The sequence below is a fragment of the Cupressus sempervirens genome, chromosome 11, assembly GCF_028749045.1.
Source record: "Cupressus sempervirens isolate cs-2001-9-10 chromosome 11, ASM2874904v1, whole genome shotgun sequence".
NCBI classification, from domain to species: Eukaryota; Viridiplantae; Streptophyta; class Pinopsida; order Cupressales; family Cupressaceae; genus Cupressus; species Cupressus sempervirens.
The window spans coordinates 621553656-621625744 of NC_143128.1; positions in this window are offsets into that span (position 1 = coordinate 621553656).

Below are 72089 nucleotides of genomic sequence, written 5' to 3' on the forward strand. Positions count from 1 at the left end.
AGTGGGTGAAAGCTAAAGAAAGGACCTTGAATCTTCCCTAGGATAATGAGAGGTAAACTATGGTTGAAATTCTAGAAAAATCTAAACCATCCCTAATTTGGATGGAGTCCCTATATTGAAATTGTTACTTCTTATGGCTAACCTTCTTCTATACCTATATTAGCTAATTCATCTTCTATTTGATTGCCCTTCCATTATATATGATTATGATGTAAGACCCAACCTTGGTCTCCTACCCAAGTACTCTCAAGGTTTCCTTAGGCCCTTGACTAACCTATTAGGGCTCCTCCTCACCCTAAGCTTCTTAGCATCTTATTCAAGAGGTCTCAATCCTTCAGTGCGGTTGCATCAACAAATATCACCATCTTGCTTTCTAGCCTACTCCATTCCATACCTAGCCTTCAAGCCCATCTATGACCCCAAGGATGTTAACCAATCCTCGAAGGTCTCCTTAGGTCCCTTACAACATCTAAGTTCCAAAACAATACTGAGATCATGGGCGCTTTGGTTCCACAAGGGTTTTTAAGACAAAAATGTTGTACCAAGGGCTACTAGGATTAGCCCTCCAAATGCCTCAAAAATAAGCTATCTTGCAAAAATCCTTAGCAACCCCCAAAAAATTTGGCATTATGGATACCCTTTTTAGCCTACATAGAGATTTTGACTTTTCAAACCCCAACATGTTCGTACAGTCAAAACACTATTTTAGGCTTGAACTAAGGGTTTCAAGGGTTTGATGGTTGTTGGCTTCAAAAACCTCCTTATAAAACTTTTTAATACACCTCCCTTAGAGTGGAACTAGGTTAGACCTCCTCCCTACTTGTCACATGCCTAGATTGAGGTATCTACACTCTCAATCACCTCCACCGCTTGCTTTCTAATCTGTGATCCCTAGCCAAGTAGCATTCGCTCTCCTAGGGCATCACCTTATAGGAGCTTGCTGACATTCTCTAGATCCCTACTTCTTGGTACATATAATACATAGACCCTAGTTCTAAATCCAAAAAGACTAAAGGAAACCAATGGTGGGAAATGGCCCTAAGGTCCCATACTTGCAACACTACCCTGTTTAGACCAGTAGTTTGGAAAATCTAAAAGAATTTCCTAATCCACTAAAAAATAATTAAAATGAAAAAAAAAACCACACACATAGATGAAAAACAAAAATACAGAGCTTCTCCAACACACAAATCATACTCTTCAATCCATTCCTATTCAAATGCCTTCAAAAACTAATAACTAGCAATTCAAAATGTTGCATATAGTCTATACAACTCTTTTCCAACTTGACCAAACCATTAAAAAGATTTTCCACTTTATTTTAAAGTTTCCTCCATCAGTTCCATAACTACTCCAAATAGTTAGAACCTCCCACACTCGGTTTTCCAAAAAGTTGCTCTTGAGCAAGAAAATGTTGTCATGACAATATGACAACATTTTAGTAACTTTTGCCCAAATTGGAGTTAGACCTCCAAACTTGTTCCAACTACCAAGTGGACATGTAATAAGCATTAAATGACCTCAAATAAAAATTTTAATGCCACATGAACCTTATTTTAGCATTTTTCCCATTCTAGGACCTATGTTTCCTAATTGACAACATTTTCCAATTTCTAGCAATTTGGCCATGTTGGGTTTTTCCAACTCTCCTAAACACACCTAAGGACAAAATAGGACCTCTTATTAGACTAGTGATGTGGCTAGAATCACTACAAACCAAAACAAAAAGGAACCCTAGGTTACACACTAGCCTACCTAGGTACTCCTGCACCATACTTCCCCCCTCCAAAGGGCTAAGAGGAACTTGATGGTATCATGTCCAGGGGTATTGGTTGACACACTTGGGGTCATAGATGGGCTTGAAGGATAGATATAGAATGGAGAAAGTTATAAAGAAAGGTAGTGATATTTTGTTGATGCAACCCAATTGAAGGATTGGGAACTCTCGAATAAGGTCCTTGAAAGCTTAGAGTGAGGAGGAGCCTTAATAGGTTAGGCAAGGGCCTAAGGAAACACTAAGAGTACTTGGGGTATGAGAGCAAGGTTGGTTCTTACATCAGATTGATTTTGATCTTGTCAAAAAACTAACATAGTGAGAGGGCTCTAGATAAAATTTAGTTTAGTCACCGATTAATGAGGGATATTTTTCTTATGTAATCTATTATAATTGCATAATCTCCTTCAATATCTACATTATTGCAATCAAGAGTTTTTCACAATTCTAGTCCTTCAACTAAAGTCATTAATTTTGTCCTATTATTAGTGTATATTCCTATATATCTTTCTAGCTTTTCTATCTCCATGCCTTTTGAGTTGTGGATACTACAACCAATGCCTTATCTACCTAGATTTTGTCTAGAAGCTCCATCAAAATTGAGTTTAAACCATCCCTCCTTGGATGGTTTCCATTGGCACATCTCTCTTTTTTTTTTTGAAGTTTCTCACCTACTCCTATAAAGGGGGGTAACTTAAAACCTATCCACTTGCCACTCATTTTCTCATCCCAATGAGACATTATAGCCTCCTTTTTTTTATTCAAAACCCTCCTTGTAGTAATTTCAATGACATAAGTCTCAATTTTCATTAGAATTTATTCTACATTAGTTTTTATATCCCAAAAAAAATTTTGGTTACACTCCTTTCATAATTCAAATAAGATTATGGAAGGTGTAGATATCCATAGATTTATAAATACTATCCTTTCTAAGGAGGGTCTAAGCTTGTAGCATATATGTTATAGTTCTTTGAAATGTTGATACCCACACCAATTGTAAACATAACCATTTCCAACATTGTCTTCAATAAGGGAAATGCAAAAAATGGTGGTCAATGAAAAAAAATCTTCCTCATTTTTGCATAAATTACATCTACTTGGGCCTTGGTATTAAATTTTCTTAAATCTTCCTAAGGTAAGGACCTTCTTATTTAAAACTAACTAGGTTAAAAATCCTACCTTAGGTAAAGCTTTATTCCAATAAAATGTTGTTGGGAGGGAGTCCTTTTTGCTCATATAGAGAGACCTAAGCAATTTACACCCCTTCTTTGAGTTGCATTCCTTTCACTTGCTTCCATCTCATGTCAATTTTTCCTTTTCCAAAATTGAAAGTTACTTTCCTTATTTGATAAGTATCTTTTTATATCTTCTTCTTTCTTAGGTAGGAGATTCATGTCCTTAAAATCCTTCCATTTCCAACCTTTTCCTCCATCCTCATAAGGTCACATAATATAACTTTTTTTCCTCATCTAGCTTCAAGTGGCAACCTCAATTGGAATAGTTTATCATCCTTTTCCAAAGCTCTATATCCTCCCCAAGAGTCTCTCCAAAAGAGAGCTTCTTTCCCCATCCCCAAGTTCCATGTTAGTTTATCCTAGATGGAGAATCTACAATCCATCATGAAATTCCAAATTCTTGATCCTCTCCTTGAACATGTTGATCAGATAAGAATTTCTCAAATATTTATTTATTAGGGTATTTTCCCAATTGAGGTATGGATTCCTATACAATATACATACTAGCTTATCTACTAAATCTTTACCTTTGATTTTTATGTCATTGATCCCTATGCCTTGCTCGTCATTTGGTCTGCATACGTTATCCCAACCTAATAAAGAATTTTTTTCTTTTCCCCTTTTCCCTTCCAAAATAAATTCCTAAGGAGTCTATTAATTTCATCCCTATTTTTGGGGGGGAAGATAAATACAAGATAATTTATAAATGATAGGTTGTGTTGAAAGAGAAAATTGTATCATCATTGCTCTACCCACAAAAGAGATCTTCATTTTCCTTTTCAAGAATCCATTTTTCTTTTAATCTTTTATGTTATATGATCCCATAGTTTTTTCAAATTTTTCCTTTTTCTAAAGGGAGACCAAATTATTTACATGTTAAACTTCCTCTTTTGAGATTCAAAATTTGGCAAATTTGTTTCTCTAGATTAGGATGGATATTAAAGAAGAAAATTCTTTACTTCTCATGGTTAGTCTCTTATCCTAAAGCACTGGTGAATTGACTTAATATTTTTTTATATACTTTCCTCCTCTATAGTAGTTTCTCCATAAAGTATAGTTTTATCAACAAACTATTGGTGGGTTGTCGGATCCAGGTCACTAACGATCCTTATTCCTTTAATAGTCCTCTCATGCCAGGTATTGTTTATTCATATTCCTAATGCTTCTTCCATTAAGATGAAAATAAAATGGGATACCAAAACCCCCTATCTAAGTCCCCTGCTTATTCCAAAAAATCCTTTGGGTGATCCATTTAGTAGTATTGATAACTTAGGGGAGGATATGCTCTCAAAGATCAAATTCATGCATTGTTTTGTGAACCCAAAGACTTCGAAGCATTTCTTCAAAAAGCCCCAATCCTCTATATAATATGCCTTTTAGATATCTATATTAGTGAAGATAGTATGCTCTTTATTGTTTGTAATGGTAAGTGTGGACTCTTGGGTAATCATTACTCCATCAAAGATAGATCTTCCCTGTACAAACCCTATTTTTTCCTCATTAATCAAGTTTGGGAGAATTTTCTAGAATTACATTTCCATGGTCTTAGTAAATAATTTATAGAGGTATTAAAAAGATCTATGGGAAGATAATCATCAAAGGTTTTTTATTTCTCCCTTTTCGGATGAGGGTGGTAAAGGTAAAATTCACCTCCTTGAGGAGTTCTTTTGAATTTTGTGCTCCCTCTAAAGCCTTAGGTACCTCCATCCCTATGAAATCCCAATATTTTTGAAATAGGCATGCTAAAAATCCATCTAGTCTTAGAGATTTATCCGGATTCAGTTTCTTGAGGGCTATACTTACTTCCTCAAAGATAAAAAAATTCTACATTGTTTTATGTAGTTCTTTGGATATAAGATTTGGGATGTTCTTAATGATTTTTTCTTGTGCCTCTAGGTTCTGGTTATCACTATTATTGAATATTTTTTCAAAGTAATTTATTTTCTCTTTTGTAATACCCTTTGGGTCCTCCAATTTTTTCCCATCCTTATTTCAAATGGAAGTGATTCTATTAGTATTATATGTTGTTTTGTACTATTGTGAAAGAATTATGTGTGTATCTGCTATATATAGCCATGTTTTTCTTGATTTTTATCTCCAAAGTAGTTCTTCTTTGGTTAATATATCTTCATAATCCTTCATTAAGCACTTCTTTCTTTCTTATAAGGCTAAATTCATCTCTTTCTCTATAAAGTACTTGTTTAGAATCTCCAATTCTTCTTCCAATTCATCCTTATTTTACAATATATTCCCAAAGTTTTTATAATTCCATACCTTAAGCCTTTGCTTAATAATTTTTAGTTTGTTAACCACTTGGTAAAGTTTAGAACCAAATAACATAATTTTGTTCCACCATTTTTCTATCATCTTTATAAAGCCCTCATCCTTAAACCATATTTATTCAAATTTGAAAGGATAATTATCTAGCTTTTATCCTTTATGATGTGTGATACAATTGGGTAGTGATCTAAACCTAAGACAAGTGTTCACTTCTGATTCTATAATAAAGGATAGTTCTACCATATCCCCATTTAAAATTAATATGTCCAATTTCTCCATAATAAAGATAAATCCTTTTCTCCTATTATTCCAAGTGTAGCTATCTTGGAAGTGGCAATATCTATTAGTCCATTTATGTTAATTTATTCATTAAAATATTCTATTATTTTAAGGAGTTACTGAGTTCTAACCCATTTTTATGATGCCTTAGTTATAGTATTGAAATCCCCTCCTATGATTAAAATCTCTCCTTTATAAACAATTCATTATTCTTCAAGCTCTTTCTATGTTCTAATTTTTTTCCATATTTTGAATAGGGCCATATGCATTAAAATCCTAAAGATCAACTACATTGGGGAGCTTCTTACTAAGCCAAAAATCCAATTTCTATGATCTTCTAAAGATATTATAGTCAACAACCTCAAGTTCCATATGAAAGCTAAACTTCCTAAGGCTCGCCTAGCTGGAGATCCCCATATCTCCCTAAATCCTAGCTTATTTTTAAAACCCTCCAGATCACTCCTATCTAGCTTGATTTCTTGTAATAAAATAAGTTTTACTTTTATTTTTGATATGTAATGCTCTAATACTTGTTTCTTGTTAGGGGTGTTTAAAATAATAACATTCCAAATTAGGACATTCATGGAAACTTAGGAAGGGTCTTCCCCTTCCCTACATTAAAGATATTGGTTGATTTGGATTGGCCATGAGCATATCCATCCCTCATTCTTAGTTCTTGTATGGATTTTCTTCCCCTTTTTAATTTTTTTTTCATAATTAGGTTATTCTTAATTAGTTGAGTCATGGCTATCCCCATTTGTTCCTAGTCATTTAGTATCTTGGTCTTCTAGTTTTACTAACAATTATTCCACGTACACTTTCTCCATTGGATTATCATCTTCCATACTTTCCTTGGTCAATAATTCATTGTGTCTCATTACTTCTTCCAAATCAAAAATTCCATCCACAAATTCATTGATGAGTTCATTAACTACAAACTAACACAAATGCTTAGAAATGATCCTAACCTCTACCTTCATTCTAGATTGGCTATCAGGTTCCTCCTTTGAAGGGCTTGATTAACATAATGTTTCCTCTTGGATATCTATGTCATTATCGAGATGATCTCCTCCTCCATAATCCTTTTCCTCTCTCCTTTGACTTGTTTCATTTCTAAAGCCTATTTCTTCCTCATTAAGTATTAATGCTATGTCTTTTTAGGCTTATCTATATTAGAGTCCCTACCCCCTATCTCTATTTTTTCTAAGACATTTCTTGTAACTTTTCTCACTACTTGTTTTCTCTACATATATCTCTAACTACTATTGGGCTGAAAGGAGTGCATTCTTGATGAATCTTGAAGCCTCCCCTTACTAATTAGTAAGAATAAAAATTCCCACTATAACCAAGGGGAGTGAGGGTGCAACTTCTCTTATTTTCCCCTCTTCCAAATCACCCCCTGCAAGGGTTTCTATAATGTTAAATCCTCCCTTTTCCTTATTAATGATAATCTATATGTCTAAAGGAGGATAGGGAGAAGAAGGGCCCTAATTCAAAATCAAAGAAGTTGATGCAAGGTCCCTTATGGAAGATCCTTCTACAAATTTTAGTTCTATAATGAGTGACCCTCCCTTAATAAAAAATATTTAAAGGATCAAGTTGATAGATATTGGCATCCATACTGATTATGATAATTAGACTAGAGAATTTCAATTTTGTCTCTACGAAACCTACATATTTCCCTTGTTCAAAATTTGGATATGTTAGACCTTTTTATGTTTTCATTTGAGACAAAATATCAATCATATAAAGTGGTCAAATCATGAAGATGAAGTATTGGCATGTATACTTAGAGAATTGTCTAAGTATCATACAGTTTATCTGGCAAAACAAATAAAGTTTTGATTGGTGAGCTTCATAGGCTTATCATGGACATGTACTAAGTTAGATATGGATACTTGACACTATGATTATGATGTATCTAAGTGCACATGATAGAATAGGTAGTAGGACAAATTTATGGTTAGTTTACCAGTTACAACAGTATACCAGCAGAACAAAGTAAGCCAAAGAAATGGGTATTTTGGTTTAAGGAATTATTTTGTTTGCAAAATAATTACTTAAATAATTAAGGAAGAAATCCTAGATGTTAATAATAAGAGGGGAAAAAAATTGTATTTTATAAAGTGTATAAAGGCATGAAGGATGGCTAGGCAGTAATTTGTAGTTATCAAGGTATGAAGGAAAGATTGTGAATGTGAAGTTATGAGTAATGTAATAATGGAATATGAAATTTATATAATTACATGCGATGTGAATACTGATATATGATTAGAGGAATCAAAATTATGTGATGAGAAACAAAGGAAGTATCATATATTGAAGTTATGTGTAGCCGTGTAAAGAGGTTTTTGTATCTATCTCTTTTGTATTAAAGAACTACATCGTATATTGCATGTTTGGGAAGTGGGCTCATCTTGCATACATTTTTTATTTGTATATAACAACTTATAATAGGGTTGAGGCTTCTAGTGAGGTCTAAGTCCTCTAACAAGGACCGAGATACTATACATATGTAATAGACTCCTAACAAGGTCAATATCTTTCATAAGATACTTTTGATTAGTGGATCATTTTGTGGGTACCATCCCCACTAGGGTTTTCCTTGGCCAAGGTTTCCCTAGTTAACAAAATATGGTGTTATAAGTTCTCTTATTGCATGGTCATGTTTACTATTTAGCATAGTTAGTCTACTTTCATATGCAAGTTATAAGATTGTTAATAATATCTAGTTTTGGGCTAAATTTTGTAAAGTACTAGTTCACTCCCCCTCCCGCCTCCCCATCTACCTTATTATTTCCTATTTATAACAATTGGTATCAGAGCATAGTTAATCTTACCAAAGAAGGAGATGCTTTGAAAGAAAATATGAGGATGCAAAGGACTACATTGGAAAGCTAAAAGGTAAGATTGATTATCTCAAATCCAAGAAAGAGCCTAAAGACCAAATCAAGGAAAGTGGGGAAGTTTCTAGATTGAAGAAATAAAATGAGATCCTAAAGCATGAATTGAAGATTTCCAATCTAAAATTAAGCTTGAAGAAAGATTATAGAAAAGTTGAATCAGATCTTAGATCTGAAAATGAGAGTTTGAAATTTAACCTTACAAAAGTTACATCTAAACTTGAATCTACTAAGTTACAATATAAAGAAATGGAGAAGTACAACACTATTGAGAAAGTATAATCAAGCCAGTCTAAGAAAAAACTTGAGAAGCTATATTCTAGCAGTGAGAAGATTGATGAACAAATGTCTCTTTAGAGACCTTCTTATGATAAGATTGGTCTTGGATATTTCATTGGAGTAAAGTCAGCTAAGAAACATGAAGCTAGAAAGGAACCTAATCCTAAAATTCATCAACCTGTGCAAGAAAAAGAAGATCTAAATAAGATTGAGTCAAATCAATCTAATAATGTACCTAAAGAGGTAGATTAAGTCAAGCAACTTGAACAACTCAATAAGCCTAACAAATATGAGCAAGTTGAATCACCTAAATAAGTAATATATGAGTTCAAAGATAGATGTTATGCATGTAACAAAGTTGATCATATGAAAAGGGATTACAAAGGTAAGACATTTAAACTAGTCACTAATTTTTATTGTTATAATTGTCATGGTTTTGGTCATAGAGAAGTTAATTATAAGAAACTTAAATTTGATAAAAGTAATGGCAATAGTAGATTGTTTGGAGGAACTAACACTACAGGAAGAAGATCTAAAGAAGAAAATAATGGAATGAAAAGCAACATTGTATGTTACAAGTGCAACAACTTTGGACATGTTACTAGAAATTGTAGAGCACCTATAAACTAGGTTACACCAAGATTTGAAAAAAATCCACCAATATGCCAATTGTGTAACAACTTTGGTCATATAGAAAGATTTTTTAGAATGGATATGTGATGCAAAACAAGGAATCCAAATCAAAAGGACTTGTAGTAGTAGTGATAGTTAGAAAGACAACATAAAAGAAGGTGTAGAAGAATTCAAAGAGGTATTTGTTAAAGATAAAGATCCATCCAATTTAAATGTAGTGTTAGAGGTAGAGTCAAATGAAGCATCTAGAATATTGAAGTCAAAAATTATATTTGATTCATCTTATTTGAATTAAGTACTTTGTATAAGAGATCAAGCAAGGGAAAGGTAGAAGAGATGTTGGAGAAAGAGTTAATGTATGTGTAGTTAATATGAGGTAAAATGTGATATTTTGGAACTATGGTTAATAGTGCAAAGGTTTTGGAGTTTTTATATGGACACACAAAAGAAAACAAGTCTCCTAGTTATTAGAAACAACTTTTTGAAGATTGCATACTTGTGCAATTAATGGAGTAGGTAAAGGGAAAGGACTTAATGATCATAATCAAGATTTTGAGCATCATTTGAGTGTGTGAAGAGTTAAGGAGAAAATTGAGAGTGAATCCAAGGAAATAAAAACAAAATTAAAGAGAATTCTCTAGAAAACCTTACTTTTTGCAAATTTGAGGTATTTTACGATTTTCATAAGTTTAAGTTGAGAATTTGACTTCAAAATTAATAGTAGACATGGACAAAAGTTTGATTCACAATGTTGAGGTTGATAAAAAACCTAACATCAAGATAAACCCTATTTAACCCCTGGAAGAAGACCCTATAGCAGCATTTTCCATTATCCTAGATGGTGTTTTGTATTTAGAAAATAGTGGCAATTACCTCAAGAGTAAACTTGAGACACTAGGAGAAGGAAGTATATCTAAGGAGTTTGACCTAATTTACAACTATATGAGATTTAAGATTGAATATGGGAATTTGGAACAAAATAAGTTAGTTAAGTTCTTGTTTTCACATAATTTTGACAATGAGGATTGTCAAAGGTAATATTGAGCAGAATTCATGATGGAAAACTCTAGTTGGGAGACAATGTGGTAGACATATCAGCCAACCTTATTCATCAAGTAATTGGATTAAGTAATGAGGGATCAATACCAATAAATGAGAATAATGTAAAGAAACTTATGCTACAAAATACTAAGTCTAAGTACAATGCGAGAGGAATTATGATCAACAAGATTACACAACATGATGTGAGATTCAAATGCATAATCATAGCATCAAAGATTTTTTCCAGAACTAGAGAGGATGACATGGAAGAAGGATTTATCTATTTGATCTATAAGATTTGTATAGAGAGAGTAAATGTAAATATGTTTGTAATCTTGAGAGCGTAACTGATAGAGAACTTGGAAAGGATAAAGAAAGTTAAGAACAACCAATTTAGATTTAAATCATTGATTACTTACATGTTTTTCCACTTGATTAAGAGATTTTTTTTCTTATTTATGAGTAAATTGCTTAACAATGACAAGTGTATTATCTAGAAGATAACCAACTTATAGAGAAGGTATCCTATTGAAAATATTAAGAGTAGTGTGGACCTATTTGGGAAGACTTTTCAAGAAAAAATGAAGCAGAGGCACAAGATTCCACACTCAGTTGTATGGAAGTACAAGAATGATATATGTTTTATGATTGAAACTAACTTTACCTACATATTTAAATCACCCAAAAATGGTCATCTAGACTATTAGCCCCCTTCTCAGCATTTTTTCTAAATTGATTAAATCACTTATCTTGATCAAATCTCTGAAAAATTAATTTATTCGATTTTATCATATAGTTTGACCACTTTATTCTAAGTTCTTATGTAATTAAAAAGAACATGTCCCCATTTAATTAAATAAAAGGTCCCTTTCATCTCTTATCTTAAGTTTCACAGACAAGAGCATTTTCTCATTTCACAAATAAAATAAAAGTCTTTTGTCTCACATGGAGATACAAAAGTCAACTCTTTGTGATTGGTGGAAATGATTGTGCACATGGATCATGTAAATATAAACTCCACACCCTTGATTAGATCTTCTTTTCTCATGATCTCTATGGTCCATACTTCTTTAAAAGAGAGAGTTCTCTCCTCATCTAAGGATCCACTCTTTTGCACTATTGTTATGTTGTAAGTTTTTCTATAGGTGCTCTTACATCTTTGGAAGATCTTGTGGCCTCATTCTCACACTTGCATAGCATAGTAGCTTAGTGTCACATTGCATTAGTATAGCTTTTCTATGCAATAGAGTAACACATCTATTTTTATTAGAAGAGTTGTAACACTCCCATCTTGCTAGTTAACTTGTATTTCTTGTAGATTATTTTCATTTTTGCATAGTATCTCATAGTGGTTCTTGGACACTATCATCCTTACTCTTGTCTTAGAATCTCCCATTTCATGGTATACTTTCAAGGGGCTACATTTGTATGCTAAACTAAGAGCCATTTTACTTCCATTTGTATTCCTTTGTATGTCATGTCTAGGGAGCTCTAGGTCAGCATTTCAGGCTCTCAATCCATGAGATATCTTGAATAGAAGGACATAAAAAAGTACACTCTTTTGTCTATACTAATGAGAGCCATTTACAACCCATTCTATGCTATATTTTAATCCATTTTATTTAGTTTCATACTCACTTCCCAATTCCATTTCCATTCCATTTCTATATATATATATATATATATATATATATATATATAAGTACTATTTATTATAGTTTTGGAATTAAAATATAGAAAATTCTTTATTGATTACTTTTACTAATCTTTATTATTGTAGCATGTTGATTTGTGGAAAAAAAATTCCTTTCACCTATTCCATAAGCACTTCCTTTCGCATTTTGGACATGAACTATTATTCTTCCAGCTGAACATGGTCATTGCATTCTACCATCAATGAAATGTTTGCCACCACAATCTCTATCTAGAAGATATATTTGTTGAAAGGAAATTAGGCTTTGATTCCATCTGGGCTTATGGTATCATGTTTTTTATTACTCTTATGGCCTACCTTCCATTCCACATTACTAATCTGTTGCAATTTCCTATTAAATAAGATCAACTCCAATCAAATTTATACAAGAGGGTCGACCGTTTCACCTTCCATTTAAATGGGAAAACCTTTTACCACTATATTATGTGTACATTGGATAAATTGTAACAACCAAATATTCAAGCATAGAAATGGCCAAAAATAGGGTATTGAGCCATCTTATAAAATGTGGGGGTTGATTGCAAATTGCAATGACATACATCATAGTGTAGATATACACATTTTTATAGAGAAAACTATTGTACACAAGTCCAAATTGTGCTATTCTAAAATAAATAAAAACAACATTTTTACATGATTGAAATAACATAATCTTTGTATGTTCTTTATTCACCATGCAAGTCAAGGATTAATGGTCCGCTCTTTGCAAAGCACCATGATATTTTTATTTTGGTGTGTTTGTTTAAAGTATTATTTGATCATTTAATTTTGTTAATTTAGATGATCATACTTATATCCATTTTGTGATTTTCAGATTAGTTAATTTAGAGTTGAATTTAGTATTTTTATAAATATTTATGTTATTGTTATTTATTTCATAAAGTTTTGATTTTATTATTTTATGAATTGATGTTTATTTATGTTTCTGATGTTCTTGTCACTAAGAAGTGATAGTTCTTGTTGTTGGGATTTATTTGGTTTTCCATAGGTTCAATTTCACATGTCATAGCTGCATTCATAATCCCTCATCTCACAACCAGCATCCCTTAATGGCATATTGCTCGGACACCTTTCAAAAGCTTATGCCCTCGGATTGACATGAATAGACCAAGTTGAGAATCATTCTAATTTGTGTTAAATCTTTCTCATTATTTGCCCCAGTGTTGGCCTATCATGTACATTTTTGGCACCCACCATGGGATAGAACATCATTGCTTTTCCTTTTTTTCTGCATCTTTCTTCTTATTGTTCCATGTTTTTTTTAAGACAAAACTATCATACGATACTTTTTCAGTATCGTATGACATTTCCTAAAATTGATGTGTGATAATTTATCACTCAAAAGTATTGAATGTAAGTTTGTATTATGTCACATTTTAGTTCTACAATCTATTGTTTACCTTAACATATAGTATCATCTAGTTATATAGTTAAGTGGCATACGATACTTCTACAATAAAAAGTATCACCAAGTCCAGAATAGATTGTTGATGAGGTTTTTTGTGAAAATTTTGAATCCTTGAAGCATCCTATTTTCAACTTTCTAGATTTATTTTTTGTTTGACCAGTGAACTTTTGTAGGTTTATTACTTTTGGCTAACCTTTTTTTATGTACTAACATGTTTTTTTTGTAGGGTTTCCTAAAATTGCTTGCTAAATCATTCATTAAAAGAATGCATGGTAAAGACTTTATTTTCTAAAAAGGGATACTAATCTTTTTGCAAGGTTATCCAAGAAAAGTAAAAAAACAAACAAACAAAGTATGCTTGATGTTTTAGTTAATCTCTATGTACAAAATATACTAGTTTTTTTCTTTCTTACACACCTAAAACGTGTAAGTATCATTGTTGGTAGGATAGTATGCACTTGATTGTCATCTTGTTGATAGCTTGCAAATCTATGAACATCCTCCGTTCTACATTCTTCTTTTTTGTTAATATTGTTGGTGTAGCACATGGACTCGGGCTCTCCCAAATCAACCCCTTCTACAATAACTCATGCACTTGTTTTTTCAACTCCTCACTTTTTGTTGGTTTTATTATGTTCACTGCCTTGTTTGGAAAACTAGCTCCTGGGATCAAGTCAATCTTGTGATTGATCTTCCTCACTGGAGGTAACCTATCAAGTACATTATTCGACACAGTATCTAGAAACTCTCCCAACAAATTTGTAACTTCTACGTGTACCTCCTCTACCTCTTCTTTACCATCTTTTTGAATTATAGAAAAACACATATGTTCATGCTTTGTACCTTTGAGAAACTCCTTTCCATCAACAAAATATATCTTGACAACACTACATACATTTTCTTCTTTCTCCTTCAACGGCTTCAACTTATGTTTCACTCCATCCTTTGTTAGATTGTAGGTATTTTCTCACCTATCATGTACAACATGCCTATCAAACTACCATGGCCTACCCAACAACATTTGACATATTTCTATAGGTATGATATCACAAATTACCTCATCCTAGTAACTTCCAATCTTTAGCTTCACTAGGCACTGCTCATTGACCATTACCTTTTGGTCATCATAGACCTAGGAAATAAGGTATGGATGTAGGTGTTTTTGTCTCTTGAGATTTAACTTTATGACCATATTTTCTAACATTGGATTGCCAATACTTCCAACATCAATGATCACATCACATCACATAACTTCACATTTGTACCTAGTGTGAAACAAACTCCTCCTTTGATCAAGTTCATTCTCTCCACTTACCAAGACTCTCATATTAACTAAGATTTATCCTCTTTCAACATCTTCAGAATGGGATGATTTGGCATCTTCATCAACATGCACAACTTTGGCCCGGCCTTCTATTCTCTAATATGTCCTTCCTTGGCACTAGGAACATTCAAATGTTCTATGCCCTTATTCTCCATATTGAAAGTATTTTCCATGGAAACCTCCTCTTCTAGTTCCTTATCCTCTGCCTCATCCTCTTTGATCTCTATTATTTTGATAATGGAAATTATTGAAATTGTTTCCCCTTTGGTTTTGATTGCTACTTCTAGCCTCATCCTTGTTCTTCTAATCATCATTTTAGCCTCCATAAGACCGTCTACTAGATCTTCCACCACAATCTCTACCACTATTTTTGTTATCAAACTTTTTTCTTAACTTCTCCTCAACTCTTATGAAAAATTGGTACACCTACTTGATACTATTCATTCAAACTAGACTTGGCTCCTCTTAAAAGATTGGCCTTAACCAATTAAGATAACATGAAACTTTCTCCTTATTAACCTTTGCATGGCCACTTCTAATGAGAACTCGATAGAACTCTTCATTATAATCTTGAATATGTCTTCTTCCTTGCTTCAACCCTTGCATTTTCTTTAGCATATCAAGCTCACAATCCATGGGAATGAATTATCACTTCAATTTAGCTATCATCCAATCCTTGTTAGCCATTTTTTCTCACCCACCAAAATTTGAGTTTTGCCTGTTAAGCATGGCCAACAGTCATATCTTTTCAAATTTTCAAACATTCTAATGTTATAAGGATACATATAAAACCTTGGGTTATCTTTATATCCTAAGTCTTCAAGACATTTCACCTTATAAATACCTTGATGGGCCCACATCTTCTTGATCATTTGATTTAAAGAGATCAATGAATGTCGCTATTAAAAATTTATGGTGAATTTTCATAGCGACATAACAACAATGTGACACATGTCTGGGTGGGGCCTCTTGCTTCAAGTCATGTATGCTATTTAGTGAAACGTTGAGAACTGTAGTTTAAAGATAGATCTATGATTGTCACTATGGGAAGTTGTACAACAAATTTTTGTAGTGACATAATGATAGCATGCCACATATTCCAAGTGGGCCTTTCTTCTTTATAGTTGGTGGATTTTTCAGACAAGGTAATAGCTATCAAAACTTTATTCACTACCTTTTGAAGTGGGCCAATTTCCTAATGTACCTTCGTCCATCGTTAATATTAAAGTAAATCTATGGCTATTGCTTTGTCACTATGGAAAGTTATACAATGAATTTTCATAGCGACATAATGACAGCTTGCCATGTGGAGCTAGCAAGACTAGCTTGTGAAGGGAGTTGTTGAAGGTTTTCTACTATAAATGAAGCTCCACCTATCAGGTACCTATTTTCTACAAGTATAAACACAGAGAGATATTTTTATCATGGTCACCTGATCCTCCAAGATCAACTATTATTTCTTTGTCTCTATGGAAATTTGTATGATGAAAATGCATAGCAAGATAGCGACGATGCAACATATGTCCCAGTAGGCCCATCATAGTTCATAAAGTTTTGTTTTCTTTCTTCCACTATCAAATTGAAAATAGATTAAGAGATGTTGCTTTGTCTCTATGAAAAATGTATGATCAATATTCATAGTGACATAGCAACAGGTTGACATGTGTCCTCGTAGGCCTGGGTGACAAACCTGGAACAAAGGAAAGAAAATCAAATGTCACCATGTGGCATGCTCCAAGAAGGTTGAAAATTCAATAGGAAATGGTAGGTGAACTCAAATTTAAAAAGGTGGCAAAGTCATGCCAGAGGGAAGTTAGCAATCAAAATAAAGTTAGAACGTTTGATAGGGTGGAAAAATCTTTTTTAATGGTTGGACCATGTGGCAAAGCCTAAGGATTGACTCTAGTTGACTGATGACATGGCTAACTTAATGTGTTGAGAACAAATAAAGATTGCTCTTTAATGGAAATCTAATCTTCTTAATCATCTACAACCACTTAGGAATTTTTTCTATGCCTAATAAATGTAAGGGACACTCCATTGTTGCCCAGTTATCCATCTACTCAGTCAAAACATTAATGGCCATTTTTTTTCCTTCTCATGGATATTTTTGGTGAAAGATATTATTTTCCTACATCTGGATGTGTACCATGATCAGATCATTCCCATATTTGTAGTGATTTTTCTCTACAACCTTAGATGTAGTTGTTATGCTTGAACTATAAAAGCAAATTTTGTAACCCTTCTTAGGGTTAGCATTTTTCTGATTCATTAATATTGCATTTTATGCTCTACAACTATAATTTTCCTTTTTTCTATACATGAATGTTTTATGTCTTACCTCATTCTCCCACTAATATAAGTGAAAAACTTCCTAGCCTTTGTTGATGTTTTGTCTTCTATCCTTCAATTTGCATAACAGTATCTATTTTGCCTCAAATGTTATAGAGTAAATTTTATTCCTTGTATCATTTCATTTGGTTTCTGATCAGTTTTTGGTTGTTGGATTGAAAAAAAGGTTCAATCAGTGTATCTTGGGAATATGTTGATGAATAGTGCTTTATCAGGCATAAATAAGGTTGAACAAACTATTTTGGTGTATCACCCCCTTTAGATTAGATTAGGTAGTTTTCTTTCATGCATTCCTTCTCCCTTTTCCTCTCAAAGAGTAGTTAGATGCCCCCTGATAGTAAGGAAGTTGGCCTTTTCCAGAGACTTGATCTCACATTTCAAGTCCCACAGCTTAGAGATTATTTCCATGTTTCACAAGGTTGCCTTTAGGTAAAAGCTTAGGCAAGGGTGCAAGCTTTTGTGACAACAATTTTTGGCATGCTCTATGGGACTAACATTTGAAGCATTCTAATTTCATTGGTGTCAAGAAGAAAAGGTTCAAATACATGCTGAGAAGATAGTGCTACTCTCAGTATTCCAAGCTTTTAAGAGGTTCCTTTTTACCAAGTACTTGGCTACTCTATCCTACAATACATCTAGTTTCAGACCAATTTGTTGTGATTCATGCCTAAGGCTCATACAAGAGCATCTTCTAGAGGTAATTTTTAAATACATTGAGCTCTCATTTTCAAACCCTATAAGAAAGAGAAATAGATTATCTCTATCACCAGTTAGGAGTGCAGCAGTTCAAGATCCCTTTCCACTCCTCCTGTTGATAGGTCACAACCTAGGGTGCATTCTTCCCATATATATAGATCATTTTTCCATATGGAACAACCTAGAGTCCATGCATTTTCCACCTTTAATGGTGGGAGTCCTCTCCTTTTAGCTCAAATACATGATATCCCAATATCAGCTCTCAAAAGTATACCTGAGTTCACTGGTGAAACTTCAATTTCTCCCTTAGAACATATTCAAGAAATATAAAATGTCTATAATATACATGGTATTATAGAGGATGTTTTTGTTGTTAGGATTCTAGCTTCATCCTTAAAGGAAAAAGCATTACAATGGTATAGAGGTTTACCACATAATTCTATTACCAATTGGGATGGGTTAGGAGCAAGGCTTTGTAAGTATTTTGGGGATAAGAGTGATCACCTATCACTTTTAGAGTAGCTAACAACTATTAAAAGAGCCACCCATGAGTATATGACATATTTTAATTATAGATTTTAGAAGACATGGAATAGAATACCTGCTACAATAAAGCCTTCCCTTGGTAATGCTTTCTTGTATTACCTCAGAGCTTTTAATAGTGATATTGCTACTACTCTACAATCTATGGGGGGAGACACCTTACCTGATGCCTATGAAATTGATATAAGGGTAGAAAATATCTTGATTCAAGGAGAGAAGTTAGCTCCAAGGCCTCCAATGCCTTTCTTTCCTAACATGCCTAATCACCAACCTACTATAGCCCATATCCCTACCACACCTACAAGTTATCCCCTTGCTATTATCCCTTCAACCTCCACATCTTCAAATGGAATAGATGAAATTAAAGATATGATGCATTCTATGATGCAAAATATAGAAAAGAAGTTGTAAGGTTAGGAGAAGAAGCTAGAGGATAGTTTCTTAGTGATACAAAAGATGGGCAACAAGGTGGTTACCTTAGAAAGGCAACAAGCTCAAAGCAATAAGCCTCCACAACTTTAATATCAAGGTCCTATGCATAATAGGCCCGCAAATAAAAATCAAGGATATGCCCCATATAATCATAATAGACCTACTAGTAACATAGATGCTGCAAATGTAAATACAAACCCAAATAGGGCATTAGTCCCTCATAATAATCTTGCTCAAGATCAAGATTTATGCCCTTCTTGTAAATGTTCCAATGGATATTGTATGTGTTAGAAGGTAGAATCATTTTTAGCACTAACTACACAAGAGAAAGTAGTAGGGCAGCAATATAATACTAATCAGTCTACTGATGCTTCTCATTTACAATAGTAGGGTGATTGTTCTTTCATGAACCATAATCTAGAAGAGCATTGCCATGTTAATCATGATGCTATAGCTCATAATTCTAGAAGTAAGAGAAGAGTTTTTGGAGATGTTATCCCCCCACCAATTCAAGCTTTAACTCTAGATGATGCTCCTCATGTGCCAGTGATGAATGCACAATCCAATATTGCTCCTCAACAAAGACAAGATATGAGCAACAATTAGTCTACTGAACCCCATACTTCTCAAATTTAGCCACCTATCCATGTAGCTCCCAAGGCTTCAAACATAGAAACTAATACTCCTTTCAATGTGGTAGATCAAATGAAAAAGACTAATGGCAATATCTCTATATGGGATGTTGTTTCTACTATACCATTAGAGAAGAAGTTATTACAGCAAGAGTTAGAGAGTATAGAGGGTGAAAGATCAAACACCTAGAGAGGAAAATGCAACAAGCCTACTGCAACTAGTCAAAGAGGGAGAATCAAGTACAAAAAGCCAACCTCCTCCTTTCTATGTCTCTTTGATTATAAGAGATAAACTAGTCCATAATTGCATGATTGATTTAGGGGTGCATAGTTTTGTAATGCCCAGAAGTGTAGTTGATTTCCTTGGCATTAAGTATGAATCAATGGTGAGGGATGTTCTTTAGTTATATGGTAGCTCTATCAATACTATCTCTTTTATTATAGGAGATAAACTAGTCCATAATTGCATGATTGATTTAGGGGCTAGTAGTTATGTAATGCCTAGAATTGTAGTTGATCTCCTTGGCATTAAGTATGAATCAATGGTGAGGGATGTTCTTCATTTAGATGGTACCTCTATCAAGACTATAGGGATCCTTAAAAATGTGGAGATTGCCTTGCATGTATGCCCTAGTTGTATTGTAATTCAAGATATATCAATAGCTAAGGTTGAACCACATTTTTCCATATGTCTTTCTAGGGACTTTACTACACAAATAGGTGGCTATATTTCATTTGAGCAGTCATTTTTTTAGAAAAAGGTATGGGGGAAGAATTTCCTTAAGAGAAAAGCCTCTAGCCCTTAATCACATATACTCAAATCACTATAAACATGAATTGTACAATTAGGGAGGAGGATGAAGGATACACATCTCATGAGCCTACCACTTCTTTGGTAGAGATGCCTGACTATCTTTTGGATTAGTGGGTTTTTTCTTATCTATTTGATCCAAAACATGAGACCCTAGAGATAGGTCTTGGAACATATTGCATACTTGAGGAAGAGGCCCCTGTCCCCAATCTTATAAATATGAGAAAATTCAACTGGATTGTGGAGTGTGTTCTTTGATGGATCAAGGAATTAAAAGGCTCAACGTCTAGTGTCATGCTCATTTCCCCTGAATTGGAGAAGTACTATTTTTCTTATAGACTCCAATTCAGCTACACCAATAATGTAGCAAAGTATGAAGCTCTAATCCAAGGTCTCCAACTTGTACAAAAGAGAGGAATCAAGGTTCTAAGGATATTTGGGGATAGTGAGTTGGTTGTTAATCAAGTAAGAAGTCATAATATTATCAAGAAAAATCTTCTCAAAGCATATAAACACAGAGTTTGGGATTTTATTGAGGTTTTTCAAGCATTCAACATCTAGAGTGTTCCTAGGAGAGAAAATAAATATGTTGATAGACTTGTATCCATTGGTGCTCATCATAATGTATCAGAGCATGTTGAGGATGACAAAGAGTAGTAGATCAGATTGGTTGTAAGACCTGTTATTCTTGACAATTACATAAGTTGGCAAGTCTTTGATTCTGATGTACAAATTGTCAAATTTATGCAAAATGAAGTAGAATTCTCTGAGACGAATAGATCTAGGCTACAAGGCCAGTATGGTGATCAAATTATGAACCTTAATTTAAATAAGTTACCTAAAGGCCTAATTACTTTGGAGAGTATCTTCAACCCTAATGATCAAGCAAGGATTGGAGGATCAAACTTGGATGTAAATAAAGATGATCACACACTAGTTGTTGTTGTTGATGGGATAGCTCTCAATGTGGAAAAGGTATTTTCTAAAATTGAATAAGAAAATTTTGTTCATTTATGTCAAGAGTTTTATGATATATTTACTTGGACATGTGATGATTTAAAGGGTTTTCACCCAAATTTCTTTCAGCATACCATAGATTTGAGTGATAATACCAAACCTGTTAGACAAAAATAGAGGCCAGTTGATCCTAGAATTGAGCCATTAATGAAAAAGGAGTTCTCCAAGTTAATAGAAGCCAATATAATTTATCCTATTAAGAATTCCTCTTGGGTAGCTAACCTTGTTCATATTAGGAAGAAGAGTGGAGAGATTAGATTATTTATAGATTTTAGAGACTTTAACAAGGATTCTCTTAAAGATCACCATACCCTCCCTTCCATGGAACAAATTGTATCCAAGGTTAGTGGTTTAGAGAGATTTTATTTCTTAGATGGGTTTTCTGGTTATAAAAAAGTATTAATTCAAGATTCTAATAGATATAGGACTACTTTCCTTACTAAATGGGGCATCTATTCCTATTGTAAGATTCCTTTTGGACTAATCAATGTAGGTGCTACTTTTCAAAAGGCAATGGGAATGGATTTCAAGAATATGCTTGAAAGATTTGTGTTGGTCTACCTTGATGATATCACTATCTACTCCAAGAATGTGGCAAATCACTTTGGTCATCTGAGGCAAGTATTAATCAAATGCAAGGAATATGGTGTATCCTTGAATCTAAGTAAGCGTGTGTTTGACACCATTCAAGGGAAGTTACTTGGACATATTGTGTCTAAGGAGGGTTTGACTATTGATCCAGAGAAAAAAAAGGCAATTCTTGCTCTCCCACTTCCTACTCATAAGAAAGGGTTGCAAATCTTCCTTGGTAGAATCAAATTTATAGGAAGATTCATCCCTAATTTTTCTACCATGGTTAAGCCCCTTATAGATATGCTTAAAAATAATATGGTCTTAACCTAGACAAAGAAAGGAGAGCTAGTATTGAAGAGATTAAGGTGTTGGAAGATTTGGCAGATTGGTTGGAAGCATGAATGTTGATGATATTCCTATGGGAGAGTACCTGTATGATGATATGTTGCATTCATGACTGAGTTTGTCATTAATATAAATATAACAGTTTTCTATGGTATCTGATAGAAGAACAGGGAAAGATCAAGTTGGTACGGATGACTAGTTGAGCATTATAACCACTTGAGGTTATCAAAGATACTTATGAGTATCTAGTAAATACAGTCAACATCAAAAGAAGAAAGGATAAGTTTGGATAAGTTTTGGTGATGTCTATTATGAGATAGAGTTTACAAAGGTATGTTCTACTAAACTTGTTATATCTCTTAGCAGATTTGATATCTTAAGGATCGAGGTTGAAGATATGAAGTAGACATGTTGGAGATGACATGGCTAAGCTCACTTATCATAATATTGTGTGTATGGAAAGCTATTCAAGTTGCAAGGCAGAAGATTAATGTTATCGCTAAGTGTAACTTAGTCTTAATGTGGTCCTATAATAATTAATTGAGAAGGACTAACAACTGACTTAGAGAATTATTTTATGGATTAAGTATAAAGGAAGGACATTTTCCTTTATCATGATGAGATAATAAATGTAATATGAATTGATGATAAGCAGTAGAGAGTGTGAAATGTGAAGTTGAGTAGAGTAATGCAAAAGTGAAGGAAACTTCATTGACGAGGTTTTGCTAAGCGATCTAAGGTTTGGTATTTGGATATGAGGTTCATGACCTAGACTAAAAGGTCTAATAGTGATTGGTCCAATTGATAGGATAGAGGAAAGAGAAAAGGAAAGACGAAGATAACATTAAATTACTTGTTTGAGAAATGAGCTCTTCTTCTAGTTGAAATTACATGTTTGGGTAGTGTGCTCTTCTTGCATACATTATACCACAACTCCTATAAAGGTTGGCACAACTCCTAACAGGGTTGGAATCTCCTAACAAGGACTCAAAATCTCCTAATAGGGACTACTTATACTAAATGTTGTAATAGACTCCTATCAGGGTCCATCCTCTAACAAGTACATCATCTTGTGGGCATCATTCCCATTGGGTTTTTCCCTCTAATCATGGGTTTCCCTAGTCAACATATCTAGTGTAATTGTCTATGAGCATTTTACTATGGTTTTTGTTTACCTTGTTTGAATGGTTAAGTTTATTTAAAGAAGATAAATGTTTTAATTGTTGGATAACTGATTCACCCCTACCCGTCCTGCCCCCCCTCTATTATCTTGGTGAATTATTGTTTCTAACAATTAGTATTAGAGCATCAAGTCCTTGAAGATAAAGTTTAACAACTTTGGGAGATCCATGGAAAACATGTTCAGGAAAGATAGTCCTGCATCTGATAGAAGAAATTTTGACGCCCAAGTAATGGAAATTCTTGGTGAGTTATAAGATTTGAGTATTCAGTTTACAAATCCAAAATCCTTCTGTTGTATACAAAGGAACGGTAGCACAAGAGAAGATAGATCCAAAATAGAACAAGACATAAGGATAAAGGAAGGTAATGATCTTCTTACAATGATAGAACCAAAAAGTATGAAATTTTTTGTTTGTTGGACATGTAAAGAGTTTGGTCATGTTTTAAATGAATGTCCTAAGAGGTTGAAAAAGGCTAGAAAGAGTCTACTTTCTAATAAAGTTGAAGAATTTAGAGAAAATATGGAAAGATCCTTGAAAGACTATGTTAATGAGCCTAGATTGATTAATGAAGAACAAGTAAAAGAAGAAATAGATTTGGAGACTATTATGGAATATGAAAATGTGAGAATTGATGAGAAATTCAAACTACAAGAGAGAATAGTTGATTACAATTCAAATGATGATGTTGTTACTAAGCTAAGAAATGATGAAGTATTTCTTGAGACTAACAATGATTTGTAGAACGAAGGAAAGCCAATGTAGGAACAAAGCTCAGAACCTTCAGTAGAGCCAAGAGTTGAGATATCAACTCCTACTTTAGGAAAGAACATGATAAAGAATCACCCATCCAAAAAAATCATCAGAAGAAAAGACAAAGGTGTGATGACAAGAAGCAAAGTGAATGAATTGTGCTTGATATCTCTAGTTGAGCCTAAGAATGTAGATGAAGCATGTAAAGATGATTATTGGAAACAAGCTATGAAAGCAAAATTGGATCAAATAAAAAAGAATGAGACATGGGATTTGGTCCCCAAACCAGTAGACAAGAATGTGATAGGAATTAAATGGATATTCAAAAATAAAGTAAATGAACAAAGAGAAGTTGTAAGGAACAAAGAAAGATTGGTATGTAAAGGTTATTGATAGGAAGAAGGAATAGATTATGAGGAGAATTATGCTCCAGTGGCTAGAATAAAAGTAGTAAAATTATTCTTAGCCTATGTAGCACAAAAAAAACTCAAAGTATATCAAATGTATTTCAAGTCAGAATATCTGAATGGAGAACTTGGAGAAGAGGTATACATTGAGAAGCTTGAAGGATGTCCTTTGACAAATGATAAGGACATAGTATGCAGACCTAGGAAAGCATTGTATGGATTGAAGCAAGCACCCAAAACTTGGTATGCAAGGTTGGACAAGCATAAAATCTAGAGTTTGGGGTCACCGATGGGGATTTATCTTTGATCCCCACAATGGCTAGTTTATGGGCATAAGTTCTAGATTTTGGGCTCATCGATGGGGATTTTCCCATAGTTGGTTGGGTTCATGAATGTAGACCATAGATTTGACAATGGTAGATAGTAATCTATATTAGAAAGAAACTAATGATGGTTTGATGATATTGGTAATATTTGTTGATGACATTATATTTAGAGGAAATGATGAAGAAAGTGAGAAGTTTGCAAAAGAGATGAAGAAATAATTTGAAATGAGTATGATAGGAGAGATGAAATATTTCCCAAGATTGGAGATTGTATAGAATAAAGAAGGAATCTTTATTTCCTAGACTAAGTACTTGAAAGATTTATAGAAAAGGTTTTCTTTGGAAACATGCAAACCCATTGGAACACCTATGGTAACTAGAAAAAAGTTATCTATGAAGGGTGAGATACCTACTATTAAATAGAAGAAATATAGATCTATGATCAGAGGATTGCAATATCTGACTCACAAAAGGCCAGATATAGCTAGTGTAGTTGGAATTGTTGCAAGATTTGAGGTTGATACTAGAGAAACACATTATGTAGTAGTGAAAAGGATATTTAGATATCTGAAGGGAACATCTAATTTTTTATTATGGTATGACAAATCTAATGATTTTACTCTAAGTGCTTATATTGATGCAAATTGGGAAGACAATATGGATGACCGAAAGAGCACCAGCGAAGGAGCTTTCTTTCTTGGAAGAAGTTTAGTTTCTTGGTTAAGCAAGAAGTAAGACTATACATCTCAAAGTATAATAGAAGTAGAGTATGTTGCAATAGAAAATAATTACAATTGAGTCATTTGCATGAAGCATATGTTGAAGGATATAAGGATAGAAATTAGTGAACCTATTGTTATACATTGTGACAACACAAGCACAATAAATATGTCTAAGACTTTAGTATTACATTCGAGGACTAAGCATATTTATATTAAGTATCATATGTTGAGAGAAAAAGTTTTCGAAAAAGAAATCAGATTGGAGTATGTGAGCACTAAATAGAAAACTATAGATAGGCCTATTCCCAAAGAGACTTTTGAGTATTTGCAAGGTATGCTTGGGGTTATGCCCCTTCCTACATCAGAGTAAGGAGGTGCAAGAATGCATCAATCTAGGGTAACAAAGCACCATTATTTTTCTGAACTAAATGTTGATGCTTTCTATATGGGGGAGTATCTATGATGGACAAAATCATCTAGGACTCTTGTTGATGTTGTTTTGAATAGTGTCTTTTGACACTCGAGCTAGTATTAGGTGTTGTAGAGTTTGATGCAGTAGATTCGGTTACCTTTCACATTGATGTCAATGGGGGAGAAGTTTTGCATGAAAAACATTATGCTAAAGGGGAGATGTTTGGCATAAGCATAGTATGTAGAATAATAGTTTGGTATAAAGCACATTGAGGTATATCAATGAGGGAGTATGATTGATGAAGACGATTTGAAGATGGATAGCCTTTTGTTGGTATTCCTGGAACTAGATGTTTTCATCTATATTGCCATCAATGCAAGAGGGGGAGATTGTTAAAAGATTTGGAAGATTGGTTGGAATCATGAATGCTGATGATATTCCTATGGGGGAGTACCTTTATGATGATATGTTACATTCGCGACTAAATTTGTCATTGATGTCAACATAGCAATTTTTTGTGGTATCTAACAAAAGAATAGTGGAAAGATAAGTTGGTGTGGATGGCTAGTTGACCATTATAACCACCTAATTTTATGGGAGATAATTATGAGTATCTAGTATAAATAGTTAACATTGGAAGAAGAAATAATAAGTCTAGAACAAGTTATGTAAGTTTTGGTCATGTCTGTTCTGAGATAGAGTTTACAGAGGCATGTTCTGGTAAACTTGTTATATCTCTTAATAGAGTTTTTATCTTGAGGATCAAGGTTGAGGACATGAAGGAGACATGTTGTAGATGATGTGGCTAATCTAGCTCATCATAATATTTTATGTACGAAAAGTTATTCAAGTTGCAAGGTAGAAGATTAATGTTATCACTAAGTGTAATGTGTTCTTAATGTGGTCCTATAATAATTAATTGAGAAGGACTAATAGCCAACTTAGAGAATTATTTTATGGACTCAATATAAAGGAAGGACATTTTCACTTATCATGATTAGAGAATGATTGTAATATGAATTGATGATAAGCAACAGAGAGTGTGGAATGTGAAGTTGAGTAGAGCAGTGCAAAAGTGAAGGAAACTTTATTTCTAATTTTTTTCTCTGTGATCTGAGGTTTGGTATTTGGATCTAAGGTTTGTGATCTAGTCTAAAAGGTCTAATAGTGATTTTTCTACTTGATAGGATAGAGGAAAGAGAAAAGGAAAGAAGAAGTTAACAGTAAATTACTTGTTTAAGCAATGAGCTATTCATGTAGTTGAAGTTGCATGTTTGGGCAGTGTGCTTTTCTTGCATACATTATACCATAACTCCTAACAGGGTTGGCACAACTCCTAATAGGGATTCAAAGTCTCCTAACAGGGACTCATTGTACTAAATGTTGTAATAGACTCCTAACAAGGTCCATCCTCTAACAAGGAATATTTATATTAGTACATCATCTTGTGGGCATCATTCCCACTGGGGTTTTCCCTCGGATCAAGGGTTTCCCTAGTCAACATATCTAGTGTAATTGTCTATGAGCATTTTATTATGGTTGTTGTTTACTTTTGTTGAATGGTTAAGTTTTTTTTAAGAAGATAAATGTTTTAATTGCTAGATAACTGATTCACACCCCCCCCCCCCCCCCCCCCACAATTATCTCGGTGAACTATTGTTTCTAACAATTGGTATCAAAGCATCAAGCTATTGAAGATAAAGCTTAAAAACTTTGGGAGATCCATGGCAAACATGTTCAGGAAAGATAGTCCTACATTTAATAGAAGAAATTTTGACACTCGAGTAATGGAAATTCTTGGCGAGTTATCAAATCTAGAAACCTTTTGTTGTATACAAAGGAATAGTAGCACAAGATAAGATAGATCCATAATAGAAAAAGACATAAAGATAAAGGTAATGATCTTCTTACATGGAGAGAACCTAAAGGTATGAAAACTTTTGTTTGTTGGATATGTAAAGAGTTTGGTGATTTTTCAAGTGAATATTCTTAGAGGTTGAGAAAAGCTAGAAAGAGTCTATTATCTGATAAAGTTGAAGAATTTAGAGAAAATATGGAAGATCCTTGAAAGATTGTGTTAATGATCCTAGATTGATTAATGAAGAACAAGTAATAAAAGAAATAGCTTTGGAGACTATTATGGAAAGTAAAAATGTGAGAATTGATGAGAAATTTAGAAGACAAGAAAGAATAGTTGATTAAAATTCAAATGATGATTTTGTCACTAAGCTAAGGAATGATGAAGTATTTCTTGAGACTAAGAATGATTCATAAAATGAAGGAAATCCAAGGCAAGAACAAAGCTCAGAACCTTTAGTAGAACCAAGAGTTGAGATACCAACTCTTACTTTAGGAAAGAACATGATAAAGACTCATCCATCTAAATAGATCATCAAAAGAAAAAACAAAGGTGTGATGACAAGAAGACAAAATAAATGAAGAATTGTGCTTCATATATCAAGTTGAGCCTAGTCATGCAGATGAAGCATGTAAATATGATGATTGGAAACAAGTTATGAAAGTAAAATTGGATAAAATAGAAAAGAATGAGACATGGGAATTAGTCTCCAAACTAGCAGAAAAGAATGTGATAGGAACTAAATGGGTATTCACAAAAAAAATGAATGAACAATGAGAAGTTGTAACAAACAAAGAAAGATTGGTATGTAAAGGTTACTCACATCAAGAAGGAATAGACTATGAGGAGACATGTCCTCCAATGGATAGAATAGAAGCAGTAAGATTATTCTTAGAGTATGTAGTACAAAAAAAATTCAAAGTATATCAGATGGATTTCAAATTAGCATTTCTGAATGGAGAACTTGGAGAAGAGGTATACATTGAGTAGCTTGAAGGATGTCCTTTGATAGATAACAAGGACATAGTATGCAAACTTAGGAAAGCATTGTATGGATTAAAGAAAGCACCCAGAACCTGGTATGCAAGGTTGGACAAGCATAAAATCTAGAGTTTGGGGTCACTGATGGGGATTTATCTCTAATCACCACAATGGCTAGTTTATGCGCATAAAATCTTGAGTTTGGGGTCACCAATGGGGATTTTCCCATAGTTGGTTGGGTTCACAAATGCCAACCATAGTTTTTCCAATGGTAGATAGTAATCTATATTGGAAAGAAACTGATGATGGTTTGATGATTTTGGTAATATTTGTTTATGACATTATATTTAGAGGAAATGATGAAGAAAGTGAGAAGTTCGTAGAAGAGATGAAGAAAGAATTTGAAATGAGTGTGAAAGGAGAGATGAAATATTTCCTAGGATTGCATATTATACGAAATAAAGAAGGAATCTTTATTTCTCAAAGTAATTACTTGAAGGATTTATTGAAAAGGTTTGGTTTGGAAACATGCAAACCCATTGGAACACCTATGGTAACTAGAGAAAAGTTATCTACAAAGGATGAGACACCTACTATTGAATAGAAGAAATATAGATCTTTGATCAGAGGATTACAATATCTGACTCGCATTGCAAGATTTGAGGCTGATCCCAAAGAAGCACATTATGCAGTAGTCAAAAGGATATTTAGATATCTGAAGGGAACATCTAAGTTTGGATTATGGTATGATAGATATAATGACTTTAAACTAAGTGCTTATAATAATGTAGATTGGGCAGATAGTATGGATGATAGAAAGAGCACTAGTGGAGGAGCTTTCTTTCTTGGAGGGAGTTTGGTTTCTTGGTTAAGCAAGAAGTAGGATTCTACATCTCAAAGTACAGCAAAAGTATAGTATGTTGCAGTAGAAAATAATTGCAATCGAGTCATTTGGATGAAGAATATGCTGAAGGATATAAGGATAGAAATCAGAAAACCTATTTTTATACATTGTGACAACACAAGAACAGTAAATATATATAAGAATCTAGTGTTGCATTCGAGGACTAAGCACATTTCTATTAAGTATCATATGTTGAGAGAAAAATTTGCAAAAAATTAAATTAGATTGGAGTATGTGAACACTAAAGAGAAAATTGTAGATAAGCCTATTCCCAAAGATACTTTTGAGTATTTGCAAGGTATGCTTGGGGTTATGCCCCTTCCTATGTCAGAGTAAGAAGATGCAAGAATGCATCAATCTAGGGTAACAAAGCACCATAGTTTGTCTAGACTAAATGTTGATGTTTTCTATATGGGGGAGTATCTATGATGGACAGAGTCATCTAGGATGCTTGTTGATGTTGTTTTGAATAGTTTCTTTTGACACTCGAGCTAGTATTAGGTGTTGTAGAGTTTGATGCAATAAAGTTGATTACATTTGACATTGATGTCAATGGGGGAGAATTTTGGATGAAAAACATTATGCTCTAGGGGAGATGTTCAACATAAGCATAGTATGCAAAATAATAGTTTGGTCTAGAGCACAAGGAGGGAGTATGATTGATGAAGAGGATTTGAAGATGGACATGGAGTGTGATTAATGAAGAGGATTTGAAGATGGATAGCCTTTTATTGGTATTCGTGGAACTGGATGTTTTTTATCTATGTAGCCATCAATGCCTGAAGGGGAGATTGTTGGAAGATTTGGAAGATTAGTCAAAAGCATGAATGCTAATGATATTCCTATGGGGGAGTACTTCTATGATAATATGTTACATTCGTGACTGAGTTTGTCATTGATGTCAACATAGCAAATTTTTGTGGTATCTGATAGAAGAACAGCAGAAAGATCAAGTTGGTATAGATGGCTACTTGAGCATTATAATCACCTAAGGTTATGAGAGATACTTATGAGTATCTAGTATATACAGTTAATATTGGAAGAAGAAAAGATAAGTCTAGAAGAAGTTATGTAAGTTTTGGTGATGTCTATTTTGAGATAGAGTTTACAGAGGCATGTTTTGCTAACCTTGTTATATCTCTTAGTAGAGTTGATACCTTGAGAACCAAGGTTGAGGACAATAAGAAGACATGATGGGGATGATGTGGTTAAGCTCGCTCATCATAATATTGCATGTATGGAAAGTTATTCAAGTTGCAAGGTAGAAGATTAATGTCATTGCTAAGTGTAATTTGTTCTTAATGTGGTCCTATAACAATTAATTGAGACGGATTAATAGTCGACTTAGACAATTGTTTTATGGACTCAGTATAAAGGAAGGACATTTTTCTTTATCATGGTGAGAGAATGAATGTAATATGAAATGATGATAAGCAATAGAGAGTGTAGAATGCAAAGTTGAGAAAAGCAGTGTAGAAGTGAAGGAAACTTCAATGCCAAGGTTTTGTTGAGTGATCCGAGGTTTGGTATTTGGATCCAAGGTTTGTGACCTGGTCTATAAGGTTTGATAGTGATTGGTTTGAATTATAGGATAGAGGAAAGAGCAAAGGAATGAAGAAGATAACAATAAATTACTTGTTTGAGTAGTGAGCTCTTCTTGTAGTTAAAATTGTGCATTTGGGTAGTGTGCTCTTCTTGTGTACATTATACCAAAATTCCTAACAGGGTTAGCACAACTCCTAACAAGGTTGGAATCTCCTAACTGGGATTCAATGTCTCTTAATAGGGACTCATTATACTAAATGTTGTAATAGACTCCTAACAGGGTCCATCCTCTAACAAGGAATATTTATATTAGTACATCATCTTGTGAGCATCATTCCCAACAAGGTTTTCCCTCTAATCAAGGGTTTCCCTAGTCAACATATCTGGTGTAATTGTCTATAAGAATTTTATTATGGTTTTCATTTACTTTGGTTGAATGGTTAAGCTTGTTTAAAGAATATAAATGTTTTAATTGTTTGATAATTGATTCAACCCCCATCCTCCCCCCCCCGCCTTCTCAGTTATCTTGGTGAACTATTGTTTCTAACATAAGGTAGCAATAGCATCAGCTCCTACCCTTATCAATCCCAATTTTTATAAGGATTTCATTCTCTACACCCTAGGGGGTGAGTCAAGCATCTCAACTATCTTGACTCTATTAAATGATACAAATGAAGAACAACATATAGCCTTTTTTAATGAAGGGCTAAAGGACTATGAAGATAAATATAGCTATGTTGAAAAATAGGTCCTCTCTGTCATAAGGGCTATGAAGAAAGTTAGACATTTTTATATCACATAACAAGGTCCAACTCTTAGTCCCCCATGCAATTGTGAAGGAATTTTTCCTAAACAAGGACATGAATGAAAAGAGAGATGGATGGATCACCAAGGTTATGGAGTATGATGTTGATATCAAGATCACCAAGTTGATCAGAGGTAGAGGGTTGTGTGAATAGATGATTTCATTTGAGGAGCCAGCTGGGGAGATTGCTCTAGTATTGACAGATGAGAAGATGATAGAAGATGAGAATCCAAACAATTGGATGCAAGACATGATAGCCTTCTTGTTGGGAGGAAGATATCCACAAGGGTTGAACAGATCCAAAAGAAGACAATTTTGATTATAGTCTATCCCTATTGCCCTAGTGGATGAGATTATCTTCAAGAAGGATCTCAAAGGAGCCTTATTAGGATGTATCAACCATGATTAGATAGATAGGATGATCAAAGAGTTTCATGATGGCCCTAATGGTGGCCACTTCTCAACTAGAACAATAGCTACGAAGATCATGAGAGCTAGTTATTATTGCCCAACTCTGTTCCATGACTGTTATGGGTATATAAGGAAATGTGAGAAATGTGCCTTCTTTTTAATGATCCACCTTCCAACTATGGTCATAAGTGGATCTTAGTTGCAACTGATTATTTTACAAGGTTGCAAGAGGTAATAGCTTTGAAGGATGCCACAGAGACTTTAGTGGTGGAAATCCTTAATGGAATTGTTACCAAGTTTGGTACTCCTTCAACCATAATATCAAACAATGCTAAGTCCTTTGTTGGGACTATTATTTTCTCTTGGGCAGTTGATCATGGAATATATTTGAGTATATCTTCAAATTACTATCCCCAAGGCAATGGCTTGGTTGATTCGTCTAATAAGAACTTGATCAGAATCATGAAGAGGACCATTGAGGACAACCATAGGTATTGGCATTTAAAGCTAAAAATAGCCCTTTGGGCTAACAAAATCACACCTAAGAGGGCTATTGGGAACTCTCCTTTCATGTTAGTTTATGGAAGGGAAGCAAGGCTTCCTATCTCACTTGAGTTCCCCTCCTTAGAATTAGCTCATCACTTGGAGCTAATTGAAGATGATGTCATGACAGTAAGAATGGAAGAATTGATGGAGCTAGACGAAAAGGGACAGTGAGCTATGCAGACACTTGAGGCACATCAATAGTAGGTCAAGAGAACCTTTGGGAAAAAATAAAAATAGGGTTTTCAAAGAGGGAGACCTCGTTTTCAAATGGGATGCAAACAAAGAAAAGCTAAGTAGGCACTCCAAATTTGACACTATCTAGAGTGGACCTTATGTTATCACCAATTGCAAGTAGGCCAATTTTTTTCAGCTATATAGGCCCAATGGTGATGTCCTACCAATTTCAATTAATTGAATTTACCTCAAACCTTGCTTCTAGAGAGGGTTGGGGTTTTCTGTATATATTATAGTAGTCTCTTTTTTTCTAATAAGTGCATGAGTACATGTTGTTTCTTTTAGAGGAGGCAGAGTTTTATTTTATTTTGTAATTGCAAATGTTGTAGTTCTTTTGTTTTCTAGTTTTTGTAGAGTGGATTTCATTTTTTGTGACTATGTAGCTTAATGGATGTTTAAGCTCACTGATCATATGCTTTGCAGGTTAGCATCCCCACTAAGTCATCACCAAAATTATTAGGCATTTTTGCCCTCCTACCAAAGTTTGAGTTTTCCCTATTAAACATGGCCAATAGTCATATCTTTTCAAATTTTCAAATTTTCAAATGTTCTAATGTTATAAGGATACATATAAAACCTTGGGTTATCTTTATATCCTAAGTCCACAAGCCATTTCACATTATAAACACCTCAACGAGCCTACATCTTCTCAATCAACTAATTTAAAGAGATCAACAAATGTCGTTATATCGCTATGAAAAAGGCACAATGAATTTTTATAGTGAAATAAAAAAAAATAACACATATTCAAGTGGGGGCCTCTTGGTTCAAGTCATGCATAGTAGTCAGTAAAATGTCGAGAACCTTAGATTAAAGATAGATCTACGGCTATTGCTTTATCTCTATGGAAAATTGTATGATAAATTTTTGTAGTGACATAATGACAACATTCCACATATCCCAAGTGGGCTTTCTTCTTTGCGGCTAGTGGCATTGTTAGATGAGGTAACAGCTGTCAAAATTCTATTCACTACCTTTTGAAGTGGGCTAGTTTCTTAATGTACCTTCGTCCATCTCAAAGTAAATCTATGGCTATCACTTTGTCACTATGGAAAGTTGTACGATGAATTTTCATAGTGGCATAACAATAGCTTGCCACATGGAGTTGGTGGGACCAGTCCATGAAGGGAGTCACCAAAGGTTTTCTATCATAAATGAACCTCTAGCTATTAGGTTCCTATTCATTGTAGGTATAAACACATAGAGCAAAGGTTTTATCATGGCTATCTAATCTTCCAAGATCAATGATTGTCGCTTTGTCACTATAGAAAGTTGTATGATGAAAATCCATAGTGAGATAGAAATGATGCAACACATGTCCCAATGGGCCCATCATAGTTCATAAGGTGTTTTTTTCTTCCACTATTAGATTGAAAATAGATTGAGAGATTTCACTTTGTCACTATGAAAAAATGTACGATCAATATTCATAGAGACATAACAATAGGTTGACATGCATCCTCATGAGCCTAGGTGGTAAAGCTAGAATAGATGAAAGCAAATCAAATATCACCACATGGCATGCTCCAGGAAGATTGAAAAGTCAGTAGAAAATGGTAGGAAAACTCAAAGAAAAAAGGTGGTAAAATCATGCTAGAGAGTAGTCAGTGGTCAACATAAAGTTAGAAGGTTTGACAAGGTGGTGGAATGTTTTATTATGGTTAGACCTCATGGCAAAGCCTGAGGATTGAATCCAGTTGACTAATGACATAGATGACTTGGCATGTCAAGAACAAACAAGGATAGGTCTTTAATGGAAAATCTGATCTTCTTAATCATCTACAACCACTTGTGAACATTCTCTATGCCTAATAAATGTAAAGGGACACTCCATCACCACCTGGTTATCCATCTACTCATTTAAAACATTAATGGTTATTATTTTTATCTTCTTATGGCCTTTTTTTGGTGAAAGATATGATTTCTTGCATTTGGATGTGTACCATGATCAGATCTTTCCTAGATTTGTAGTGACTATTCTCTACAACCTTAAATGTAATTGTTGTGTTTTGCCATAGGGAGAAGCCATTTGAGTTATGCTTGGACTATAAAAGAAAATTTTGTAAACCTTCTTAGGGTCAACATTTTTATGATTCATTAGTATTGCATTTTATGCTCTACTACTATGATTTTCCTTTTGTCTATGCATGAATGTATTTTGTATCTTACCTCATATTTCTCCCATTAATATAAGTGTAGAACTTCCTAGCCTTTGTTGATGTTTTTTCTTCTATCCTTCAATTTGCATAATAGTATCTATTTTTCCTTGGATGTTATAGAGTGAAGTTCCTTCCGTATAGCATTTCATTTGGTTTGTAATCTATTTGTGGTTGTTGGATTGAAACAAAGGTTCAATCGGTTTATTTTGGGAATATTGTGATGAATAGTGCATTGTTAGGTAAAAATAAGGTTTACAAACTATTTTGGTGTATCACCCCCTTTAGATTAGATTAGATAGTTTTCTTTCATGCATTCCTTCTCCCTTTTCCTCTCAAAGAGTAGTTAGATGAACCCTAATAGTAAGGAAGTCAACCTTCTCTAAAGACTCAATCTCATAGTTCATGTCCCATGGCTTAGAGATTGTTCCCATATTTCACAAGGTTTCCTTTAGGTAAAAACTTTAAGCAAGAGACAAGCTTTTGTGACCACATTCCCATCTTGTGATTTTGTCTTTTCCTCTTCTATTTCACTCCAATTGAGTCTCCTAACACCAAATCTCTACATGTTCCTTTAATTTTTCCTTTGCAAACTTGATCCTATTAGGATCCTCAATATCTTCATGTACTCAAAGTATTCCTCCAATTCATTGATCTTATCAATCAGCTCCTCTAGGTAAGATTTTCTAAAAATGAGGGAACCTCAAACTTAGGTCTTTTTTCAATATTGGAGATGATCTTTAAAATCCTATCTTCCTCTGGGTTTAAAACTGCCTCTACTTCAACATTTTCTTCTTCTTTGTCCTCATCCTTGCTTTCATCTCTTATAAAAATATGTATTCCTCTATGCATTTGTTCTTACAATGCTTACATCTATCTTTGGAGGGATCCAAAACCCTTAGGTGTAACACCTACAACTCTTCCACCACAATTTATTTGTGGAGAAATTTTTATGCTTCCACCTACACTCAAGTACTCCTACTTTGATACTTTTGGCCAAATTTTCCTTCTTGCCAAAATTGCCATATTTGAATTCAAATGCTAAATGGTCATGTCCCACCTTTAATATTAAATAATGCCATAGAAATATGAAATAAATTAAATAGAACCTTATAATATTTCATGTTTTCCTAAGTTTTTTTTCTAGCCTAGCAACTTCCTCCAACCATCAAATCCCCCACATATCTACAACAGTCACTTTCCTGCATTTTGGAATAGCCCAGTGTTTAATGAATCTATGGAAGTGACATTTTTCCATGTGTCCAGGGTAGGGCCTTGCTTCTTATATATGGATTATCTTTTCACTATGCTAACATGTTGATGTGAGATAGAATATGACTAGAATTATGTTGGTTATCACTTTCCTGCATTCTATATTTTGTTAGAATTTCTAACAATGTGGGGAAGTGATGTTGTGACATGTGGACTGGTGGGTCAGTTCTTTTGTATGGGCTACTAGGGTTAAAAGGTAGTGCCAAAAAAGATGTCAAATCATGCTGAGGTGGATTTCATTCCAATTGCTTCATGTTGATTCAACAGAAAGGATGACGTTTTGTCAAGTTGGATGTTGAGTAGTCCATGGGCCTGAAAATATTAAATAGGGAAGCTTAGTAATAACAAACATTTTTCATGATCATCAATCTTTCATAGATCGATGATCAGTGCTTTCCCACATTATGGAATTGCAAGGACTTTAAAACATTGTGAGCAAGAAACCTTTGGCCACATGTCCTCAGTGGGCCCTCATTCTCCAAAGTGCAACGGGTGAAAGTCAAGGCTACGATAATACAACTAGGTTTCCACATTACACTCTTACAATCCAGTGTAAGATTGTGAAGTCAATTATCAAGGAGCCCAATGTTATGATAAATTGACAATTGTAAGATGGTAGAGATTATTTAGAGTGTCCCCGACCATAAGATAGGTTGACAATTGTATGATTGTAGAACCTTGAAGTTGACCATGATAAGTTTGTTCACTTATCCAAGATAGAAATGAAAAGGGACTCTGATCAATAGAGTTACAGGAAAGGTACAGTATGAACATTCAATATTATCAACCTATTGATATGTCAAACTTAGTGTGCTAATAGCAAAGAATTAAAATGACTCTTTAATGGCAGATCAAATTTTTGATTGGCTACAAATTGCTTTTAGCATCCCCATGCCTAGTAAATGCAAAAGGAGCATCAACTCATCATCTAGTTATCCATCTACCCAACTATGCATTGATTACATGATGTTTCCATCACTTTATCATTTCTTCCAACTTAGGGTTTCATGATTTTTATGCCTCTACAAGTGTACCAAATCAAATCTATTATTTGGATTGTCTTGATTATTCTCTAAGCATTTAATGGTAGTGGTTGTGGAGTAACTTCAATTATAAATATTTTAGTTGTGCCTAAGCTATAAAGGTAGATTTCATAATCTTTGTAAGGGTTGATATTTTCTCTAATTCTCTAGTATTGCTTCTATGCATACTACTATAATTTCTCATGCCTCTGAGCCATTGTAATCCTTTGTTGAGTCCCTTTTAGCCATTAATACACTGTGCAAGATTTATTTGCCTCTGGTTAATGTTCTTATCTATATTCTACAAGTTGTGTGATTGTATCTACTTTTGACATTTGAATGATATTTAGTTAAGACTCTTCCTATGTAATTCTTCATTTGTTTGATCTACATGTGATTGTTAAATTAAGCAAGGTCTGAATCTGTATTCTTTGAAGTTATAACTGGTTAACTATGCATTTATGGGCAGAGATAAGGTCAAACACTCTATTTTGGTGCATCATCCCCTTATATTAGATTAGGTAGTTTGATTTTATGCATTCCTTCTCCCTTTTCCTCTCCAAGTGTATTTAGGTGCACCTTGATAGTAAAGGAAGTCAACCTTCTATGTAGACTCAACCTTATAGTTCAAGTCCCATAGCTTGGAGGTTGTTTCCATATTTCATAAGGTTGTCCTTAGGTAAAAACTTTGGACAAGGGTGCAAACTTTTGTGGCAACATATACCACTTGATGAAGGGTGCTCCCCTTAATACTAGAAACACATAACAAAATCATAATTTTGAAATACAACATGAAAACCCAAATGGGTGTCTTCTTTACAATAATTTGCAACACCAAGCTATGAACTATCACCCAAAGTTGTCCTAGACAATGTATGTGTGTTCCTTAAATAGGTAGTATTACACCACCTGGGAAGTTTCTAAACATCAAACTTGAACCCTTGAGATTGGATAACTCTAAAATTACATATAGAGTCAGCCTAATACACCTTTAACACTTATTTGGAAATTTTGGTAGGCCCAACTTTGGAAGGCCATAACTTTTGAACCATTGCTCTGATTGGCTATTAGACCACTTTTTGGAATCCTCAATTTTTGGTTTATAGGGCCCAAAGCATGCAACTTCTAGTTGACCCCATTTCGGAGCTCATATGGGGCCTCTAAGCTCTTCAATGATGAGCTTGAAGTTTTCATACCAAAATTTCACATCAAACATCTAGAATAAATCCATGAATACTCATGATTTATCCAAGATGAACATCCACCTTTGGAATTAGGACACTTTGAGCTCGTATGACTAACTTACTACGTAGCAAGCCTTTATAGACAATAACTTTGCACTATGGCAACCCTTATTCAAGAAACAAAAAGGAAATATTTTTGGGTGATGCAAGATTTCTCTTACACCCAGGATGCTCCTATATCAAAGAGTTCCATCACAACACAAAATTAATGCCCATCCAATTGTATATGGGACTACACATGGATGCATATTGTTAGTATACTTAAATTTTTATTCACCTTGGACATTATTTTACCCTCTTTCACACTTCTCTCCCAATACCTCACCACAAGTAGGGACTCAAGCTGCTTGCACAACCCTTGTTTTTATAGTCAATCTAATAAACGATTTATCTTAGAGAATCTAATATTGTTGGAAAATTTATAGGAATATGTTATTTTATATAAAAATTGTTTAAGTTAGTTGAAGACAAAATCCACTATTCAAGAGAAATTTGAAAGGTGTCAAAATATATAAGAAGATGGTGAAGACATGTTTTCACTAGTGAACACAAGAATCTGAAGAGTTGGAATCTTTTCTTCAACAATATAGGAAGACTAAAGGCAAACTCCACAAACTCTCCTCCAATATGTACTAATTTAAGAGTTTCAATGGAATTTGAATGGATGAATGTCTCAAAAGTAGATATTTAATATCATTAACTTTATAGTTCCTCCAAAAAAATGTGAGCCTTTCTTCCTAAGGCAATTAATTGGAGATTTCTCCTATATTTTGAATGCTAAAGACTAGAAAAAAAAGGTTGTAAGATAGGTTAAAACTTGTAGTTAGCAAAAAATAATTATGCCTTTTATGATTTTTATAATATGTATTTTATATTTTTGATTTTTATTTTCAAGGTTTAGTCTTGTTAGCTTATTTCAAGTTAATTGTAGACATCTTACATCTCTTGTGATTATATTTTCTTCATATTTTACATCTTAATAATATTAGACTATAGAGATTGTGTGAGCTATGTGTTTTTAAGGCAAGTTGGAGAGCTTCATACATATTGGTGTATTATCATCATTTTATATAAAAATATTCATTTTTCTCTTTTTATCTTAATTAGTAAGTTAGCATGAGGGTTGGGTCATTGAGTGTGCATTAGGTATGTTCTAAAATTGAACCAACCCTATTTCAATTTCTTGTTGTAATTAATCATTTACTTAAGCTTATTTTGAATAATTAATTTCATAGTAGTTTTTTATTGAGTCACTTAGGAATTTGCACCTCAATTAAGCACATAGTACAAGATAATTACAATCTAGGTGATGATAGTTGTTATCTCAATCCACCTTTAGTGTGCATATCACATTACCATCCTCATCTTGATACATAGTTTATTGCATAATGGAGGATTATCCACCTTTGATGGACATGTCATTCCACCTTCTATAGGTGATAGGTTATCTTCTCCTTATCATTGTCTCTCATCACCTTTCCTATATAAGGAAGGCTATTATGTACATTTGATGCAGGAGCTTCCTTGGGCTATTGGCAATCTTGCACAACCCAAAAACATGTTGGCTTTTTCTCCATTTATCTATCTAACAATTTCATTTGGTGACCACTTGATTTTCATTTCTAGATTTTGTGGGCTTGGCATCTTATTATAGACCTGTCTTGGATCATTATCCCATGTTTTTAGAGTTTAACATTACAATTGGTTGGAGTTATGATTCATCTTTGCATGTGTTTATTTCCTATGTGATTATTCATACACTTCATGGAATTGGTGTTGGTGAGGTTCTATTTTTGAGAGTTAGCTCATGTGCACTTAGATATAGATAGTCAGATGACGTATGGACCTATATCTAAGGTTGTCAAAGATCTTATACTGTATTATGTATTTAGTCATTAATTTATTAAGGTTCAGTCATATATAACATAAGACATTTCATATTATTGGATAATGTGAACTCATAGTCAACCTGTGTGTCTAGATGGATATATAGGTAATGTAGTGGGATTTGTGGAGATAAGGATTAGTAGTGTGGCCAATAGAGAAATTGGATAGCTCGAGAGATAAGAGTTTGATCTGTAATCTAGAATGTATTGGTTGTAACCAGGAAGGCATTATAGCTTGACATGTATGATGTTCAATTGATATAATTCAAGATCTATTGATAATAAATTGGCTTGTTTCAAATCTATTTTTTTGTACTTCTATTGTGTTGTATTATTTGAGGGTTCAATCATTTCCTTAGCTGATACACCAGCATTGTACTTCATCATATGGTATCAGAGTGAAGTTTGATCTAATTATGACTTGTCAAAGAGAAGGTTGGTATGATAATAACTTATTAGAGCATGGTTGATCTTGTTCATGGCTTTTCAAGACCTTTCACTTTTTTGGTGTGAGCTTGAGGATCATGGTTCCAACTCACAATTACAAAGGATTTATTCAAGTTGTTGGTAAATAGTTGTAAACTTATTGATTATTGGCTTATTGTTGGCTTGATGAATAGATCATTGAAGATTGAGGTAGATGCACTTTGTTTTGATTTAATATGTTGCCTAGAAGGATGAATTCTAGAAGGATAGAACATATGTTTAAACAATTCAAGGTAGATATGAGGAATGAGATTTACAATGTCCTGAATGGATTAAGAAGAAAATTTAAAAATATTGAAGTACCTAAAGTAGAGATCCCTACAAAAGAAGAAAGATTAGTAAGAGCTGTGGCAGAAATTGGTAAGAGTTATAGAATGGAGGTATCAAATTATTTTGGTTCTTTTGATCCTTAGGAAATGATAGAATTTTAATCCTAAGAATATTATAGATCTATAAAGAGTTAGGTTAGGTCAGACTAAATTAAAGGGTCATGCTTCCTTGTGGTGGAAAGAATTATAGAAATATAGAGAAGATAATGATGAACCTAACATTAGTATATGGAAACCCATGGTTTCTAGATTGAAGGTTAAATATATTTTGAAGATTATGAAATTGAATTGTTTAAGAATTTGCAAAACCTAAGGAAAAATGATATGTTCATGAAGGAATTTACTAAAGAATTTTATAAGTTACAAATTAGATATGGACATCGTGAGTCTTCTAAGGAAAAGTTTAAAAGGAATGTTAATGGTTTGAAATTTAATATTTAGGATGACTTGAATATGTTAAGACTTAGTTCAGTTGAAGATGCTTATGAATATGCATTAAAGGAAGGAGATAAGTTAGGAAGAAAGAAAGGTAAATAGTTAGAAAAGAAGATAAGGGTAAGCAACTAATTTCTTACAATAAATATGTGTGGAAGGGTACTTGTTTCAAATTTGGTAAAGAGGGGTACTAAGATTTTGAATGTTCTGGTAGAAAGATTGACAAACAAAACTTGGTAGGTACATGGAGATCAGAAAGAGGAAATGTATGATGTTGATTTGGCTTCACCTAAAGTTGGACAATCTCTTTTAATGAGAATGATCATGTTGGCTCAGCATGATGAGTAACCATTACAAAGAAGGAACTTGTTCAAAATTATTTGTAAATCTAGAGGTAAATATTGCAAGTTTATTATGGATGGATGAAGTACTAGTAATCTTGTATCTAAGGAAGTAGTTAGGAAGTTTGGGTTACAGAGGTTGAAACATCCTACTCCTTACAAGATGATCATTGGGAATAGGTTAGAGATTAATGCTTGGTTAATTTTAGTATTGGACCTTTTAGGGATGAAGTTTTATGTGATGTGGTTAACATGATTACTTGTCATGTTTTATTTGGAAGACCTTGGAAATATTATACGAGAGCTATTCATGATTGTAGAAAGAATATTGTTACAATTGGGAAGAATGGAAGTAAGTTGTTTTACATTACATTGAAGTATGAAGAAGGAGGAAGAGAAAAGAACTTGAGTGTTTTCAAGACTTTCAATAGTAGAACCTATCGTTAAATTTATTTATGATGAAGAACATTTTGATTTTAGAAAGTTATTAGTGCAGTGCAAGTTAGGAGAATCCCCAAAGGAGATGTCCAAACCCCCAGCAAACAACCACACCGTGAAAATACAACAAAACAATAATAATGCAAGATCTAATACCAAATCATAGCTCTTTACTCATAGATATAATTGATTACATGCAATATGCCCAACTATAAGGCCTTCTGGGTTAGGGCCAAATACAAACAACAACTATAAATCAATTCTACAAGATCAACAAGATCTAACTTACAATCTCAGCTAGTCCAAATACACAACTAGATAAGAACACCAAGAAGAATCCACACTTGTACCCTAATGTCCACCAAGCAATCCTCTGGTTTCTAAGTCGCGGCCCTAGCTCTTCAAAATTTGCATCTACTCTTCATCCCCTTCTCCAAGCTGGAATCAATCATCCTTCCAAAGACTCTACAAGACCTCTTACTTATACCCAACCAAGCCACAAGTTGGCCTAGCTCAATATAAACTAAATTAAATCCCTTACATTAAATATAGGTTAAGCCACAATTCGGCTAAAAAACTAAATTAAATACCAATAAATAAATTAAATGCCAAAAGTCGGCTCACATACAACTCAACACCCACAAGGACCAAGACCAAATTGAGTATCAACAAAACCAAGCCGAGCACTAGTAAATTCTCGAGAATTTCCAAGCTCATAGTGTAAATTGAGCACCACAGACCATGTCAAGCTCTAAGACCATGCCAAGTTCCATAAACCAAGTTGAGCTCCAAGACCATCCGAAGCTCCAAGACCATGCCAAGCAACATAGTGCAAATCGAGCTCACAGAGTATGGTGAGATCCCAAGCATCAACTATACCTAATAGTGACTAAGCACCACTTCTTTGGTGACCAAGTCCAAAAATCCAGAGCCAAACTCCCCCAATATGCAGGATTGCTAGAAAAACCAGGACATTTTGTGTAGGAGCACACCTAGGAAACCTCCATTATTTGGATTTTACTTGACTCTAACCAAGTCAAGAGCTTAGGTTAGGTTATTTTTAGACCTTATAATGTCTCTTGTGATGTTGGCTAGGTGATTTAGTCATTAGCACTAAGGTCATACTAATAGCCTTTGTTAGTTTTTTTACATTCCTTAATGATAGGAGTTAAGGAATTTGATTCTTTAAGGTGTCTTAGAGGTTAGAGTGGTTAACAGTTATGGAGATTTTATTATGGCCTTAAAAGGATTTGGATCCTTGAGACATGGAGGTTAGAGGTTATAGAAACAAGGGTAGAGGCATAAATGTAAATATGCCTAAGGTTGATTGAAAGTTGTCATGACAACATTTGCAATTATTACAAATGTTGCATGAAACATGGCAACTTTGGATTCCCTAAGTTATGGAAATGTATGCTTGACTAACAAGCCCTAGAATGGTGGATATAGCATATATGTGAACCAAGACTCGAAGCTAGAGGTGGATTTATTTTTAAGATGTAATTTTGGAGTGTGGAATAGAAGATTGAACTATGTTACAACATCTTTTTGAGTTTTGTGTAAATAGTACTAATTAAAGCTATTGGAAGTAAAAATGTAGAGGTTGGAATGTGTTCTATATTATATTAGGAGACTTTTTCATTTTATGTGTTAAGGGTTTAGAAAAGATTAGTTGTGTTTAATAAATTGGTTTAGTTTAGGACAATCTACTGGTTCAGTTACGCAAATTTAGGAAAAATGGCTCCCACATGAGATTCAACCATGGGAACCCAAAATAGGTGGTTGAATCTTCAAGTGGGGCCTATGTAAATGTGTTATATAAAGCTAGGAGTCCAAAAGAGTTGTCTTTCTATTTTAAGTGTCAAGCCCTAAGCAAGCTAGGAAGGTCTAGCTAAGGGATTTACAGTGTTGAAAATATGATATCATGTAGGGGATAGAAGTACTGTATAGAAAAAGTACAATTATAGAAAGGGGATAGTTATACCTTGACATATCTTGGAGATTGAGGCCTTATCAATCCATCTAGGTAAGTTCTTAAACAAGTTTGTGGTCTAGTCCTAGGAAATAGGTCTTTTAGTCCTATTTGCCCTACATAATAGGAAGTAACTCTATAGATGGCTTATGGTTTTGAGACCAACAAAATCTCTTAGTGAATCCAAAAGGGTATCCTAATTAATTAGTGGATTTCAAGGGCTAATTTAATTAGGCCTAATTGGGCTTCTGAGAGGCAAAATCTTGAAATTGGTAAGGAAGAAATCTAAATATCTATCCAAATGACCACAAATGGTAACAAACCGAGTTATCTCATGATGATGGATGGCCCTAGATTTATGGAAGAATATTGAGAGAATTTTACACTTAGATCCTTCTAGGTGAGTGTGGGGAAGAGTATTTAAACAAGGTGTTAGTCTTCTAAGAGAAAGCACAAAGAATCAAATTCTTGGAGAGGAGTGGATTGGTTCAATTAATCATCTATAATCAATTAGGGACCTAGGTTGATAGGTTCCTAGAAGAGACAAGCTAAGTCTCTTAAGGAGCAATGCAAGCAACCCTTGGAACACATACATCATATCAGTACAAAGCCAAGTTTGATTAGGCTTGCAGTTCATGTTTCAGCCTATAGAATCAATTGGGGATAATACATCAAGTGGAATAGTAAAAGACACAACCATGGTGACTAAAATTGAGTTAGCCAAGAAGGTTGAAGAACAAGAAGAGGAGAATAAGTCACTAAGGGAGAGAATAGCTCAAATGGAGCAACTCTTGGGTGAAGTCCAGGACAAAGTTGATAGAGTCAAAGAGAAAATTGACCTAAAGGAAGAAAAAGAAGTAAGGGAGAAGGAATTAGAGTTGGAAGAAGAAGCACCAACTCCAGACCCTATTTTTCCTAAAGAGGTATCGATGTAGGAGCATCTTGGGTATAAGAGCAATCTTGCATCACCCAAAAAAAATTTATTTTTAGTCTTTTCTATTTTAATAAGGACTAGTAGATAGGGTGGTTACTATTTATGGGAACTTACTATTTTTAGTAGGTTTTTCATACGAGCTCGAAATATTCTCATTTTCTATAGGAAGGTTCACTTTGGACTTATAAGCATACCATAAAAATCTCATTTCTCAAGCATTAGTATCAGAGAAATCATTGCAAATTTTCAGTGGAAAAATTTGCAAAAAAATCTTCAAGCTCACTGTTGGAGGCCTTAGAGTGCTTGGATGAGGTCCAAAAACTTGACAGAAGGGCACTAGAAAAATTTTGAGCTTGTAGATCAGAAGCTGGCATTTTCAAAAAGTGGTTATAATAGCCAATCAGAGCAATGGTTCATGAGTTATGGCCTTTGGAAGTTGGGCTACCAAAATTTCTAAAATAATTTGTCAAAAATGTATTTGGCCGACTCTATGTGTATTGTTAGTGTCTATTGGCCCTAGGTATTAAGTTTGAGCATCTAGAACCTTCCTAGGTGGCATAAAATTGCCTATTTAAGAAAGGCCCAATATTGTCTAGGACAACTCTAGGTGATAGTTTGCAGCACTGTCTTGCAAATTACTATAATGAAGGCACCCATTTGGGTTACCATATTGTAATTGAGAATTTTTTAATTTCACATTTGCAGTGATAATAGGAAGTCCATATTTTGCTCTTGCATTTTTTTTTATTTCTTTGTTTCTATTATGATATAATGGTATTAAGCAGAATCCCCTGCATCAGGTATTCTTAAAGGCATTAAAAGCATTGAGTGGAAAAGCTCTAGAAGGAGTACCACTATTTAGTGGACAAATGGATCCAAACTTAGTTCTAGATTAAATTGACAGCATTGAGAACCATTTTGAATGTGATGGTATCTCTAAGGCACAAAAAGTTATGGTGGCCAAGTCTAGATTAAGAGGTTCAGCTGTTGGTGGAAGTTTGTGTAAATTGAAAGAGAGAAAGGTGGAAAGATCCTATTTTTATGTGGAAAAGTATGGTAAACAAAATGAAGTGGACCTATCTTTGTGATGACTATGAAGTTCTACTTCATAGGAGGAAACAAAATCTTAGACAAAAATATTTGGATGTCCAAGAATACACTGAGGAATTTCAAAAGCTATGTTTGAGATCCAAGGTGGTTTAAGAGGAAAGTATTAAGCTTGCAAGGTACTTGAATTACCTTAAATGGTCAATTCAAGAAGAGATGAGTCTAGTGAACTTCAAAACCATTAGGCAATGTTATCATATGGCCTTAAAGATAGAAGAGAAAAGTAAGATGAAGCAAGAAATCTCCAAAGGTAAAGTTAAAAGAAAGGACAATAGAGGTCAAAGAAGTGGCTCTGGTGGGAAAGGTTTAGATACAAGGACTTGAGGTGAGGTGAAATTCAGTGAACATCAAGAAGGAAGCTCAAGTAGAGGTGGTAGAGGAAGAAACTCCAATTCTAGAGGAAGGATTAGTTGACAAGGAAGAAGAGGTAATTACTTTGCCAACATGAAGTGTTACCATTGTAATCAAATGGGGCATCCATCTTATAGATGTCCAAAGAAAGGTGTTTCATCACAAGGAGGTGACAAGAGGGAAAAATTAGTGCAAGATGAGTCTAATATAGCAGACAAGAATGTTGAAGTACCACTAAATTTAGAAGAAGGAGAGAACCTCATGATAAGAATAACTTTGATCAAAGAGCCAATGAAGGAGGAGCCAAGTCAAAGAATATCTTTATTTAGGATATAGTGCAAGATGATGGGAAAAGTGTGTAGAGTCATTATTGACTCATGGTCTACTAACAACATTGTGTTATAGGAAGTATTCAACAAGCTAAAATTGACAAGGATACCTCACACTAATCCTTATAATGTCACATGGCTAAATAAGGGCCAACATGTGTTAGTGAATGAACAGGCATGGGTGGAGTTCTCAATTGGAAGGTACAAAGACAATTTTTTATGTGATGTGTTGCCTGTGGATGCATGTCATTTTCTCCTAGGTATACCAAGGCAATTTGATCACCAATCCATACATGATGGAGGAAAGAACTCCTATTCTTTCAAGAAAAACAATGTAACCTTCAAAATTTAATCATTGTTGGTGGATGTTGAAGTAAAGAAAACTAGTCCAAATGTGATCATGGTGGGTGAAAAAGAGTTCCTACAAACCATGGAAGAAAGTGAATGTATAGGTTTTGTATTGGTGTTGAAGCCAAAGGAGGGAAATGAAGACAAGGAACCTAAGAAAGCAGAGTTGCCTAAGGAAATTGAAGGGATGTTGCAATCTTACCAAGGTATTTTAAGTGATGGAAAACCATCAAATTTACCCCCTAAAAGAGCTATAAGCCATAGGATAGACTTGATTCTAGGAGCTACCCTACCTTAAAAAGTAGCCTAGAAGATGACCCCTCAAAAAAATGAGGAAATAGCAAGACAAATAAAAGAACTCTTAGACCAAGTTCTAATTAGGAAGAGTATTAGTCCATGTGCCATACCTACTATACTTGCCCCAAAGAAAGGAGGAACTTGGAGGCTTTGTACAGATTCAAGAACCATTAGGTATAGGTTCCCTATTCCTAGGATTGAAGACCTAATGGATTGTCTAAGTGAAGCCAAGTACTATAGCAAGATAGACTTGAAGTGTGGTTATCACCAAATAAGGATACATGAAGGAGATGAATGGAAAACAACCTTTAAAACCAATGAAGGGCTATATGAATGCCTTGTCATGCCATTTGGATTGTCCAATGTCCCCTCCACATTCATGAGACTCATGAATGAAGTTCTTAAGGACTACACAGGCAAGTTTGTAGTAGTGTATCTAGATGATATACTAATCTATAGAAAAACAAGGAGTGAGCACCTAGAACAACTTGACATTATTTTCAAGAAGCTTCATGAGGAGAAGTTGGTGATCAACTTAGAGAAGTGTGAGTTCATCAAAACAAAGCTAACATACCTTGGGTTTTTGCTAGCACATGGTCAACTAAAAATGGATACAAGCAAGGTTGAAGACATCATGAATTGGCCTACTCTAAAGTTAGTAGTAGAGGTAAGAATTTTTCATGCTCTTGCACAATACTATAGGAAATTCATAAGACAATTTAGTGTAATTTATGCTCCTATGTTAGATACTATCAAAGGAGGAATGAAAACCAAATTTGTGTGGAATGATGATGCTAATAAGATTTTTGAGTTACTTAAGGAAAAGATAGCTACTGAACCTATTTTAGTGTTGCCAAACTTTGAAAGGTTGTTCACTATTGAATGTGATGCTAGCAATGTAGCAATTGGGGCTATTCTAAGCCAAGATGGAAAACCAATAGCTTTTCATTCTAAAAAGTTAAGTGAGACAAAAAGGATGTACTCCTCATATGATCAAGAAATGTATGCATTGGTCCAAGCACTAAGGAAGTGGAGACATTAATTACTTCCCAAGGAGCTCATTGTGTATTCAGACAACCAAGCACTTGGTTTCTTGAATTCACAAGAAAAGTTAAGTCACAAGCACATGAAGTGGGTTGAATCCCTACAAGCATATACCTTCAATATCAAGTAAAATAAGGGTGTTCTAAACAAGGTGACAGATGCATTCTCTAGAGTATGGGGATAGATCATTTCAAACATCTAAATGCAGATGATAAGGACTTTGCTGACATATATAAGGTATGTGTTGAATACAAGAATCACTTTCATAGTAGTTATGTTGAATATACTTTGCAAAGTGATATTTCATTTATGAGGAATCAATTGTGTGTTCCTAGAGGCTCTATTAGAGATAATTTGATAGAAGAAAAGAATAATGGAGCTTTGAGTGGTCATTTTGTGATCACTAAGACCCAAGATCTTGTTTCAAGGTTTTATTATTGGCCTAGAATGAATCTTAATGTTAGGAGGTATGTGGAAAGTTGTGTCATATGTCAAAAAGCTAAGGGAACTTCTACAAATGTTGGTCTTTACCAACCAGTACCAATCCCTACTAGGCCATGGGAATGTCTAAGCATGGATTTTGTAGTTGGGTTACCCAAGACAAGAGGAGGAATGGATAGTGTGTATGTAGTTGTAGATAGGTTTAGCAAAATGGATCATTTTGTGCCATGCAAGACCACTAGTGATGCCACTCACATAGCTTCCCTATTCTTCAAAGAAATTGTGAGAATCCATGGGTTACCAATCAGCATTATGTCAGATAGGGACACTAAGTTTATGAGTCATTTTTGGAATACTCTTTGACAAAGGTTAGGCACCAACTTGTCCTTTGGATCAGCCTACCATCCCCAAACCCTCATGGTCAAACTAAGGTTGTAAATAGGAGCCTTGGAAATATTCTAAGATATTTAAAAAAGAAGTACATACATCAATGGGATAAATTGATTGGATAAGCTGAATTTATGCCTACAATGACACCATTGACACCATGAATAAGTCCACAGGGAAGAGCCCATTTGAGATAGTCTATGGACTACATCCTAGGGGTCTTTATGAATTGAGAGATTTGAAATATGGAGTGAAAGAAAGTGGGTATGCTGATTACTTTTCATATGCCATGAAAGAAGTTCATGAAACAGTGAGGAAGACATTGGCAGAGAACACAATGAAACACAAAGCTGAAGTGGATGAAACTAGAAGGACAGTTGAGTTCAATGTAAGTGATCTAGTTATGGTGCATCTTAAAAAATTAAGATTGAAGAAAGGAGTCCCTCACCAATTGTAGATGAAGAGGATAGGACCATGTCCTATACTAGTTAAGTATGGTGACAATGCATTCAAAGTTGAGTTGCCTAAAGATAGTTGATTGTCACCAATAGTTGACTGTCACCAATCTTCAATATTGTAGACCTAGTTCATTATAAGGGACCACAGAAAGATAGTGACTAGACCATACATGAGGTGATCAAGGATCTTGAAGACCTACAACTATCTACTACTCTAGGTATAAGATCAGATAGCATCTTGGACACAAGAGTCTACAAGAAGACTAGAACAAAGGAATACAAAGAGTGCTTCATAAAGAGACATGGGAACAGTGATGTTGATGTAGTATGGATAAAGAAATTAGAATTCAAAAGGTTGGCAATTGATCCAAACATCCTCAATCCAAGGGTGGATTAATCTTTTCATTTTGGGAATGATGGTGCAAGAGCACACCTAGGAAACCTCCATTGTTTGGTTTGTACTCAACTCTATCCAAGTCAAGAGCTTAGGTTAGGTTTTTTTTAGACCTTAGAAGGTCTCTTTCAATGTTGGCTAGGTGAGTTAGTCATTAGGACTAAGGTCACACTAATAGCCTTTGTTAGTTGTTTTTACATTCTTTAATGATAGGGGTTAGGGAGATTGAGTCTTTAAGGTGTCTTAGAAGTTAGAGTGGTTAATGGTTATTGAGATGCTTGTAGGGCCCACTTGTCGTTGCACCAAAAGCCATGACTATTAGTGAACATGGAACACCACATTAACCACCTGTGGGCAGGGGAGCGCGTCTCATCACCCAACAATCTCCCCCTCGACGCGCATACCAAGTGCTTACGTGGGTCGGGAAGGCACCGGGGAGATTTGAACCCATGACCAAGCCAAAACCAGGCTCTGATACCAATTGTAGGGCCCATTTGTCATTGCACCAAAAGCCATGACTATTAGTGAACATGGAACACCACATTAACCACCTGTGGGTAGGGGAGCGCGTCGCATCACCAAACAATGCTATTATGGCCTTAAAAAGATTTGGATCCTCAATACATGAGGTTAGAGGTCCTAGAAACAAGGGTAGAGGTATAAATGTAAAGATGCCTAATGTTTCTAGAAAGTTGTCATGACAACATTTGCAATTATTACAAATGTTGCATGCAACATGGCAACTTTAGATTCCCTAAGTTATGGGAAGTTATGCTTGACTAACAAGCCCTAGAGTGGTGGATTTAGCATATATCTGAACCAAGACTCAAAGCTAGAGGGGGATCTTTTTTAAGACATTGTAATTCTTTAGTGTGGAATAGAAGACTAAATTGTGTTACAGCAAATTTTTGAGTTTTGCGTAAACAATACTAATTTAAGCTATTGGAAGTATGGATGAAGTAGTTAGATTGTCTTCTATAGTGTATTAGGAGACTTTTTCATTTTATGTGTTAAGGGTCTAGAGTAGATTAGTTGTGTTTAATTTATTTATTTAGTTTAGGACAATCTGTTGGTTTCAATCAGGCAGATTTAGGAAAAATGGCTCCACATAAGATTCAACCATGGGAACTCAAAATAGGTGGTTGGATCATCAAGTGGGGCCTATGTAAATGTTGTATATAAATCTAGGATTCCAAATGATTTGTCTTTCTATTTTAAGTGTCAAGCCCTAGGCGAGCAAGGAAGGTTTGGCTAAGGGATTGAGAGTGTTGAAAACATGATATCATGCAGGGGATAGAAGTAATATATGGTACAAGTACAGTTCCAAAAAGGGGATAATTATACCTTGACATATCCTAGAGATTAAGGCCTTAGCAATCCATCTAGGAAAGTTCTTAAACAAGTTTGTGATCTAGTCCTAGGAAATAAGTCTTTTAATCCTATTTGCCCTACATAAGAGGAAGTACCTATACATATGGCTTAGGGTTTTGAGACCAAAAAAATCTCTTAGAGAATCCAAAAGATTATCCTAATCTAGAATTTATTTGATAGGGTGTGTGGGAATTTTTTGCAAGAAAGAGAAATTAGTGGATTTCAAGGGCTAATTGAATAAGGCCTAATTAGGCTTCTTGGACCCAAAATCTTGAAATTGGTAAAGAAGAGATCTAAAGATCTATCCAAATGACCACAAATGGGAACAAATGGAGTTATCTCAGGATTATGGATGGCCCTACATTTATGTAAGAAGCTTTAGAGTATTTTACACTTAGATCCCGATGAGGCTAATTATTGCCTCTATTTTATGATAATTTAAATACTCTGTTTTAATACCACCAAGACATTTGTGAACTTATGTTTACCTGAACTGATGATTAAATTCCAGAATAGAACCATTAACCTATGGGTAGATAATATTTCATATTTTTTCAATACTATATATGATATAGTATTTCATATAACCATTATAATGTGTGTTCTAATATTTGGATTTAACTGGACTATGCTTATTTGCAATTATCTCTGCATTATAACTAACTTGCTAGCAAAGGAAGCTGAAGATGGTCAAAAGAATTCAAGGGGAGATGTTGAAGATGGTCAAAAATATTCAAGGAGAAAATGTTAATGTTCAGCTAAGGTGGAAGAAGTCATAACGGTACCAAGAGACATGGCTACTACCAAGGAGAAGCTATGAAGAATTGCTATATTTTCTCTACATTTACTATTGTTCCCAATTAGTTGTCTAGACTTTATTACTTGTACTGTGAACTATTATCTTTCCTTCTTTTTCTCTAATAGATTTTTAGTCAGTTTGTTTGCTTTCCTATTTTAGAATAAGTATCTATCCTCTATTTCTAGGGATCAGATCAATAGTGTTAGGAGGTTAGAAGAAAGTTTATGAAAAGAAACTATTGACTCTTGCAATGAGTTGTTTTTACAATTTTACATATCATTCTCATGTAAGGAACTTTTGGAACATAATGAAATAGCTCTTGGTTTACATTCTATGTTAGTAGATTAGCAGAAGCCAACCAAGGGGGCCTACTTGGGAGGTGGATTAGATTAGAGTAGTATAGATTTGTTTTTAGTATTTCTAGTATTGAAGGTATAAGTTATAAGTTCCTTCCTGTAGCATCATACTTTGTGAGTGTTACTATAGCATTTGTAAGAATAGTTATAGTAGATCAATTGAGTTGGAATATAAGTTAGTATTTAATTGTATTTCCAGCATTTTTTTTAGTGAAGAGTTAAGTGTGTTAGTTTCTTGTAGCACTAGTGTAGGTTCTTTCCTTGCATTTAACTTTCTTGCAGCATAAGCATAATGACTCATTAAGAAACCTAGTGCATATATCATGCAGACCATTTCAAGTATACATCCCTAGTTTGAAAAATTAAATGCACCTCATGGTGGGGAAAATAGTCCTTAGATTAAATATATTATTCCTAAGTACGGCCTTGGGCATGATTATTAGACACTTATTGTGAGGAAGATCATTTTTGGCATCGCTGTCAAGGATGGTGTCAAGCTAGGAGCATTCTTGAGTCATAGTTCTTAGTTAAGTTTTTTTAGAAATTCGCAGTCCTAAAACTTTCTTCACTAGTGTGAAGAATTCAATTGCATGCATCAAAGAGGAAGACAACGAGATGAATAAGGCAGAATTCTTCCATAGGAGCCTGTTAATTTTAACAAAGAAATTGAAGAAGAAGTTGAGTTGCCTTTTGAGGACGAAAGCCCTATTTTTCCTAAAGAATCATCCTCAAGAGCAAAACCTATAGATACGAGTGGTCTTCAACCTTTTGCTAAAATTTGCTAGTTTCCTTGATAGTACTGCTCCAAATCCACCAGTTGTAACAATCTAGTACCCAATGTTCCTTTTCAATAGTAACCTCATAATCTAATACCTCCAATAATGGCATAGCCTACTTTTCCGTTTCCTCTTCCAAGCCTCATAAATAATTCTAATCTCAAGAATATACCCACAGCTACTATTCCAAAGTTCTATGGCCTTGCAACTAAAGAACCTAATACTTGCTTGTTTGAGTTTGATATACTTTGTCATAGCTTTGACTACAACACTAATGCCCATAAGCTCAAGTTTTTCCTAGGAACACTAAAGAATTAGCTCTATAATGGTTCATGGGCTTAGGAGACAATGCAACAAGAACTTGGGATGAAATGCAAACTCTATTTCTGGATAAATACAAAGAGTATTGCAAAGCATCTGGTTGAAGAGGAGATGACATCTTCAAGATATCACAAAAGGAGGAAGAAACATTGGAAGACTATGTTTCATTTCTTGTATACACTACAGAAGAAACCTCAACATGTGTTGTCTAAGGATTCACAAAAGCTAGTCTTTTTGAGAGGTGTACATGATAATCTTCTAGAAGCACTAGACCTGATGGTCAGTGGTAATGTATATCAATCTTCCTAGGATGACCTAAAGAAAATCTATCAAAACTATTCAAGCTCAACTATGAAGTAAGGATGAGGAGCTCGTTCCACAGTCACTAAAGGAATCGGTTAGGGTATTTCAAAGCTTGAGATATCTAACCTACTAATAGATTTCAAGTAGGACATCATAAATGATCTTGCTACACATCTCAACACAATGACTGCAAAGAAGAAGCATGCAGAAGTTGAATCATGATTGGCTGAGTATTGCCCTCATTGTTGTAAACAGAAGTAAGACTACACATGTAAACTGATAGCCAACCTAGAGAACTAGGATTTGTCGATTGAGTACATGAAGATAGATGGGGACAATGATCAAGTGTTCTTCATTGCTCAATGTCAACCATGGGCCTCGAGACAAGGTATGCCTCAACATCCTCTATAATTTTCAAATCCTTATAATAATCAATGGAAAAACCAAAGCTATCAGAATCCCTCCTAGTACTCCCAACCTTCTTGGCTAAACTAGTACAATAACCATTGGCAAATTAGCAAAACAATCAATGGAAAAATCAATAGAACAACTAGCAACCACCGCAGGGAAATTGGTAGTCTAATAATAAATGGAAAGGGCCTTCACAATGGCCTAGCCAAAATCTGGGTAACCCACAACTACCACCTCTAGTTCAACAACCTACAATAATGCCCTCTTCTGTAATAATACCACCTCCTGCAATAATGCCACCTCCTGCAGCAACTAATGTTAACCCTAAGCCAACTTAGTTGTCTACTCAGCCTCAACCAAATGCAAACAAAAAGCAACCACAATAGCAAATGTACGCTATAGATACTCAGTAATTCCCTACATATTCCTTAGAAGTATCTGATATAAATTAAGGTTAGGTAAAACTTTGCCTACACTAGAATACCCTATTATAACAAAAGTTGTAGATACTCCTGCAACACCCCTTCTAGAAGTGATACTGCTAGATATCAACTTGCCAACTGATGTATCTAGCAAGACTACTGACTATACCATACTAAATCCTCCTTTTCCACATAGGCTAGATAAAAAGAAATCTATACCCCAAAAGGAAGAGACATTTGACATTATTGAGTAGCTGAGAAACATGCATGTTCAAATTCCTTTGTTTCAAGCTATCAATGATGTCCCTCTTTATGGAAAGATTATTAAGGAAGCATATCTTAAGAAGCCAAGGCAAAAGTAGAAAGACCCTCAAATAGTTCATGTTGTCAGGCAACTAGCAGATATCATGTTAGGGAAGGTAGTAACACCAAAGTATTCAGACCCTAGTAGTCTAGTGGTTAACTTGATCATAAATGGATAGGCTATGAAAAATGCTTTACTTGATCTTGGATTAGCAATCAATGTAATGAGCAAAGATACAATGCATAGGTTATGCATGGAGGGCTTAAGGACAAGTCCCACATTGTTATAACTTATAGGTAGTTCAACTGTCACTCAAGATGATCTCATAGAAGATGTGATAGTGACTTTATATTCATGAGAGTACCCTACTAATTTTCTTATCCTATTACCCAAAGTCAAACTTGTTGGCTATTCTATCATATTAGGAAGACCTTGGTTAGCCACTATTGATGCCAAAATTAGTTGCAACTCGGGCAATATGACAATTTCAAATGGTCAAAACATAAGGAAGCTAGAGCTATATCCATCTACCCAACCCCACCTAGATTTTGGAGAACCTCTTTGGCCAAATTTAGGAGATGAAGAGGAAGAACTAAATTCTATAGCTCAGCTCATGATGTTACATAAACAATCTTTTCTAAAAATATAGGAAGAAGATGATATAATACAAAGCATTCTCACTAATGAGTGTATAGTGGCCAAAGATATTGATGAAAGTTTTGTCTTACAACTATGTACCTATGAAGACTGTGTTTACCCAGCAACTCCTGAAATAATTAATTAGCTATTATCAAGAGAAGTATCTACAAGACCAGTACCAGAAGTGTCAATGGTAGAGTTAACAACTACTATGTAAATTTCCCCTAGTCATAATCTTCATGTAAACAATAAGTTTTCCATGTCCCAATTGGAACTATTAACAAAGCTCCTCAATTAGCATGAAAAAACCTTTTCTTGGGACTATAAGGATATGGTAGGATTGATTCCTAAAATTTGCACCCATAAGATATAAATTAATGAAGAAAGCTTGCATCTTTGACAGCCTCAAAAGAGAATAAACCTAGCATTTCATGAAACAGTTAAGATAGAGTTGCAAAAATTATTGGATGTTGGATTTATCTATCCAATATTTGATAGTAAATGGGTATCACCCTTAGTTATTGTACCTAAGAAAGGAGGGAAGTGGAAGATCTATGTAGACTAAAGAGAATTAAATAATGCCACAAAGAAGGATCACTTTCCTTTACCTTTTATTGATTAGGTTTTGGATACTTTGGCTGGAGAGAAATACTTTTCATTTCTAGATGGATACAGTGGATACAACCAATTAAGCATCACTCTAGAAGATCAGGAGAAGAACACATTTACATGTCCTTGGGGTACTTATGCTTATTTTGTATTACTATTTGTTTTATGTAATGCACTTGCTACTTTCCAAAGAGTTGTAATCAGCATCTTCACTAATATATCACATGACTGCGTGGAGATATACCTGGATGACTTCACTACATTTGGTGTCACATTTGAGGAAGCTTTGAAGAACTTGGAGAAGGTACCCATCTGATGTGAAGAGCACAATCTATCTCTCAATAGTGAGAAATACTTCATGATGATGTAGGAAGGAGTAGTATTGGGACAATTTATCTTTGAAGCTAGAATCCAAGTAGACCCTACAAAAGTAGAGGTAATTCTCACAATCCCCACTCCCACAAAATAGAAAGAAGTTAGATATTTTTTAGGACATTTTGGTTATTATAGGAGATTTATTAAGGATTTTAGTCAAATAGCTAGTCGTCTTTATACCCTGCTTACCAAAGAGGTTGAATTTACCTAGACAAAGGAATGTGACAACTCCTTTCAAAACCTTAAATCATTGTTGACCACTACACCAATATTTAGGGGTCTTGATTGGACATTTCCTTTTCACATACATACAAATTCTTTTGACTATGCCATAGGTGTAGTTCTAGGACAAAAATCTCAACATCTTGAAAATGCAATCTACTATGTTAGCAAGAGCCTTCATGGACCAGAGTTAAACTACACAATAACTAAAAATGAACTGTTAGCAGTTGTTTATGCTCCAAAAAAATTATGTCATTACATAACTGGCTATCCCATATTTGTTCATATTAATCATGCAATAATTAAATACCTCATGAACAAACCTGCTATTATAGGTAGGTTAGCAAGATGGCTATTGTTATTGCAGGAATTTGATATCACGACCATTGATAAGTCTAGGAGAGCCAATGTGGTAGCTAATTATCTATCAAGAATCCACCATGATGTGAAAGAAACTATTCTGATAGATGACGCATTTCCATATGAGCATTTATTTCATATTGTTGTTCAAACTCCATGGTATGTAGACATTGCTAACTACATTGCAGCTAATAAAATGCTAGGACATTTCTCTTATAGGGAAAAGAAGTTGCTTGTACAGAAAAGTTTTAATTTCTCTTGGATTGATAATATCTTATTTTACATTAGACCTAATCAAGTTATGAGGAGATGTGTGAGAGAGGATGAGACATATGACATTCTACATGCATGTCATAATGAACCATGTGGAGGACACTTTGCAGCAAAAAGAGTAGCATTGAAGATTTTAACAACTAATTATTGTTGGCCTATGCTTCACAAAGATGCAGCCAACTATACACAAAAGTGTGATAAATGTCAAAGGATGGGTAGACCAACAAGAATAGATGAAATGCATCTCAATCCATAACTAACATTAACACCATTTGACAAATGGGGCATGGACTTCATTGGTCCAATTGATCCTCCATCTAATATGAAATCATATATCCTTGCATGCACTGACTACCTAACAAAATGGGTTGAATTCAAAGCCATGAAGCATGCTCATGATCTCAAAGTTGCAAAATTTTGTATGAAGAAATCTTTACTCACTATGGTGTACCCAAAGAACTTGTCACTTTCCAAGGTGCTCAATTCACTTCTAATCTAATCACAGAACTTATGGAATATTATAATATCAAATATCAGAAATTAAGCCCCTATCACCCTCAAAATAATGGACAAGTAGAAGTCACAGATCAAGAGATAGAGGCCATCTTAACAAAAACAATTCATTTGCATCGAAGGGATTAGAACAGTAGACTACCAGAAGCTATTTGGGCCTATAGAACAACATGGAAGACTACTACAGGGTTCACACCATTTGAGCTACTGTATGGGAAAGTAGCAATGCTCCCCATTTTGAATTTGAACATAAAACTTTAAGAACAACATTGGAGTTGAACATTAAACTTCCTGCAGCATAGAGAGAACATCTTTTGCATCTTAATTCTTTGGATGAAATGCATAAGGCTGCTCTGGAATGCACCAAAATCATACAGAAGCAAAAGAAACAATGGCATGACTCCCACATTAAGAATAAACAATTTCAAATTAGTGATTGGGCATTGTTGTATGATTCTAGATTTAAAGATATGTCAGGCAAGCTACAGACACGATGGTTGGGTCCCTATGAAATAAACCATATATTTGCAAATAGAGTCATCCAGTTAACTACCATTGATCTAGTGCCTTTTAAGTTATTAGTCAATGGCCATAGACTCAAGCTATATAAATGGCCCCAAAAAAAAGAGGACTTCCTATAGAAATTTCAATGGCCAGATTCAAATGTACACCAGGTAACCCTTCCTACAATAGAACGTGTTGACCTCCTGCCTACAACTCTTCAATACTAATTTCTTCATACATACCCATAATAAAAACTTTATTTCCACATTAAGTTCAAAAATTCTCCATTCACTTTCTAATTTCTTCTTTTCCAACTCATCTCATTTCTTTACCTACCACCCACCCACTTTCCATGTCATCATTTTATAGTGTTTTCAATAAACACCACAAGTGATGTAGGAGCATCTAGCAGTGTAAGAGCAATCTTGTACCACCCAAAAATATGCTTAATATTAGTTTTTGTTTAAATTTTTTTAATTTTTCGATACCCATTTGGGTCAAATAAAGATTGCAACCCTCATAGTTCCACTATTGGTTTTCAAGGTTAGAGTTTTTGAGCACCTTGGGATATGTGTCAATGCAAAAAATAGGTTATTTAGTAATTGAGACATAATTATGATGAGTTAGAGGGTGTAATTTGGAGGGATTATTATATTTGTAATTTAAAACACTCTAGAAATAGAATCAGGTCAAAAGGCTTTATGGTTTGAAAGTTAATGCAGTTGCTTGGAGACCTCCTAAGAGTGCTTCTTAGTTAGATTTGAAGTATTAAATGGACCTTATATAGGCCCAAAATATAGGGGATGAGTGAAGCTAGTCCATAGGGCTATAGATCACTTCAAGATCTTTCTATAAATTTAAATGGTTTGTCAATCGGAGTCCCAAATCAAAAGTTATGCCTCCCGAAAATTGGACTACCATTTCTAGATTTTTCTAATTTTACACAGGCTTCTAACATGATTTCTAGAACCTTTTGTTTTGGCAATAAATTCAAAATGACATATTATATAATGTATTCTTAACCCTAAACCTAATTGGGGTTTATTTAAGAACATTTCTGGCATTGTGAAGGCAGTTCTTGGTGGAGTTTGAGAGAAGGTATCATGAGGAGGATTTTTCTCCAAAATTTGACCATTGTAAGCTCATAGGGCATGTATTTGGGTCTATTTACATCTATTGAATGTAGAAACATATTTTACTAATAATAATATTCCCCTTTTCCCCTTTTGCATTCATTTTGGTTGTGGTTTTTTTCTTCATCAAGTGGTATTAAAGCAAGTTTTCCTAAGTGTGTAGATAGAGCACCAACTATGAGCCAGTTTGCACCAAGACTGTGTGGTTGTGGGTTTGAGACAAGAAGATGCCTCCATGAAGGGAGCATGGTGGAAGGGCCAAATTTATTACTCCTAAGGTTAGATCCCTCCAGAGAGAATTCCAAGCATTTTAGGAGGAGATCCATAGAGGGATGAATGTTGCCACAGGCGATAAAAGTGAGGAAGAAAATGAAGAAGGAGGAAATATTGGGCTAGAAGGGGAAGGAGATGGAGAAGTCCTAAACTAGGTAGAGGAGAGGCTTTTTAGGGCCATTTCTAAGCTCGAAAAAAGACCTAAAATTAATGTGGGTATGTTTTTGGGAAGTCTAAACATGCATGAGTTTATTGACTGGATCAATGAACTAGAGGAATATTTTGAGTATGAGGATATCGAGGACCTAGATAGGGTTAAGTTTGTGAAGGCCAAAATGAAAGTGTTGGATACAATTGTTAATTGTGTATTGTCTTTGATGTTACACAAATGTCATATAAGCCATTAGACAGAGTCTACCAAGCTTAGATGGTTAGCAAAGCAATGTATAGTGACTACCGAGCATTCCTGAGAATTACACAATAAGTTAGCTTTTATCGAGCTCACTCGGTAAGCGAAGAAAAGTTAGCTTTTACCGAGCTCACTTGGTAAGAAAAGGAAAGTTAGCTTTTACCGAGCTCACTCGGTAAGCAAAGGAAAGTTAGCTTTTATCGAGCTCACTCGGTAAGCGAAGAAAAATTAGCTTTTACCGAGCTCACTTGGTAAACAAAGGAAGGTTAGTATTTATCGAGTTAACTCGGTATCCTAAGGAAGTTGCAAGGTTTGCAGTATTTACCAAGCTCCATTTGGTTAACACTGGGGAAACCATTCTGAGCAGTGGTCACCAAGCTGGGTCGGGCAGTGAAGAATTTTATTGTTCTAAAGAATTAAGTTTAATTGTTTTATGCAGCTGACTGATTTATGTTTTTCAATTGAATGAGCTAACTTGACAATTTGTAAGGTATATATGAAAGGTCAAGTTGTGAATTCAAAAAAAAGGAAGTGTGTGGATGCATAAAAGTGTGAATATATGAATAAGCAAATATATGAGCAAATGTTGAGGAAGAATTAGATATCCCTATGAAGCTGCAAAGTTGCATTCGATCAGTGAGGATCTAGTGAAGCAGAACAGAGATCTGTATTTAGCAAAGATAAGTTGCATATATTTCAAATCACTTCATTGTTGCTTTCTAATCATTGTAATAGTGATTCAAAATCTCTTAACAGAGTTGGTTTGACAGCCATTTTGTAAATCCTCTAACAAGGTGACAATTCAGTTGAATTGTTTTAAAGACCTCTGACAAGGCCACTTCTAACAAGGTGATCAAATCCTCTAACAGATTCACACCTAATAGTGTGTTTTGTAACCTTTAACAGGTTTGGATCCTAATAGGGCTCACTTCAGAAGAGTGAAAATTGGTAACTAGTTACTTGGTGGTTTTTCCCAAATTGGATTTCCACGTTAAATCTGGTGTCTCTTGTGTTCATGTTATTTCTTTATGCATGCATGTTATCACTTTAAATGCTAAATAAGTTATCAGAACATCTATCAAGTCTCAAATTTATTTGTGAGATTGTCAGTAGCTATATTTTAAGACATCCAAGGATCTGTGGAATTATTTTTGGAGTAACTAATTCACCCCTCCCCTCTCAGTTACTCCATCTCTTTTTCCAACAATTGGTATCAGAGCTTTTGGTGCTTGTAGGATAAGATTTCAAGGATCTAAGACAAAGATCAGGATGTCTTACAAAAGGGAAATCCCAAGACTTAACAAAAATAACTTCTCAGCATGGCAAGGACTGATGAGACTTCACCTAGCATTCATTAGTGATACAGGACTGAAGTACCTTGATGAAATATATGCAGAACCAGCTGGTACACTATCTGTCAATGATATTGCTAAAAAGAAGACTCACAACATTATGATGATAGATATAGCATCTGCTCTGAGTTATGAAGAATTTGATGATATCAAGGATTGCAAATCTACCTTTGAAATGTGGGAAAAAGTTGAAAGAGATCTATGGAGGAGATGATAACGTTAGAAGAGCCAAAGCAGAAAGTCTGAGAGGACAATTTGATCAAATGAGGATGAGAGAGGATGAAAACATTGCAAAATATGTTGAAAGAGTTAAAGCATGTGTCGGTGCAATCAAAGCTTGTGGAGGAGATATCAGTGAAGAGATAGTTATAAGTAAAGTTCTCAGAACTCTACTTCCCATTTATGCAATCAGAGTTTCTACAATTCAGGAAAGAAGATGTGAAGCAAATCATAAGATAAATATAGAGGCTATAGTTGAAAGATTGACTGCATTTGAATTGGACAACTTTGATAACTATATTCCAGCTTCCAAGAACATTGAATTAGCATTTGAAGCCAAACTTTCACTCAAGGAGAAAGGAAAAAAGAAATCTCAATCAAAAAGTGAAGATGAATCAAACCAAAGTTTAGAAAGTGATCTTGAAGTAATTGAAGCCCTTCTAGCAAGGAAATATTCTAGAGGAAGAGGAAAATACAAAGGTAAAGTACCCCTAATCTATTTTTCATGTGAAGAAGTTGGTCATATTGCTGCTAGATGTCCAAACAAGCAGAATAAAGATGAAAAGAAAGATCAAAAATGGAATGGCAAGAAAGATTTCAAATCATTCAAGGACAAAGGTAAGAAAACATGTTTTATGGCTAAAGATTCTAATGATTCTAATGATGAAGAAGAAGATGAGATTGTCTATATTGCTATGAAAGATGAATCTAATAATGATGAAGAAATGGCACTCATTTCTCATATGAGAAAAAATGATACATGGATCATAGATAGTGGTTGTTCTCATCACATGACTAGAAATAAAACTAAGTTTGAATACTTTGAAGACTATGATGGTGGCAGTGTAAGATTTGGTAACAATGAACTTTGTTGTAGAAAAGGAAAAGGAAGAATCCCTCTAACCAAAGAACTTATATGTGATAATGCCTAATGGGTAGAAGGACTAAAGCATAATCTGTAAAGTGTGGCACAGCTACTCAATAATGGAATCAAATTAGAATTCATGCATGGTAAAACAAGATTGCTGGATGGGAAAGGAAAGTTGATTGGATCAGGCACTCAAACTAAAGGTAACTTGTTCTATCTTGAACTAGGTGAATGTTCATGTTTCATTGCTCAAGTTGAAGAAATTTGGTTATGGTATAAAAGGTTGTGTCATGTAAACTTTGATAATCTGGTAAAGATAAGCAAATTCAGGAAAGTAAAAGGCATTCCCAACATAAAGAAACCTGAGGTTAGTCTATGCAAAAATTGTCAAATTGGAAAGATGGGAAAGACTAGTTTTAAAAGTAAAAACTATCAGTCTGAAGACATAGTAGAAATTGTGCATATTGATTTATATGGATCCATTTGAATTGAAAGCTATACTGGAGAAAAGTTCTTCATTCTTTTTGTTGATGATTACTCAAGAGTGATTACAATCATGTATCTAAGAAATAAATCAGAAGCATTTGAAAAGTTCAAATGGTATTTGGCTAGAGTAGAAAAGGAAACAGGGAAAAGATTAAAATGCTTGAGGTCAGATAGAGGCGGAGAATTCATTTCACATGAATTCAATAACTTTTGCATTGGAAGAGGAATCAAAAGACAGGTATCAGCCCCTGGAACACCCTAGCAAAATGGAATAGCTAAAAGAAGAAATAGATCCATCATGGATTGTGCAAGAACTTTAATGATTGAAAAGAGCATTGCTATCAAATACTAGAAGGAAGCAATCAGCACTGCAGTCTATACCTTGAATCGAGTACAGCTGAAGAAAGACTCATTCAAAACCCCCTGTGAGTTATGGTATGGCTATAAACCTAATGTAAGTTATCTTAAAGTATTTGGAAGTAAATGTTACATTTTGAAAGAATCTAGAAAAGGCAAATTTGATGTAAAAGGTGATGAAGGTATATTCTTTGGATACTCATGCACAAGTAAGGCATATAGATGTTTGAACTTGTCTACTCACAAAGTCATAGAAAGTGCACATGTGAAAGTTGATGAGTTTGCAAAAAGAATTGAAGAAGAAAGCAAAAGGGAACCAGAAGATTATAAATGGTTTATCTTCAGTGAACCTGATACAGTACCAGTTACATCAGAGAATCAGGAAACTTCTACTCCCAAGTCATCGGTAACTGAGTTACAGGAAGTTCAAATCGAGCCACAACAAACTGAGTTAAATTCAGTATCTACCGAGCAAGTATTTACCGAGCAAACATCTACCGAGAAAATATCTATTGAGCCAGAATAGACAGAGCCTAAAGTTGAAATGAAAAAAGATAATAATGAAATCCATTCAAAAGGAAAGGAACCTGTATTAGCTAAGTATGTCAGGAGACATCATTTAGCAGATCAGATCATTGGAGATAAATCTGAAGGAACCATGACAAGAAATAAGCTGAAAGGTACTTGTTTACTTGCTGATTTTGAACCTAGGAATATCAAATATGCATTGGAAAATGATAGTTGGATTGAAGCTATGAATGAAGAAATAAAGCAAATAGAGAAAAATAAGACATGGACTCTTGTACCTAGACCTAAAGACAAAAATGTGATTGAAACTAAGTGGGTATTCAGAAACAAGTTGGATGAAGATGGTAAGTTATCAAGAAACAAAGCTAGACTAGTATGCAAAGGATATGCTCAAGAAGAAGGAATAGACTATGGAGAAACTTTTGCTCCTATTGAAAGATTGGAAGGAGTCAAAACCTTACTAGCATATGCTGCTCACAAGGGATTCAAAGTTTATCAGATGGATGTCAAATCAGCATTCCTCAATGGTATACTGGATGAAGAGGTTTACATTGAACAACCTGAAGGTTTTGTTAATCCAGATAAGAAGAACATGGTCTATAAATTACACAAGTCATTGTATGGTCTGAAACAAGCCCCTAGAGCATGGTATGAAAGATTGCATAAATATCTTATTCAGATTGGTTTTCAAAGAACTAATGATAATAGTAGCTTGTATATTAAAGAAGGACCAGATAATAAGATTGTCTTGGCAAAAATATTTGTAGATGATACTGTTTTCATAGGGAATGATGATCTGTGCAAAGAATTCTTAGAACAAATGAACAAGGAATTTGAAATGTCTATGTTTGGTGAGATCAAATTCTTTGTTGGTCTTCAAATTCAACAAAATAAAAATGGTATCTACATTACTCAATCAAAGTACATCAAGGAGATATTGAAAAAATTTGGAATGGAAGATTGTAAACCAGTTGGGACTCCTATGTGTACTGGATTAAAACTTACCAGGGAAGATGAATCAAAAGAAGTAGATCAAACATTGTATAGATCTATGATTGGAAAGTTGCAGTATGTAGTTCATACTAGACTAGATATTGCCCTTGCAGTTGGTATTGTAGCAAGATTTTCAGCAAAACCAAGAGAAAACCACTTGATGGAAATCAAAAGAATAATAAGATATTTGAAAGGAACTGAAGAGTATGGTTTATGGTATAAGTTTGGAGGAAATTTGGATTTGAAAGTATTTACTGATGCTAATTGGGAAGGAAACCTTGAGGATAGAAAAAGTACAAGTGGAGGTGCATTCTTTCTTGGAAAAAGGTTGGTTTCTTGGACAAGCAAAAAGTAGAATTGTACATCTCAATCAACAGCAGAGGCAGAGTATGTTGCTGCAGCAGTAAATTGTTCTAACATTGTTTGGTTTAAATAGTTGTTGGAAGGCATGAAGATGGAAATCAAAGAACCAGTTGTTATGTTCTGTGATAATACAAGTGCAATCAACATATCTAAGAATATAGTGATGCATTCCAAAATCAAGCATATTGCAATAAAATATCATTTTGTCAGAGAATTAGTGCAAGATAAGGAGATTAGATTAGAATATATGCATACAAAGGACCAAATTGCTGACATATTCACAAAACCATTACCTAAGGATGCATTCTTGTATCTAAGAGGTAAGTTAGGGGTCACTCCCCTATCTAAAGTTCACTAAAATAAAGTTTTAGTGATACATCAACTCATACCAGATTGAAGATCTATCAGTTGATGCAGCATAATTAGGAAACATTGCATATGAATCAGTACTAAAGGTACACTAAAATTCATTTGAGTTTGAGTTGTCTTTAGCATGTATTGTCAAAGAGGGAGAGTTTATTGCCGTCATATCTCTCTGAAATTTCTTCACAGAACGAGATTACTGTAAGAGGGAAAGTTTTCTATCTTAGAGGGAAAATTGTTATATTGACATGTTGTGTTGCCATATAAGTGAAAGACTTGTTTTCAAATTTCATTTATGCTATGACATGTTGTGTTGAAATCAATGCCAAAGAGGGAGATTGTTGGATACAATTGTTAATTGTGTATTGTTTTTTATGTTACACAAATGTCATATCAGCCATCAAATAGAGTCTATCGAGATCAGATGGTTAGCAAAGCAATTTATAATGACTACCGAGCATTCTTGAGCATTACACAATAAGTTAGCTTTTACCGAGCTCACTCAGTAAGTGAAAAAAAGTTAGCTTTTACCAAGCTCACTCGGTAAGCAAAGGAAAGTTAGCTTTTACCGAGCTCACTCGGTAAGCGAATAAAAATTAGCTTTTACCGAGCTCACTCGGTAAACAAAGGAAGGTTAGTATTTACCAAGTTAACTTGATCTCCGAAGGAAGTTGCAAGGTTTATAGTATTTACCAAGCTCCATTTGGTTAACACTGGGGAAACCATTCTGAGCAGTGGTCACCGAGCTGGGTCGGGCAGTGAAGAATTTTATTGTTCTAAAGAATAAAGTTTAATTGTTTTTTTTAGCTGACTGATTTATGTTTTTTAGTTGATTGAGCCAGCTTGACAATCTATAAGGTATATATGAAAGGTCAAGTTGTGAATTCAAAAAAAAGGAAGTGTGTGGATTCATAAAAGTGTGAATGTATGAATAAGAAAATATATGAGCGAATGTTGAGGAAGAATTAGATATCCCTATGAAGTTGCAAAGTTTCATTCGATCAGTGAGGATCTAGTGAAGCAGAACAGAGATCTGTATTCAGCAAAGATAAGTTGCATATATTTTAGATCACTTCATTGTTGCTTTCTAATCATTGTAACAATGATTCAAAATCTCTTAACAGAGTTGGTTTGATAGCCATTTTGTAAATCCTCTAACAAGGTGACAATTCAGTTGAATTGTTTTAAAGACCTCTGACAAGACCACTTCTAACAAGGTGATCAAATCCTCTAACAGGGTCACACCTAACTGTGTGTTTTGTAACCTTTAACAGGGTTGGCTCCTAACAAGGCTCACTTCAGAAGAGTGAAAATTGGTAACTAGTTACTTGGTGGTTTTTCCCAAATTGGGTTTCCATGTTAAATCTGGTGTCTCTTGTGTTCATGTTATTTCTTTATGCATGCATGTTATCACTTTAAATGCTAAATAAGTTATCAGAACATCTATCAAGTTTCAAATTTATTTGTGAGATTGTCAGCAACTATATTTTAAGACATCTAAGGATATGTGCATTTATTTTTGGAGTAACCAGTTCACCCCTCCCCTCTCAACTACTCCATCTCTATTTCCAATAGAAAGGCCATGCCAAAATCTACTGGCAAGAGGTTCAGCTGGAAAGAAATAGAAGAGGAAAGGAGAAAATCACAAGATGGGATTGCATGGTGGAAAAACTAAAAAACCAATTCATTCATGTTGTTTACGTACTTGATTTATTCAAGAAAATACAAGGGTTAAAACAAGAAAGAAAATCTGTCTAGGAATATACAAAGAAATTTTACCGAGTTCTTATCATGGTAGGGCATGCAAAAGCAAACAAGGAGAAGGTTGCCCATTACCTTAGTGGGTTAAGACCTAGCATTCAAGAGGAGTTAAGTCTAGTTAGAATAGCTAGAATTGAAGAGGCATACCAGTTTCCCCTATGAGTTGAGGAGAAGCTAGAAAAAAGGTTTGATGGAAGGCAAAGAGGGTGCAGTTAAGGAGGAAGGGGTAGTGGTAGTTCATTTGGAGGTCAAAATGAGAACTAGAGGAAAAATGAAGATGTGGGTACTAGCCAAAACCAAAGGAACAAGGGTTTCAATTGCTCCCATGATCAAAACTTTGGAGATCAAAGAGGAAGAGGTAGAGGAAATGGACAAGGTTTAGGAAGAGGAGGCTTCCATGGTACCTTTTTTCATTGCAATGAAGAAGGTCATTGTGCCTTTGAATGTCCCCAATGCCAAGGAAGGACAGATAGGAGAGCTGATGGTCAAGCAAGGGTTGCTCATGTGGAAGAGGATGCACATTCATCATATTCAAAGAATGCAAAAAGAGGAGAGGTTCTAGTAAATGAATGGGTCTTACTAAGTGATGAGACTAAATCTAGACAAAGAAGGAGTTTGTTTCATACTAGGTGTAAGAGTGAGGGTATATGTTGTGATGTGATTGTTGATGGTGGAAGCACTAACAACTTGGTGTTAGAAGAGATGGTTTCAAAGCTAAAGCTCAAGAGTTAGAAACACCCCCAACCCTATCAGATTTCTTGGGTGAAGGATGATCATAAGGTTCTAGTTAGTGAACAATGTTTGGTGAAGTTCAAGATTGGGAGTTACCATGATGAGGTTCTCTATGACATCATTCCAATGGATGTCTACCATTTATTGTTTGAAAGCCCATGGTAGTTTGAAGGGCATGTTGTACATGATGGTCATAAAAATACATACTCTCTAACAAAGGATGAAGTTTTCCACAAACTAAAGCACTTGATAAAGGAAGGTGAAAAGGTATACAGTAGTGCTAGGGTATGTCTTGTTGATGGAAGAAAATTTTTGGATGGCATGAAACATCAATGTATGTGTTATGTTTTGATTCCTAGAAAATATAAGGAAGGAAGTAGTGAAATTCCACTTAGAGTTTTAGGCCTATTAAGTGAGTTTAGAGATGTCATCTCTGATAATGTTCTAGAAGGGTTGCCCCTAGTAAGAAAAATTAGTCATTAAATAAATTTAATCCCTGGAGCTAGTTTTCCTGAGAAGGTTGCTCATAGGATGACTCCTATTGAAACTAAGGAGCTAAATAGACAAGTTCAAGAGCTATTGAGGAAAGGTTTGATTCAGAAGAGCCTAAGTCCATGTGTAGTACCTATAGTGCTAGCACCAAAGAAGGATGGAGAGTGGAGAATGTGTATATACTCTTGGACTATAAATAGAATAACCATCAAGTATCAATTCCCTTTGCCAAGAATGGATGATCTTATGGACTATTTAAGTGGAGCTCAGTACTTCACAAAGATAGTTTTCAAGAGTGGCTATCACTAGATACAGATATGAGAGGGAGATGATTGGAAGAATGCATTCAAGACCAAGGAGGGTCTATATGAGTGGTTACTCATGCCCTTTTTTTGAGGGTCTATAGTGTCCTCTAAAGGTTGAGGGAAGAGAAATTGTTTATTAATTTGAAGAAGTGTAGTTTTGTCAAGGAGTTAGTCTATTTGGGGTTTGTTGTATCAACTAAGGGTTTCAAAATGGATCTAGAGAAGTTAAAGGCCATCCTAGAATGGGCTACTCCAAGGTCTGCTACTGACGTGACATCATTCCATGCTCTGGTTAGTTTTTATAGGAGGTTCATTAGAAATTTTAGTGACATATGTGCACCCCTAACTAAAACAATGAGGGGGATAGAAGAGAGTTCAAGTGGACTATAGGAGCTGCAAGGAGTTTTGAATTGTTGAAGAAGAAGGTGATAGAGAAACTTGTATTGGCACTTCTTGATTTCAATAAAGTGTTCCAAGTGGATTGTAATGCTAGTGGTAGTGCTATTGGGGCTATATTGATCCAAGAAGGTAAGCATATTGCCTATTTTAGTGAAAAATTGAATGATGCAAAGAAGTATTTTGTTTATGATCAGGAGTTATATGCAATAGTTCAAGCCTTAAAGAAATGGAGGCATTATTAATTTTAAAAAGAATTTGTCTTGTATACTAATCATCAGGCATTGCAATACCTAAATAGCCAAGGTAAATTGAATCAAAGACATTTGAAATGGGTAGAGTTCATGCAAAGCTATACATTTGTGTTGAAACATAGAAGTGGAAGGTCTAATAGGGTAGAAGATGCGTTGAGTAGGAGACAGTTGTTGTTGACAGTAATGCAAGTTGAAGTGGTTAGGTTTGATGAACTCAAGAATCTGTACCCTAAGGATCCTAATTTTACTGAAGCATGGAAGGCTTGTAAAGAACCTATTACTCTATATAGGACTAGGTGGCTATATTATTTGATCCGAGATGGTATGTTGTTCAAGGGAAGTCAATTATGTATTCCAAGGAGTTCTATGAGGGAGAACTTGATCAAGGAGGAGAACTTGATCAAGGAGAAACATAGTGGAGGAATGGCAGAACACTTTGGTTGGGATAAGACTATTTCCATTATTAGAGAATATTATTTTGGCCTCAATTGTCACAAAATGTGAAGAAGTTTGTGCAAAGTTGTCAAGTATGTCAAGTAGCCAAAGGATTTAGTCACAATACTGGACTTTATTAGCCATTGCATGTTCCATCAAAGCCTTGGGAGGACATAAGTATGGATTTTGTGCTTGGATTACCAAGGACACAAAGGGGTAATGACTTAGTATTTATGGTGGTTGATAGGTTCTCCAAGATGGCGCATTTCATTCCATGCCACAAGACTCATGATGTAGTACATATTGCAAATTTGTTTTTTAGAGAAGTGGTGAGACTACATGGTTTCCCAAAGAGTATTGTTTCTAACAGAGATACTAAATTTGTGGGGTATTTCTAGAGGACTTTGTTGAAGAAGTTGAGGATGGAATTAAAGTTCATTTCTTTGCATCATCCGCAGACTGATGGACAAATAGAAGTGGTGAATAGAAGTCTGGGAAATTTGCTAAGGTGTTTAGTGGGAGATAATCCCAAGGGATGGGATTTAATTCTACCACAAGAAGAATTTTCTTAAAATAATTCTGTAAACAAGAGTATTGGTAGATCAACATTCCAAATTGTGTATGGGAATAGTCCAAGGAATGCACTAGATCTGAGAAAGATGGAGCAACGGGAGAGGACAAGTGCTAAGGCAAAAGGATTTGTTGAACATTTCAAGAATCTACATGAGGAGGTACATGCACATATTACCAAGATGAACCAACAATATAAGGCTAGGGCAAATCAA